Source organism: Eufriesea mexicana, unplaced genomic scaffold (assembly GCF_001483705.2).
Source record: "Eufriesea mexicana isolate 0111107269 unplaced genomic scaffold, ASM148370v2 scaffold6800, whole genome shotgun sequence".
NCBI classification, from domain to species: domain Eukaryota; kingdom Metazoa; phylum Arthropoda; class Insecta; order Hymenoptera; family Apidae; genus Eufriesea; species Eufriesea mexicana.
Window position 1 is genome coordinate 6,860 of NW_016914668.1, and position 70,153 is coordinate 77,012.

Below are 70,153 nucleotides of genomic sequence, written 5' to 3' on the forward strand. Positions count from 1 at the left end.
CGGTTGGCCACTGAATAGCCATTAATCTAGCCAACGATGATATACAATACAAATAAACCAACGACGAAGCATTCGAATATTATACGAAATACTCGAATGCTGAAACAAAGACACATAGAATGAAAAAAATAAAATCTGCAAGAAGAAATTGTTGTTAAATTATTTAAGAGAGTGGACATTGGCCACTGAATAGCCATTAATCTAGCCAACGATGATATACAATACAAATAAACCAACGACGAAGCATTCGAATATTGTACAAAATATTCGAATGCACAATCAATGAAATCTAGAATAAAAGAAATGGAATCTGAAAGAAGAAAAATAATTAATAGCTGAAACAAAAAATAATTAGTACCTGAAAGAAAAATATTAACGCGGACCCTCCGAAGTCGAAGCGATAACTGGCTCGAGCCTGCACGCGGGGCCCTTATATAGCAGCGGCCGACCGAAGATCGGCGAAAATTTCCGAACTTTACCGATTTCTTTAAAAGTTACTTTTCTGCTGTAATAACTAACAATTTATAAGCTTTCTTGACTTTTATCGTTAATATACGTTGCAAACTATTTGTTATCGACAATTTTAATTTGTTATTAATATTAAGTTTAATAATTTATTAACTTTTAGCAAATTATAGATACATTCTGTCACAAATACGTTCATGTACTAGTAACAGCCAACAATTTATTCATTTTCCTACTTGTATTATAAATTTACGTTGTGTACATTTTGTTATTAACCATAATTTTGACAATTTGTTAATTTTTTCTATATTATTATTCTTACGTATTTATAATTGTATTTTTCTACAATAAACCTATGTTAAAACATTCTCGTTACTTCTTAATGGCGGAAATACGTGCATGATAATACAAATATGGTTAATTAGTTGTCGTTAATCGACGTCGGCCATATTGTATATAAAAATGCCGTTTATTGCAATTAACAATACGACTGTAAAATTAATGTTGCAAAGTTACACTGGCTAGAAATTAAAAAATGTTATACAAAACACGATACATTATAATACCCCTTACTTTGTTGTAATTTGATTCTAATCCAATACTTTCTTTCATTAATTAATTCACAGTACTATTTAATTGTTAATTATTTAACAGTTTAATAGCGAAATTGAAAGTTCCACAGCTTAATGTACTAAAACTTAACCAAAATCCTTATCTTCGCGGAATAACCTTTCCTCGAAGCTATTTCGAGGATCCTAACAATTTCCAACTCCTCTAATAACAACATAAGAACTTAATATACAAAAATTTAACTTATAACCAATAAAATAGCTCCAACTAACTATATCCATTTGATCTACTTCATAAAATCCATCAAAAAAAGGTAACAAACAACGAGAAATCATGAAGCGTGAGGGAAACGAAGGAGTTTCCGGATAAAATTCTAGTTTATTCATATTTAAAAAAACGTCGTCGCAGCGGATACGTGTTTCAAAATGCTAGACAGAGTATTTTTCTTCGTACGCCGCCGTTTCCGGCGAGCACACCCCTTATCTTCGTTCCCTCTTTACGTTCATGGGCCACGTTTCCCGATCGTTTCCCCTTTCTTTCTTCCCTTCTCTCTCACCATCCCTCTCTCTTTCACACGATCCCCAAGAGCCGGAACTCGGTGAAATTAAAATAAAAGGCCGAGTAAAAGCGAAACTCGCGAACAGCGAGGGGCACACGAGCGTAAGGAGTCGTTTGAATGTTTTAAGAGCAAAGTTCCGGGCGGATCGTGCGAAGATAACTCGGCTGAACTCGCGGTTTTATCGCGGGAATCCTGACGTGGAACCGGTTTCTGGTGTAATCTAATAAGCCGAGTTCGTTGTCGGCGATAAAAACACGTCGTGAAGCGAGGGTGGAAAAAGAAGAAAGAAAATGAAAGAAGCTGCAACGTCGCTTATCTTGCGACGCACGTCCTTATTATGCGATCTACGTAGATTTAATGCGATGAAATTGTTATCGAAAATTTTGCCTCCGGACGTGACGGTGTTTCCGAATAGTGTGGGCCTCGAGCACAATGCTATAAACGAACCGTTTTCATCAAGCGATTTTTATCTTCCGTGGTAAAATAATCGAGACATCGTTCCGCGAGATTTTGCCTAACGATCCCGGTTAACTGAAGGAATTAATTTCTACGAGCCTCGGGGAACACTGGGACGATACCGGCAGAGATTTTCAGCTTTAATCGTACGTCCATAAGCGAGGAATTTATAATTTTTCAAGAGGAAGTATTATAGGTATATCGCAACTGTTACGATTATAGAGGAGATTGAGGATGGTAATGTTTATTGATGACTATTTATTAAGGATAATATAAAGATGTGCTAATGACAATAAAGGTACGAATTATTCGATGACACGAGTCTATAACAATTCTCGACTTACTTCAGTAGTTCTAAAGGGGTCCTCCCCACGATTGAAGTTGGTGGTTGGGCTACTGATGACTAGTGCTGAAAGAGACGAAGGGAAAAGGAAGGGATGCTTTTCGTTCCGGGCCTGCTAGTGGACTCATCGATAAAGCTTCCCCCTAGCAGGCCCTGCCTGAGACGGGGATATACTACTGGAATGTTTGGAAATTCTACAATATAGGACGCGGAGGGTTTAACACCGAGAACTTACGAGAAATCCTCGCAAGAGAAGCTCCTTAAACTTGGAAGTCCATCTAGTGGCGAAGGTGAGAATGATGCCGCCACAGTTCTATGGAGTCCTCCTCCTCCCCCAGGAATGAAACAGTTGTCTGAGAATTAACAAAGAGAGAGCACCGACATGTAATGAGTGAGAGAGAAGAAATTTCTGCAAAGAGTGAATCGATTTATCAGTTCAAACAGTTTATTATTTAAATATTTTTACTGAAATATATTCTGTGTGTTACTCGTAAAAAAAGGTATAAGGTATTGTTATCCAATTCTACCCACAATGTTAAGGGCCTGCCCCATAGTCCAGGGTTTTCCCCAGCGACCTTAAACTCTGCATCTTAGAGCCTTGCCATCTCTATAACCTAGAGACTTCATGTGTATCTACTGTGAGAAATCTGTAATATAGTTCTGGAAGCTTAAAGGCTTTGGACAATTCTTTAACACTTTATTAATTAACAAATAGTAACATCACTCGTCCGACCGTCATTGTATATATATTGGCGCTCATAGGCCGTTGCTATTTCGCCGGTATGGTGTTTTCCACGGCTACATTAACCCTCACCATAGTCGCGAACGACGAGTCACGACTCTTGTCGACGTTCGGCCTAACTTGTCTTACACTATATACTTACCATGTATCACGTTTTATTAAAAACTAAATCTCTGTCATCTACGTTTAGTCGCCATTTTATTTGATTAAAATCTTCGACTGCCTCCGTTCGATACAAACATTTCGCAGAAGCACGCGAAACGAGAGGTATCGAACGATGTCCTCATTCATTCTGACCAAACTCCATCGAGAAGCCACCGGAAAAGGACCACGGATTAGCTTTTCAACCGTGACCCGGAATGCGTGGAAAAAACCCGATCCTCGTCTTTATCGTCGCGTCGCAGCCAACCCGTAACCCGATCGTTTCTCCATTGTAAACGACGCTGCAAGAAAAGCCGAAAAACCGAGAGCTGGAACAATTTGTCCTCGTTTCCGGCGAAAGAGGATCGTTCCGGCTGTTCTGTCAGGAAATTCTCTGTGTGCACGCGAGGCAAATATGCGAAGAGTTTCGGTCTCGCGTGAATGTTGCCTGCTCGACAAAATGGCGGCCGTTATGTCGTCTCTGAGCCACTCTCGTATGAGCTGGACTAGGCAAGATAGCGGACTAGGTGTTATAAATCGCCGTGATTTCCTACGATCTGCGTCTTTCCAACCTCGAAGAGCAGCTACGCCGCGGAATAACGAGACTATGGGATGATGACACTGTACGTATTGCAAAGATAAAGGGAAACGTCGAGTCGAGGGAGAGACTTTAAACGTTAAAATCGACGATTGATCTCGGAGTGAAAGTAGAACTGTGTCGATGAGAAGAGCGTATATACATCTCTAACGATGTATTTATTATGAAGTGGAGCTTGAGGTTGAAAGAATGTCTAGGTACGATTGGGAAATTTTTAACGAAGGGTGGATGTTTGTAATTCGACGTTCGTGTGACACACAGGAATGTATTTGGATTTCTTTGAAATTCGACTTGGAGACGTTAAACGCCTCAAATCGTTGTTTTACTTTTTTAATTCGAGAAAGTAAGTAATTGTTAAGTTCGTCAATTTGAATTATTTAAAGTATAATTTAATAAATTAGATTTGGAGAGCTTCGATAGAATAAGCGATATACGGTGACCGAGTGTATTTAATATATTTTAAACTGTATTTAGATGATTCGATAGACCTTTTAAGTAATTTTATTTAAATATTTTAAATTAGGTTTTTCGAGACAACTGGGACCTGAAAACGAAATAGTAAGAGAGAAGCTTTGTATCTTCTAGCTGGTGCAAGATCAATCATGAAAAAGTCCGAAATTTTCATTACATTTACGTTCACCATCTCGCCACCAATTTCGAAATTAAACCAATCACTTATATCAACAGCTTTCCCACTGTCCCGTGAAAAAACTTGGCCATTCGACGCAATCACCACTTTTCTCTTCGATTTCCCTATGCTCCTCGCACACGATTTAGCGAACGAAATGAGACATTTGCATCGGTAAATCTTACTGTCATTCGTAGCACAGTGACACGCTTATAAAAAAGCTGCTGCTTAATTTGCAATTAAGTTTCAGAATTTGTCGTAACAGATTTAATCGTTCTATTTCCTCGGAAATAGATTTTGGAACTTGAAATTATGTCATTATAAATTTTAGCATAAGCAATTTATTTCTCTGCGAAGTAAGGTACCCAGCCTTCAAAACATTTCTTAAAATAATTATTACTAAACAGGTAAATATAAGAAATTTTGGAAACGCCACGTACCACGACTACAATTTTCTTTGTCTCCTGTGCTCTATGCGTCAGTACGACGCAAAAAAGGTAGATAATTAAATGCGGACGTAAAATGAAAAATTAAAATGCGAAGACGAAGTATAAAATTCGCGATGAATTAATACGATCTCGAATTTTAAATATAGATAAATTATTCTAATTAATGATAATCTATATTTCTTAGTACCAACGTAACGAACCTATGAATTTACTAAATTACGTTGAAGGATAGAAAAATGAGATATTAATATTCGAATAAACATTTTAACGGTTTCAAGTCCAGCTTGTTTTTCAGCAATGATGGCGATCGTTTTAGCCATTAATGCAAATTTGAACCGCTATAAGCCGCGAGTGACCGCGTCGCGATCTTAATCCCATAACTCCATGAGCGTATCCGCGATGCGATCGCGGCCGAATTTTCAACGTTTTCGCATTAGCCCGCGTTCGAGGGGCACGTGTGCACGATCGCGGAAAAGCCGGGGCTGAAACGTAGCGAGAGAACACAGAAGCTCGGTACGTGCGGTGCGTATGAAATATTGCGTTATTTCTAAGTTCCCTTAACTCGTGTTTCGCGAACCAGCCATCGTGATAGCGGATGCGTGTCACGTACGATGGAATAAGAAGAAATAGAGATCACATTCAGCCGGGGGACTCGGCGTCGTCCGACACGACGACGGCGCGACGCTTCTCTGAAATAAAGTTATCCAGCGAGAAAAGAAAGCGAAGCACGCGGGTGTCGCGTATCGATTTGAATGGAGAAACAAGTGGGTTGCTTGTTTAATCGACGCCGTGAGTACGAGTTGAATCTGTGATCGATTTCCAGTGATTCACGCTCATCGATCGATTTTCCGCTTTTCCCGCGCATCCACGACCGGTCTTCTATTTCCCGTCCGCATCAACGACCAATTTTTAATCTCTCGCGTATATCGACAATGATTTTCAAATGTTTCACGCTCGTCGACGTTCCATTTCGAACTTCTTACGCCCGTCGACGATCAATTTCGATCGCTCCACCTGCCCCGACGATCGATTTTCAGCGTTTAACGCGCACCGACCACCGATTTCCAACGTTTCACACGTGTCAGCGATCAATTTCCAACGTTTCACACGTGTCGACAATCGATTTCCAACGTTTCGCACGTGAAGACACGTTAAAAAGAATGTACAGGTAGCGAGTTGGTCGGCTAGTGATAAACGGCGACCTGATATTCGACGCAATATTTCGCGTTTGTTGGTGTCCATGGTTCAGATAAACGGTCGAACGATGACTCGATGCGGGATATAATATCGCGCAGGGAACGTGGAACGCCGAAAATGGAACTAGGACAAGGTGCAGAGGTGAAAGATGTTAGATAAAAAGGGTGAGAAGAGGTATAAGGTGAGATAAGGCGAAGGGGTAGTTTTAGGACGATGAGAGAGAAGCGTAAAATGGAGTGAATGTAGATAGGTAAAACAGATTTATAGTGTTATCTACCTATAATATATACGTAATTATGCTATACGCACATAGTAATAATCAAAGATAGAAAATAGATAGATACATACAGGGTGGAGCATTTTAACGGGAACACTTAAATGTCTGCCTTATTTACGTCGCTATGAAAAAACTTTTCGGAACAAAGTTACACTGTTTGAAGAGGGAAATATAGGGGTAGTATTGATATCTTTCCAGGATCATTTGTTTATAAGAATTTGAGATCATCGATGTTTTTTTAAATGACATCCTATAATTTTCTTTCGATATCGTTATAAAGTGTAAAAAAGGAAATCTGTAAAAGCAAACCTATAAATTATACTGTTCTAATCATCCAATATCAAGGAATTTAAAGTCACCGATGTTTTTTTAAACGACATCCTATAATTTGCTTTCAATATATTTATGTGGTACCAAAAGACAAATCCAACAGCGTATAAAACATACTGTTTCGCCCGAAAGGGATGTCACGCAATGCTTTCTCTAAATAGCGCAGTCTGGGGACGAAGAAAGACGTAACTACCCTGTCCCCGACCATAGAACCAGTACACTTAATCTCTCTTCTTTCCTCGTACAACGTGATTATTTGGTGCAGTAACACGCAATTCTCGTTACCCGAGCAAATAAGAGCCAGTGCATCTGTATTCCTACATCTACCCTCGGGGGTGCCTTTGATAGCCTTCCCTTACACCTCGTTTCACTCGAATGATAATTATCGCAAAACTTTTCCACGCAAACAACAATTGTACAATCTCGCCTACACACCACTTAGAATAGCTAAAATTATTAGAAAATTCGCGTTCTAATAGAGCATCTCGTCTTCCGAATCTTCAACGATTCTTCGGACTCGATTCCTCAACGGCACACAGCGTAACAAACGAGTACGCAACAGAGTAGCAAAGGAGAATTAACCAATAGGTAAAAGGGACATCGCAGAGACCATGGAAAAAGAATTTAAGAGCAGAACAAAAGAACCAGAAACGGATAACACGACAAATAACCATCAAAGGATCATCATCAAAGCTTCAGACTGGAGAAAAAAATAAGCGATGAAGAAAATAGGACAAAGAAAGAGCAGGTGGAGATAGATCGTTCTCGTTAAAAAGGAAGAAAAGGACGGGGGAAAAAAATAGATGGCAAGAAATAAAATGGCGAGGAAGAAATTAAGCGAACAGCTACTGACAGCCTCTCTGAGCGCAGCGGAACATCGGCAGCAGAGTGAAGGGTAGGGAGAGAGAAGACGGCTACTTTTCTATCGGGGGTGGCTATTGCGATTCGTTTATTGTCCGATTATTAATTACTCCCGATATATCTATTGGCCGCAGAGCCGTAAATAATAACCGGGAAGCCGAGCTGTCGTGTCGCGATCATTATTTACCGCGGCGTGTTACGTTGCACGCCGGGCTTCCTGAATCGCGACTGTTCCGAAAGCTGGAGGAGGGTGCACACGAGGCGTTGAATTACGACGAGGCTGTCGAGGAGAAAGGGTGGAAAAAAATAGAGCCAGACGAAAATTGGCTGGGAAAATTTGCCCGGGCCCGATCCAATCATTGCGTTCTCGATAAATCTGAATTTTCGAAACGTACGAGCTGCTTCTGTGTTCCCAATTTGAACGATCAAACTGCACGTATGTGGGACTATTTGTCAGCCAGAGCTGTATCCTCCGGCAGCGAATTTTTGCGGAGACGTAGGCGGTAATGGATGATATGAATCGTGCAAGTAAACACGGCGGGCTTCGTTTTGAGAACGGAATTCGCGTATGACAGGAATTTCTTTGGTTCGACAGATGCGTGAAACTGTATGATCTGATTATGAATAATGGCTTAAGCTATATACAGGGTTAGCCACGTAGTATGCACACTTCTGTAACTTCCAAATTATTCACGAAAAAGTTTCGTGTACGAAAGTTGCATACCGCAGGGGTACATTATATTATAGCGTATTTATTTTTCTTACAGGTTGAAGAGTATCGAAGGTTTGAGGTTTAACTTTGTCTTTGTAAATGGAATAATATATTTTTTATACCAAAATATGGAGGAATGTCGAATTCTGAGTAAAAAAGTATTGCCTTCATTAGCCCTAAATTTAATAAATAACGAGTAATTTCACTTTATTTCTTGAAAATTTCAAAATTCGACATTCTTCCATATTTTTATATAAAAAGTATAGTACATGTTGCGTAGACCACTCTACATATCTTGTATTGCAATAACAAAATTATGCATTTGGAAAAAATGAAAAGATTTCACTCAGGCACAAATTTAATCTAACGTTTTCATAGTAAAATAAGTGGAAAATTAGTTTCTTTTAAATTTTCAACTTAAAACCACTTTTATATTTAATTACCGGCACATATTTCGAATTTTTGATCATTATATTTAACGATATGGATATATAGACGATTGGAATTATTAAACGGTTATGATCTTATACTTTTACGAAGGAAGTTTAATATTTAATTATGGTTACTACAGATGACATTAAAAATTTTTAAACCCCGGTACATTTTACGAGTACTCGCGCATTTTATTGTACATTCTCGAATGGGTAGGAGACAAGCTGGTTATGAAGACTGATAGTTATCGGTAGGATACCGATAGAATGATCGAGTGATTAAAATGCCACGACTTTCGACATCGTTTCTGTGGGAATCGTAATGGTATCGATCACGAATAGCTCGTAAACTTTGATGGGAAGGAATAAAGATCTTCCACGTGGAAATCTGCAGAATCATCGTTTCGTAATTGCAAAGCTGAAACGGCGGAAGGAAGAGAATATTTCAGAGTCGATGTATTATTTAAGTATTTTTTTCAGGTGTCGTAATTTGCGTAACTCCTGTTCGTAAAAGACCTCGTTAAGATCCTGTAAAGTTTCACATCGCATTGATATACATAACGAGATATCAAACTTTTATTACATTTTTAGGTAATGCTTTTACATCTATCATGCTGTTTACACGTGTCACGCGCTACTCGCTGTCAAAGCTGCAGGAAACGATGAAACCTTGTCTTCAGATATATATACTTTAAATGTATATACTTCGAACGAATGCGTTAATTGTCATTTTCAAAATTACACGCGAATTTCCGCGTTGAAGCGTCGTGCAATTTGAACAAAAACTCGGCGAGAAATTCCGAGAGGTATAACTTCATGGAAATTAATTCATTACGAACTAGAAGTGACAAAAGTTGCGACGAGTTGGCACGAATTAGCGGGAATTGCGGAAGTTGGCGTGGATTCGAGTGTACTGGCAAATGTTGGCAATAACTTTTATTTTAAACCTTTTTGTCTCAATTCATCTAAATACTGTATACTGCCCTACATAAGCCATAAAAAGCACTCGTGTACGTCCAAAAGAATATAAATGACACTCTGCGAAACTACTAACGTAATTTTACTGCGTAAGATACCTGCGATGAGACGTAATCGGCAAAAATAGCTTTTGCAATTTCCATACGCGATGAATATGCAAAATTTTAGAAGCAGATTAGTAGCAAATTGGACACGCAGGAGAATAACTTTATTTCTCCTTTGGATTCGATATCGTCTTCTTTTATAGCCTCGTTCGGTATAATCCTATTCTAAACCTGTGCACCGAGTACAATAACCATAACACGTGTCACGCGTTGTATTGACTCGGATGTTTGCAATGAAATCAAAATGATACTTCTTCGCAGTCAAATTGAGCAATCCAAGCAAACCTCAAAATGAATTAACCAAGATTAACTATAATCCTTTGTAAGGGATTCCTGTTACAAAGATTCTTAAAATAATCATGTGGGAATCAGAATGCTAAGAGTGTTTGTAGCAACGAAAATGACCGTGTGCAGGAGGATCGATTGTAAGGGATATTTATGATAGTATATCGTATATATATACATATATATGCGAGAAACGAGCGAAAGTTTAGGAATGGTCTACTGAGTGTTTGAAGTACCTGACCCATCAAAGTTGCATAGGAAATGCGTAATGAAGGAAGAGAGAAGACGGAGTGTAAGGTTAAAATAAGGGAGCAAGGACGCGGACAAGACAGTCGTTAGGGAGTTAGTGCGAGATTGAGAGAGTAATGAAAGCTCAATAAGTTATCAGCATGACAATGCGTATTAAAGAGAGTGTTAACAAGTGGACTCAGTCTTAGCATATTTGTTATGCTTGAAATATAATATTAACTATCAGTGATGCTATGTGTATCGGAATATATATTTATTCTGCGATTCCCCCCTCGACCCTACAATTATATCGCAAGATGAAGTATCAATCTTAATTATCTCACCCAAATTAAATTAAAATACCTCGCTAATTAACTACGATAATAACCACATGATAGCATACACAAATACTACTGTCTGAAAAAATATCCTCAAACCTGAATTATGAGAAAAGAAGAATACTTGGTTTAACCAAGTAATTCAAAAAGTTCTTTAGAAATCTGAGTAAAATAAATGAAAAAGCTAAGCGAATAGGAGATGTACACTCGCTGATAACGTACCATGACATTTCAATTCCAAGACGTGCCACAGAGTATGACAAGCAAGTCAGCAACGAAACATAGTCTGCCAAGGCACAATAACCTCTCCGGTCCATTGTAATACGCCGGAGACATCGTAGTTCATCGAAGAAGATTTACGGGCCGGAACCGGTGGCGTTTATGGTCGAAACAAGACGCGGAGTTAGGGCATAGCCTGGAGAAACAGTCTAATTTCCGTGCTGCCGCGCGATGACCGACCAAACAACAAGATGCTCGATTCACCATCGGCGACTTGCCGATTGGAGGAAACAAACAGAACGTTCACCCGAAATGTTCAAACACGGGGACGAAGTTAAATTGGACGGAATCGTATCGAGACCAGGAGACATTTTGAGGGTATGACCAATGCTACCGAATCGCGAAACTTTCTTTGACCTGACGTCGTTGGACCCTCGTTCTCGATCGTATATGTGGTTCCCATCGACGTTCCTGAATCACGCCGTGAGGTTATCGATACCAGACGTTCACTTCTATTTGGTTAACACGTCGAATGCCACGCTATGCTTGCGTACTGCATAGATGTATTGCCGCAAGGCTATTTTCGTCATTTTAAAATCGAAGTCAAATTTTCTCGTTGGTTATCCTAGCAGATTAAAATACAATAGACAGAGTCGAATAAGTATTTTATTGCGTTCTTGGTTGGTAAGCAAATACCCAAAAATGCAACCTTCGTCAAGTGTAGGTAGCCCTCTCAGTCGAATTACTAGCCTGACGCCTGAGCCTGACATCTAAACATCCCCATCTGTCTACAGTCCTTGGATATCGACGATGTCTTTCTAGAAATCGACCGAAGAGCTTTCTCCAACTAGAAGACGAACGGCATCGATGAAAGTTGCCCACACTGTGACATTCTAAGTTAATTAGTCGACGATGTTCTTCGTATTGTAAGAAATATGTTTGCGAGGGTATGAATGTAAAGATCATCGACACGAGGAGAGTGTGAGGCGGAAGATAACACGCCTCGATGACACGGCGCCTAACATCATCTCTAAACTCAGACATAGGATAAGGTACCCATTATGACACACCAACTCTGTATAAATACCGCCCCGAAACGAAATAACGTCAGGCAATAGATAACACACCTCGATGACACAACGCATCACCCTTGAACTCAGACATAAGATAAGATACCCATTATGACACATCAACTCCGTATAAATACCGCCCCGAAACGAAATAAAGGCTAGTCTATTACCGAGCGTACTCCTTGGCTGTTTCTTTCGCGAAGGCTTATACCTACGGGATAACCCTTCAACCATCTCTCAAGAATGGCTCATCCTAAACCTTCTACGTCACCAGTCTCGTGACAAGAGAAACGTTCTCGCTGCTTATTAGGGTTTAGGGTAAGATACGTTCGAGAGGCAATTGTCAATGTATGTAGGAATGCTAGAATTTGAGAGTGAATGCAAAGGAACACTTTGGCCTACCTAGCTGATGATGAGCAATAAACAGCAGCTTAGGGTTCAGGCCGAATGTTTAGAATAACGTCTGGAGTGCACGTGGAAGGACGAGTGACCGCGTGCAAAGATCAGTTGAACAGGATATTTATGACTGTATGGAATGCAAATGAAGAGCGAAAGACGCCTGAATGTTTAGGGTACCTGACCCACCTCGAGAGGGAGGCTATAGGAAATGCGTGATCGAAGAAGAAAGCTTGAGTATGTAAGAAGACAAAGTGCAAGGTTTAAATGAGGGTGCAAGGGCTGTCCTAAGACAGTCCTTTATGAAGTTTGAAAAAGAGTCTATGTGAAAGTGTTAGTTGCGTGATCATAGTTCAGTTATTAGTCTAGTGTTTTAGTTTGTACTTTACTCCCAAGTCTCTTTAGCTCGTAATAAAAATATATTAGAATAAACCAACATCTCTTATTCCCTATATTTGCCAATCAAAAGTATCCTTACATGTATCGATGAGGGAATGCTCTTCAAAATGCTTGGGATCGATGACCTCTTATTTAAATGATAAACTCAGGTTAAGGAGGCGTTGGATCTCATTTACGAGGAGACTTCTGATTGAGCTCGTGTCGCGATTATAAAATATCGTTGTGCCGATGATTACGGGTTTTTATGTTCTTTATGTCCGTTTACGTGTTTATGTTTTACTAATATACGCATATATGTAGGATTGAAAATGACTATGGGGTGGAAACAATGTCGGGAATGTTTCAACTTAGAACAAAGGTAACCGCACGCGAGAAGGTCGAGTGGATGTTAGCCAAGTGTGATAAACGATTGGAAATTAGTTTACGAGTACGGCATGTGTTTGAAGTACCTGGTCCACCGATGTTGCGGTGAAAGAGGAAAACCTGAGTGTGAGAAAAGGACAGAATGAATGGTTTAAATAAGGGTCAGTGCGCCAGAGTCAGTCAGTGTGTCAGTCAGAGAGTATGTAAGAAGTCCAAGTCAGTCTAAGAAAGATCAGAAGAGCATGCCCATAGCGAATCTCTCCTGTTTCATAGTCGTCTTTCTATGTATTAGCTTATTTTATTCAATTAAGAAGTCAACGATATCTTTAGTCAACCCATCCAAATCCGATCCTACATATATATACACTTATTAAACGGGTCGAATATTTGTTGAGACTCACCTCACGCCAGCTCTCCATTCTTTGACAACACCACACCACCATCTCGACTGTCTCACAGTATACTGACGATTCTAAACATTTTTGGCACCTTGGGTCACTGATGACTACTATGAGCTCGTCGAAGAAACAATCTCCGATCACGGGTAACCGGCGTGGCAGACAACGTGTTTACAAAAGAGTCGTTCCATTAGTGTCATGAATACGTGCGAGTCTCTACCAGGTGGGATGGAAAAGAAAGACGACGAAATGCTGAGGACATTGCATACGATTCTTCGTATACACAAAAGTATTCGCTTAAGTAAAGAAAAATTAATTTTCAAAAAGGAAACAGGTGGACGATTGAAATAAATCGACCAAGATTAAAAATATTCTGGAATGTGAGAGGAATAACGAAAGAAGTTTTTAAGTTGTGAAAGAAAGCGAGGAAGACTTACCAATATCTCAGAGTTCTTAGTATTGCGCAATTTTATTTAACGTATTTGTGTTACTAAAAGTTTCTGTGATTTCTTTTTATAAGCTTAAAACGAAGGCTAGGCCAGTCAGTTTCTTAATAGCTACTTAAATTATTCCTCGAAACTTGACTCGTTTGAAAGGATTAAGATTATTTTCACTTCAACGAAGTAATTTAATAGCTCTAGAAACTTGAAGTCAGGCAAAATTTTCGAATTTAAATTGGAACTTAATTCGTCTGACAAATTTATCCAATTGTCTCTATCGTCCTCCATAAAGATAATGTTAATTTGTTATATTCGTAATAAAATATATTTTATAGCATAGTAAATGCTGTCCCTTAGATCCCCCTCCTAAATTTCTATATAGAATTCCATGTAGAAATATATTAATGTGTGATACAAAGTTACATTAATACAATTTCTTACGAAAATATTTTAACAGTTTATACACGGTGAAATGAAATTACGAAATTAAAAATGGCAATATCAAGAAGAATAAAGCAAATAGAAACAAAAGTGGAATAAAATTTTGTAATTCGCAGACATCATCGCTCAAAGTTTGAAATTTGGAATTACTTGGCTGTTTAGATTGTACATTGTATAAGCATCTCGAAATGATACGTAGTGGTACGTTGAATGAAGTTCACGTCAAGTGTTGTGAACGTTATTCCCTTACTGAGAAACTTCTCTCCACCCTTTCGATGTAGATCGTTGAAGTTCATCACAGTCGGTGCACGTGATATCTCCCTAACTTCGAAATTCAAATTTAATATCAGATCAAGGAAAATGGAAGTGTTTTTGTTGTGTTTGCGGCATCCCTTTCTCTCAGGATTGTTTGCACTATCAATTTTCGTAAATAAGCTTCCATTTGCTCGTCTGTTGCTTCTCGTTATTAAAAAATATAATTACGAAGCGAACGATAATAACAAGTAATGGAAAAACTTGATCGTTGAACCATAAAATCAAATAACACACGAAGTTAGATATCAATATTTTCAGAACCGAAAAGGAACTATTTTAATGGAAAAGTATTTTATGCGAATACAGAAAAATATAATAATAATAGAATTCATTATTTCTATTGTAACTAAATCTCTTTCTAAATTCAAACACATTCAGATTTTCAATATTCGAGTAAAAACATAGAAGAAATTTGAAATATCTAAAAGATAAATGTATTGAGGATATACTAACTTTTACAAATATTTATACAACCTGTTTCATCATACTTAACGTGATTTATAACGTAAGATTAGAATAAAAATAAAATATCCATAATGCAGACCAAGTTTATAGAATATAGAATATAGAAAAAGTTTATAAATTATTACAGTGATTAATAACAAATTAATATTGTTAATAACATGTTATTCGCAACGTACATTTGTAATAAAAGAAATTAATAAATTATTCAGTACTACTTGAACTTATAATACATTTGAGATAAAATGTAACTGTAACTTGGAAAAAGTTTATAAATTGTTACAAATCTTCTATTAATTTTATAATATAATTAATTGTACTACATATTATCTTTATATGTATATACCGTCGTTATATACAATCAGTGTCCTCCAATGAAACTGATTTTTTAACATATGAAGAATAATAAAGATAATTTAACACAATGATGGGTGTAAGAGAATTCTTCGATCTAGAAATCCTGTAATGGGTATTATTAATTTTTGCATAAATTATTGAATTTATTATGAAAAATTATTATATAATTTCGATTACGAATTCGTTTTCAGGGAAGTAAATTCTATAGGAGAGACCCAATGAGTATTACAGATTAAAATTCGTCTTAAACAGTGTTATCAAATTATAGAATTAGTACAAGGCATCTCGAAACTTTTCATTCCTCCACAACCACCCTTTCACTACCACTACGACAATCGATCATAAAAAGACTTCCATAGATTCCAGTCGCATCGAGACGAGGATAAATCGCGTTGAATTTCGAAATTTGCGGCAATTTCGGAGCCCGATAACAGGAAAGTCGACGGAACTACTTTTCGTGGTGAAATTAGGAAGAAAAACGGAACTGCCGCGAAACTTCCATGTCTGAGGAAACTTCTGTCTCCGTGGTGGCTGAGTTAGAGGGGAACGGAAGCGAACTGCTTGTATCGCGGACCGTCGTTGGGCTGTAATTGTTAATGAACTTTGAATCACGAAACACGGTCGCATTAGGGGAAGAACTTCACTAATGGGTAATTATTGATGCCGCGTTTGTAGCAAATATACACCAATTATGCTGGCTAATTCGTGAATCGTAACGTGTTACCAAAATCTTCGTGGGATTCACAATAGATGTGTAAATTGGAATTTCTTTATATTTCTTTGAAATATCTTCACGAATTTACCTAAAAAATCTTCACGTGCCAGTAATGTTAGTCAATCGATTTAAAACTGCAACTATCCTGTTAGACCTCTTTTTACACTGATCTTGTTCGAACAGTATAACAAGACTGTATTTCGAACGCGGTTCATGGATGATCTACCCAGCACTTGACACGTTGAAAAGAATCAATTCCTTCATCGAAGCTCGAAGCAAATTACATCGGTTCTCGAAAGTGAACGCTCATCAAATATCGATACTGAAATGGAATGAAAAACAAACGTGACTAACAGAAGCTTTTCCCGAGCGGAACGGATGTTGTAGGATATTTTTACGAGGGCGGATAACATTTTACGGGAGATCGAACGAGCAGAAATATTTTATCGGGAAGCCTGTTATCGATGAAGTAAAAGTCCCTTCAAGCTTTGCGACACCAAGCATGGTATACTCGAAGATTTAGCCGTGCAAGTCGCTGCGTCAACAAAAGAACACCTGGATTTAGATTACATTCCTGTCGGGTGATCCAACCTCCCTCGCGAATTCGTGCACGGGATTTTTCGCATGCGAAACGGGGATACGACTATACGTGACACGTTATTTTATTAAAGAAACAAGGGATTTCGGTATGTAGAGATGCTTATTTTGGTGGTACTCTGCTTAACGCTACGTGTCATAAAAGTGAGTTAGTGAAAAGATTGATAAAGGTAGTTGAATTATATAGCAAGATTATTAATATTATATAACGAGTAATCTATGAATATAATTACTGTTACTATTAATAAACGTCGTTTCAGACAATATAATCAAATTATAATTAAAAAATTGTAAAAAGAAACGAAAAAAATTGTTTTTCTTAATAAAGGTTCAATTATTATACTTGATATAGAGTTATAAATAGTATGTAACATATTTATCGAAATTTTAGTGACCTAATGATATAAATATCAATTAAGCTTAATACATAAAACGAACGATTAGATATAATAATCTGACGCGATTTATAGAAGAAATATTTTCTGTTACTTTCAAAATTAATTGTACTGGTCGGTTGAATGCATTAGGAAAATTTATCAGAAAGACATAAACGTAATGTAGATTCTAATTTAACTAAATGCTGAAATTAAAAAATGATCAGCTGATAAATTCGATACAAAATCACGAATTTAATAATTCGCTGAGTTAGGATTTCCTGCTTCTTTCCTTCGATTTTTATTTCTTTCATTTCCTCTACTCTTTTTCGGTTTTATACGAGCACGTACCTAAATAAAATTTAAGCAATGAACCCCAAGGAAGGGACTGTTCTCGTGCTGTTTTATTTGCTTCCATGTTATTCAGAGGAGATTCTCAGCCAAGGAGAAAGCAACCACAAGCGTTTAGTATATTGTGAGCTCTCGCAGACGACGCGATGAATAATGGAAGGAACAAAGTTAAGTGATCCATTCAGTTCAGTTTCTTATAGCATTTTCACTCCCGGCAAGAAAACTTCGTACAAATGTGCGTACAAAACACCTTCGGTTCGATAATAAAATCCTACGTTTCAAACTTCCATGCAATCACTATTGCTTCAGTGATAAGGGTAAAGAATCCGATAAAAAATGTAACTTGAGATAATTTTAGATTAGCGTTTAAACATGAACGTAGATACATGATTTTCATTTGAAACACACAACTATTATTATTATTTGGCGTTAATATTAATATAAATAAATAAAATATCATCAAAGAGTATACTAAATATATGTAGGATTGAGATGAGTATAGTCCTGAAAGAATGTCAAGAGTGTTTGGGCTTAGAACGAAAGTGATCGCGTTCAAGAGGATTGACTGCAAAGAATATTTATGGTAGAGTCGAGCGAAAGTTTAGGAATGCGTTCAGAGTGGTTGAAGAACCTGGCCCACCGAGGTTGCGTGGAAAAGGGGCATGATTGGGAAGGAAAGCCTAGGTATGAAAAAGGACAGAATGAATGGCTTAAATAAGGGCGCGGGCGAGTCAGTCTTTAAGGATTTTTTAAGCCAGTCTTTTTGCAGTCTTGAAGAGTGTACCAGTGTGTCAATCAGAGAGTATGTAAGAAGTCCAAGTCAGGCTAAGAAAGATCAGAAGGACGTGCCCACCTCTCTTGTTTCATAGCCGTCATTCTATTTATAAGCTTATTTTATTCTATTAAGAAGCCAACAATACTATCTTAAGTCAATCCACTCAAAATCCGATCCTACATATATCTATAGACATAAAAAGGGGATAATTGAACGTATTAAAAAAAATGATTAATCGCCCTATGACAATTTAACGATTAAATTGTTAAATAAAATGAAATAATTTAAAGCTTTACCATTTCCTAGTGAATATGTATGTAAACCAAAAGTATCCATCATACTCTATTTCAAGAAACCATTCTTAACGTAACACTGTTTTGGAATAATATCTTCGATATATATGTCATATATTTATCACCTAAAACAGATTCTAATGAAATAGGTACAGGTGATTAAATTACCAGAAATTTATAATATAAATTCATTTTCACACATTCATGTGTGACCGAGAGCATTCTGACATAACTTCCACAAATTATATAGAAACGAGCAACATAGGAAATTTACCTTCCACTTCACCAATGCCACCAACATTTGTTGAGAACTAAAATTCTCACCATGACTCGTATTAAATGTACAAAATGTATTTATCAATCTCCTAAAGTAGTAATGAAGGTAAAACAAAAATCTGGAAAAAAGTGTCCACGTATCACTTTAAGAAAACACCGTCCATTAATTTCTTAAATACCTCGTTTAATCACAGAATTTCTCAAAGAGAAAGATTGTAAGAAAAATTATAACCAATTCCTAAATACTTTCTCAAACATCAATAAATTTAGGAATATTCAAACACGAGTAACGGTAAAATAAGAAGAAATGAACTTTTGTAATTATACAATGAAAGTATAAATTATTCACTCTACTAAACATACGTATTGATCTTATCGATATACATCTATATATACGTACAGCCTCTCTGATTTTAAAATCACTCTGTCGCCTACTGCTGCCATCTTGCGGTTCGAATTGCAATTTCGACGGAAGCAAACAATCCCCTTGCATACTGCAAAGGTAATTAAAAACGATAAATCCGACCAGGCTGCTCGCAAAGCCGTCGAACACAACGCGTTTAACGTTTCGGTAGGTCCAAACAAATCGAACCTGATTTCTGTCTTCTGCGTGATTCAGCGCCGTCTTATCGACATCCAGTCCAATCAAGCGACTAGCTCATCAAGCAACAGCGAACTTCGCTTTCTTCCCTTTTTCCTCTTCTTTCGCCTAGCTCCTTTCTTGAAAGCAACTGCTGCCTCTTCTCGTTTCTCACTCCCCTCTTTCTCTCATTGCTCTTTCCTGGACCAAAAGTTCCTCTCCCGACCCACGTTTCCCGGGCAACAGCCTTTTATGCTGTCGTTCATATTAAGCTCCGACCAATGTTTAAACCATGAGACCCCTCCAACATCCCGTGGTTCCATCGACAACGCAACTAGATAGCACCACTGTGCATTTTGCCTCAACCTATTCACCTCTCTCTCGTTTCTCGTCTTTCTTCACAAGCCATAGCACACTGTGCACACAATGTACCGTACATACGTTTCCCATAGCGTCCATCTTCACTCCACCCAGCGTTCGTCTTATTATTTTTACGATTCTCATCCGTGAGACTGATTTTCGTTCTTTTCTCCTTCTTTAATTTTCGTTTTAGCTGGCACGTTTGTCCGTGGAAGGGAGCAAGTTGCGTAGAAGAGATAAAACAGCGATTCCCATGGCGATGTGGATAGAAGAACGTGGAAGGAGGGAAAAGTTGTGGCGAATTCGATTGATGGAGTCTGCTCGTACAAATTGATAAAGAAGGGACGGAGACACGGCCGGTGGTCGTTTTATTCTTTGGAACTTTCAGAACACTTGGGACAATGGGACTCGCTGGTACGTAGCTAGTTAACTCGGTAAAGTTTCTCAGCTTGTAGTTCGTAATCTCTAGTGGAGTCGGTATGGAGCTGGATTTTTTTCAGAGCCATTGATTCGAGCTGATGCGTAAATCGGATTCGTGACAGTGTTTATGAATCTGGTAATGAGTACTGAACGAAAGGAGATTGGAAATGCTGACCGAATAACGATGGTTATTGCGTACATTTGGAGAGAACATAGTTTCGTAAAAATGTAATGAATTCTTGGCAAAAAGTAGAACTGAATAATGTATTACTTACGTATTCATATTTAAATCATTTGCATCATACAGCGTAAAATGGATGGGGCACAAAGTGCAGAGAATGAAAGAAGTAAAAAGGAGACAGAAGATCTGGCTGACACTGACGCCATTATCTTTCATTGCTAGTCGATTTCCGCGTACCGAACGGGTTACTGTGCGAAAACAGGGAATCTTACATTTACTGCCCGATAATTCGCAAATTTCCAGTTATCCGATTTCGTAATAACATTATAATAATTATTTTACAACAACGAGCGTGAGAACGATTTTAAATACGAATGAACTTTGAAGCTACATGTGCTCGATTAATATTAACGACTCGATTTTAAAATAACATTACAGTTTTATAATAACGGTAATTTTATAGCAACAACGGTGTGAGAAATTTCGAGCACACCCGAATTTTAAAGTTGCGTCGAGCTATTTAACGCCGATTTCGTGATACAGATATTACAATAGTCATTTCGCGATATGATAACAATCGTGAAAACGATTTTAAAGTTACGCTGATGTGTTTAATGTTGATAACCCGGTTTCGCGATGACGATATTGTAGTAACAATTTTATGATAACCATCATGAGAACGATTTAAAACACGGTTGTATTTCAAAGTCTCATAGACAGTTTGGCATTCGTAAGAATGGAAAATTGGATTCAGACGTGTTTATAATACGGAATATGTAAAATGCAGATGAAATAATGATCGATGTGGGAAAATGAAGCACTCGTGAGAAATTCATCGACTCGTGATACTCGGTTCTGCTGTAATCGAACATTACCATTAGTTTTTGATGTCATTGTAATTATATCGTTACAAGCACGACACGATACTGTCACCACTTCTCTTCGTTTGCCGTCTGTCGTATTATGCGACCGAATGAAAAACCGCGATGCAAGGAATATAGAGATAAAGAACGAATCGGCCCTCGAACAAGAACAAGTATGCACCGTGAACGCGGTTGTTAAGTACAATTCTATCAATTTTAAGAGGAGCAACAAAGAAAGGAATTTTCTATGCAACACAGATTTACTTCATTGAATCGGGAATAAATTACGTCTGATAATCAATCGCACCAGCAATCCAAGTGTTCGTGTTTTTGTCTGTCGAAGATTCTGTGAAAAATTTTATTCGATACGAGAAGCGGAATTGTGAAGTTGTATCGCTGGAACAGACGTGTTTCCGATGAAATTGTACTCTCTAACAGATTGAGCATCGAATGTTATTACATTCGTTTTCAAATGACAAATTCGTGAACAATTTCGTGTAAACATTGCGTGCGATGTATTCGATAAATTGAAAGAAATTAAAAAAGAAAATAACAGAATAATGAGAGAAGCGATAAAATCACAGAATTATTACCGAACAAATAATATTTAAAACCGGAATTACCAAGGAGTATAAACACAAACTACAAAAACCGAAAACGAAGTGTAAACATAAAACTGAAACGCGTAGTTATAAATATAAATATTCTTGCACAAAAATATTTCACGTGTGACAATGGAAAATAATAATTAAATATACACTGTGAGAAAATAAAGGTGATAAAAATCAAATTTCTACGAGGAATTCGAAAGACGCGAAAATTGGTAAGTTCATAAATTAATCCGAATCACCATACGCGAGAAATCGATGTTAAAATTAGATTCACGATTGATCTAGGTTGCAAAAAGTGGCGTGTCACGTTTGTATCTAACGAATACAACAATTTTCAAACAATTTTCAATTTTAATTTTAATCTCTGCTAAATGCGGACCGAGAAATCGTGCGATCAAATTAACGCGATTGTCCGATCAATGTTTGATAATCCGTGTATCATGGAAAACTGACATTGACATATCGATGTTAACGAAGTGAACTAGTGAAATAAAAAAAAAACATTTCACTATCGTTCTTTTGCAGAGATTTTCTTGCAAAACAATGTCAAAGGATCTCGCAGGTGTGAATATTTATTGTTAGAAAACTTGTACAGCTCACGCGAGAGAAAAGAATAAGAAATTTACATGAAAAATAAAAAAATTTTATTAAAAACCCCTATTATCCTGACTCTTTATTAATTGCTGAATTACGTAAAATCATAAACGATCTAGTTTAATATTTCTGTCCTATTGAACTGCTACAGACAAATTACACGGAATTAATAACACGTAATAAATCAAGTAACACGACTCTTGTATAGAATTGATAAACACAGAAACGCTGGTAAATACACATATTACATGTACAAATGCTTGCAAAAACAGCAAGCCCGACAAGTGATGATAAACTGTTTTTTACCTAACTTGCTTTTTCTCATTCCGAGTACCTTATTTTCTCGTTTTCTTCACATTTCAATTGATAAGATTTCCCCTAGGCACGCTTATGTCACGCGAGCGCGATTCGATTGTCAAAAGGTATGGGAAAATTTTGCCAAAATTGCGTGCGATTGAACGATAGAGGTACCGGTGTGCAGGATTGATTAAAATAAAATTAATCTTCGACCTAAAAATTGAAATCGTTATATCGCGTTAATTATTAATTATTTTCTTGATCAATTTCTCGCCTGAGAAATTGCAGCGATACTGCTGTTCTTCAAAATCGCAACGTTCATTTTACCTTTATTTTTACTAAATGACAGCACGTTCGCTTTTAATTATTTCAACACGAAATACAAAAGAATACAGCTCGATAGCGAATTATTTTCCGATGGCGTTTATTTGAATTATAACGACATAAAAAATGATCGATCTCAATGATAAAAGTCCTTGGAAAATTTATCATGGCTGAAAGACTGAGCATACTCGCAGTTGCTCTCAGCGAAACTCTTCCAACGCATTTTTCCTTTTTAACATTTGATTCGTCCTCCTCGACTGGTGGAAACGATGCATTTAAAGGATACAAATGTATGCAAAGGAGACGACATAACTCGCTGCTCCATAGAAAAAGCTACGCGATGGGAACTGTCCTCGAGGTCAGTCTCCTTCTGCGGAACGACTCTGGAATGAGCGCAAAACTAGAACGAAGACCATATCGTTCATAATGAACGCGTCGCGTATATTTTACGGGAAAATGAATTTCTTTGTCACGACCTCTGACATAAGTGCTCGATGCATCGAACGAAGACGATCGACCTTGCAGAACGTCCTCGTGACTTTTCTTCGCGCGCATATTTACTTCCTCGCTTTTTATTTCCCCATCTTTCTTTCTTACTCTTTATTTTTCCTCCTCTCCTCAACATTTCAAGATGAAAGATATTACTTGGCGGAATTTTCTGGATACCTTCCCCGCCAGTCTTTGTCCTTTCTTTCGCGCTTCGGTGATATTTCGGAATAAAAATGCTGACATTCGTTTCGCGGAATATGAGACCAAATGAATGCATCGGTGAAAGAAACTAGGAGATTCCGAGACGAAATTGTGATTTTCAAAACGAACGATCTCCCCTTTGTGTAATTTTAACGCACTCTTGGATAGCCGATAATTATGTTATTAAATTAATTCTTTAATCGTATTTTCGTAGAATCGTTAGATAGCGAGGAGGAATTTAAAAAGTAAGTTTAGAAGTTTATACATGGCTTTTAGAAGCTTACATATGGCTGCTATCTATGAGACACTCCAGGGATGAAAGATCAGTACATTCACTTATTATCATTTATGATAGGTAGGAATTATAGTAGCATTTGAATCACAAATAGTAAACTGTTTATAGCCGATTCCATGCTGTGGAAAACAAAAGGAATTGCCAAGTGCCGGATTTGACCTAACTTCCGTTCGATGATTGTTCATTTAATAAAAACTGAATCGCCTCTGATAAAGGAAAAAAACACATGTGCATAAAATCAGTAGCCGGTGATTAAGATGCTCTATTACCGAAGTACATTGTCTCGATTCTGTCATTTTGTCATTACAAGAAATTCCATCGAAGATATATGTATCGTCGTGTAAACTATACCCGGCGATTTAAGAAGAAGAAAGGATATAAACTAATTAACTATTCATTCGACAACATCTTAGAATCTCGTCTTCGTGTCTTGAAAAGAATTAATTTAGTTTTATTTCGTTTACAATTTCAGCCAAGGAAGGTCCCTTTCGATCATTGCATCCTCTTCGAAACACGCGAAGAACAAATCGAAGGAACCCTAACCTCAATGTCAGTGGTAAATGCGGGATGCCGAAAATATGGATTATTTACAAATTTCAAACTGGAGCAATGCTTTGGATAAACGACACTGAAGACACGAACGAAACAAAGGCAGCCATTTGGCGAATAAAAGGACCCAGTGTTCAACAAATGTGAACAATCAACGAAATAACGGCGCCAACGAAGTCCTGCGACTTCTCTCAGCTGAATGTTGCCAACTTAGCGCGAACCCAGTGTCCACTCGTCATTTACGTGGAAGTTCTAAAAATCCGTCGCTCTTTTTGGAAACAGCGACTATCGGAGGTGAGTGTAAGTCCTTGGACAAACTTTTTATGGAAATGCTTTATTGCCAACTAAAAATGAAAGAACGAAATATTTATGAGTTCCATATACCGTGAAATAAAGTTTGGAATTATTTTTCGCGAATGTAAAGTTACAACTCGCGGTGTTTTCAGTTTTAAACTTCGCTATTTCGGGAGATGCACGTGGACATAGCTTGTGCTCTAGATCGCGATGTGTTTTGTTCTTCGTATAAACTCAGCGTGGGTAGATTCAGTAAAATTTGTGACATCGCGTTTTCTGTCCTCCGCTGTAATCTTGATACAAAGAAATTTTTATCGTCACGTTGACTTTTCGTAACATCGTATATCCTTCTATTTTCCTACATTTTGTGCTTTCCTATTTATATATCATATTTTATGAGCCTATGACAAGAGTAAGACCATGGTTAGGTAAAATATTTTTATAGCTAGTCCCTATAAAATTCGAAGATCATTCATCGAGTGTATATTTGTTACCCTATTAGTAATAGGCTGTTACAGTGAATGGACGATTATTGAATAGCGATTATCCGAATTTCCGATTCATCAGACTTTCAATTGCCTGGACATTAATTATCCATCATCTGATTATCCAGACACGTTTGTCGAAATTCTCGTTAAATGATACTCGCATTTCTGTATTATGTACTTGATTTACATTACTTTAGTACGCCATTAACTCACACATTCAAATAACATTTGTGCCTCGTTACTATGTGCCGACCAAAGTATGCAGACTAGAGTAGAATTATAAGCTACTATCATAATTGTATATCATGACTGTAGCATATTATACTTAATTCGAAGAGTACATTTGTTTAATCAGCTTTAACCGCACATGCTTACTAGTTACTAGTTAGCGCACGATATCCTATATACCGCAATATATGGAACGTAGTATTCTAGATAATATATTCACAGACCGTTATGCAAATCACCAATAAAATGTTACCATTCACAGATACGATGACCGGGGAAAGCAAAGCAGAAGAGCACCAAAGATGACTACGTATCCTAGACGGCCATCAGTCTACTATCTCCAGAACGTGTTACCACCCTGCGACAATTTGACCGACTTCTTCAGCCACTCTAGCGGTCTTGACCTAGCCCTTGACGCTCGATCATGGCGCAACATGAGCGAACTCGACCACCTGTTTCGTTCTGGTATTCTGAACAACGTAACATGTCTAGAACACGCGCCACAACTGACCAGCGCCACCTTTTTCAAAGTAATCTTCTTGGCCGTGATGACGGTGCTCAGTTTAGTCGGAAACGCGGCGACCATCTACTCCATCACGAGGAACCATCGAAGACAACACGCTTGGTCATCGATCTACACCTTGATCCTGCATCTGGCAGTGGCTGATCTGTTAGTCACGGTGTTTTGCATGGGCGGAGAGGCTATATGGAGCTATACGGTGGCGTGGATCTTCGGAAACGTCGTGTGCAAGTTATTCAAGTTCTTGCAACTGCTCAGCTTGTACCTTAGTACCTTCGTCCTGGTGTTGATAGGCGTGGACAGGTTCTTCGCGATACGATATCCGATGAAAGGACTGAGCACTGCTGACAGGTGTTTGAAACTGATCAGCGTGATATGGATACTGTCTATAGTGCTGGCAACACCTCAGGTAAGAATTGATATAAGGGTACTACGTAATTATACGTAATTATAATATGACGATAAAGCCAAATGGCTTGAAGTTAGACTAATTTCGAGAAGTAAATATCCTTAAATTAAATATCATCTTCGTACAATTGCTTATTCGTCACTTGTACGTTGTCACGATTATTATGAAACATTTTATTACGGAAAATAGAAATCACCGTTTAATAAGTATCTAAAGTTGTTTACGGAATAATCGTTTAAGGATAACTATTTCTCTTTCCATTTTTGGTTTCTTCGAATGTAGAAACCTGTAGATGAGCAAGCAATTAAAACCTCAAAATGAACAGCTCGTCTATTTTGATGGTTTGTAAATTTAATTGCGTTCGCTGCTCGTTATTATTCAAATTTGCTACATAATTTAATAAAGGATCGTGTTATATGATATCTAATTACTAGTAAGAGGATTAAATTCGATACGTAGATACGCAGTATCACAACTGATTCGAAGTTTACGTATTATTTCTCTAAAATCGAACAATACCTGTAGAAACGAATTTTAACGCACATTTAACGTGCATTTAATACGCTTTAAAAAATACGTGTATTTTAAATTAATTATAGAGGAGATTCAAATTCACGTTTCTTAACACGTAATCGAAGGATGATTTTTACACAACGCGAATTACAACTTACTTTCCCTGTAATTTCTTCGAAGCGAGAAATTTTCTTCGACTGAAGATAATAACAAATAATACAATAACTAAACAAATAATACAAATTATATCTATTTACTTCTTTTCTGCGCTATTTCAGTCTTCCGCCTGTATATTTCTAATGTTTTCGATATTTGATGAAGATAACGCGATGCCAAGATATATATCATACAGCAGATTAATTTCCATCGTATTATCTGAAAATAATACCAATACAAAACTCTAGGATATTTAATGTGTAATCAACAACCGATGAAACGATTTCCAGAATATTCTGTCTAAATTTTGTTTCTAAATTTCTAATTTGACGGTCTCTCTACGCCATACGGATTTCACACACGAGGTCGGGAAAACTTTCCGTTGCTTGTCCGAAATTTGTCTGCCTCGGACGAATTAAAAGTTCGATCGATGAGACCGATCCAGCGACTGATTCGCAATTAAAAAGTAATTTACAACAGCTGACATCCGGTTACCGCGTGCAACTTCCGCGAATCCTTGAAAGTAAGAATTAAAAGCACTGCTCGGTTTTTATATTCTAGCTTGTTCTTTTCCACCTTTTCCTTTTATCTTCGTCCTTCCTGCTGCTTAGTTTGAAACCAGAGCGAACCCGCGGGGAACACCGGCTAACCAAACGCTGTTGCATAAAATTAGGAATAATCTTCGTGTAATATGCTCGCAAATAGCGAGTGATTACATTACAACGATGACCATGAGAAACTGAGTAGACTTAGCAGTATAAAAAATGATACTACAAAGAGGGAAAAAAGTGGGTGAAATAATTGGAAAAACCAGTTCCTTCTGCTCGTTTTCTCGGAATCGAAATTAAAAATTAATCAACATGCTGGATAAATTTATACGAAATTGTATATAGAACTCTTACGAGGCATATTATATCGAATTTTAGAATTTAATATACAGAATGTCCTATGTATTGGAATGTTTCTATATATTAAAACGATAGCCGAGTTTTTACAAGTATTACTTGAATTTTGGATGAATATTCGCAATGTTGAATAATATTTCATTTCGTCGAACATAGTGATTTTGCTTTGAAAGCTCATTTTCTTTGAAGGCGAAGCGAAAATTAATTTTCTAAAATTGATTTACCCTATCGATTTCATGAAAGTAATTACAAATTATAAAATAACGATTATTTTCATGAATTAACCCTTTCCATATCGAAACTTCCAATTTATTTAAAAAGAAGAAGAAGATGCTAATAAAAGTTGCAATAAATCCTATTAAAAGTATCTCAAGTTTTATATAAGGAGGAAGAATGATTAAAAAATTTCAATATGCAATTCACATTTTAGGAACAACGATTAAAGTTAAATCGATGAAAGTTAAGCCCGTGTAAAAGTAATTGCCCGTTCGTGATGCAAATCACGGAGTAACGTGGCTCGAAGGAATCGGCCCGAGAATAAAAGATCCACTGCCCGATATGTCTCCCTTATCCAGCGAGATTCGTATCCGTTATCGTCACGATAGTTTTTAGTTAACGTAATTTATGCTCGTAATTAATACAATTACCCGCGATCCCCGGTTAATGTAAGAGGATTACAAACGAGACTTCGTCTAACTGCGTCGATTAAAACCCCTCTTTTCCCTGGCGTTAGTTCGCTGATAATTACTTTTTCTACAGTCCAATTTATCCTCACTGTCCTGCTTTTAATTTAGCTTAAAATGAGGAACTCGTCACGTCCAGTAACGGGGATGAATTCGTAAAACACGGTAGAGAACATCATATCGAAATTGGAAACTGAACCGACCGCAGAATGTCACGTGCGGTTTTTGTGATAAAACCGAAAACTCTGAAATGCAGGTGTGCAAAACAGTTCCGAATGTCTGGACAGGGAAAAATTCGAATTTATATGTAAATTCGGGCTAAAGTAAAACCGAGATGTAATGATGTTTATGTAGCAGAAAATGACAGTTTATACTAATTAAGAGGAAGGTTGCTTTGAACGTTGAAGAACGTCGATTTGCTAGCTGGAAGAAACGTTAATGGTAAATTAATTTCGAGTTTTGGAAATATGGAATTTATATTTAATGAGTTTCATAGAGTTGGTATATTGAAACTCTTTACTGGTTATGAATGTTGCTAGGTAGTATGGGAGTGGTATTAAAACTAGAATTAAATCAAGCCCGAATTAATTTTGATAAAGCGTTATTGTCGTTTTAGCTATTCCTCTGGGTAGGCAAACCAAAATGTCTCGATTTGCTTTTGAATTACTTTGAAATTGAAAAATAAATGTATGGAAACGTTATGCAAGATACAATCGCTGGATATAAATAGCAATATAAGCTATGTGAACAGAAAAATGTCCAGTTCCAGGATTAAATGTTCGTGGTCAATTTAAAAAATAGCTCGTGACTATAAATATTACATTGTTGAGAAAAATATTTCCAAGAAATTTAATAGTAACATTTGTATATTTTTACTCTCGATGGTACTCTTACAAAGCATCGTTGAATACGCAAATGGTACGCGACATATTAAAACCATGTCAAAAAATACTGTGACAATGTAACATGTACACAAGGAGGAATACTCAAAAAATAAAAATTGGAATAAAAATCTGAATTGACAGACGATGATATAAACATACAAGTATATAAATTTATAGAAAATTTAGCACTCTTGAAAAGATACGTTTTATGGCCAACATGGTAATCTTCTGAATTTTCTATGTTGACTTATACAACGCCAGTGTAGTAAGTTTCACTTTCAATTTTGTAATACCTTCTTACACTGCTGGAAAACATATTAATGCATTAGAAAGCAGAAAGCTATTTACCCTTTTTCTATTATCATAAAGTGGCAAGGAAGTGGTATAACTAAATGTTCATCAGAAATGAAATTAATTGAAATTGACATTTCCCTTATTCTTAAATTTATAAATATTTCATAAATATTCTTTCCACGTTCTACCAATTACTAATACGATTACAGTTATTTCAATTTTCCACTCATTAGACCTTTTCCTCTCGCAACCGTCTTCTATTTCATTATAGCTGATTACCATTATATAAATTTGTTATCCCAATGAAACATAGTAACACGCCTCTAAAGAAAAGCTCCTCGAATAAATTGCGGCTCCAAGCTTTGCTTTGTCACTGTACTAATTACCCGTTCACCCTCGTCTTATACTTAAAAGAAAAATAAATTTTAAATACGAATCTCAGACAAACACTCGCTGCAGTCTACGAATTGAGGTACATTATATTACTAAATATTTTCTCAAATTTTCAAAGACCATATGCAACTATAATATCTTCTAAACCCAATTCTATTTGCCTCTCAATGAATCATTGTATCTCTTTAGTATGCTAATAGATGGATATCAGCAATTTTATTTGATACAATGATTAGTTCCTAGATATTAAATTCAAGTCGAACACTATAGTTAATAATAATTATTATCTCCCCTCACAAGCATCCAAAGTTAGAAAATTTATAATTCATTAATAACTTCAAGCTAAACTGCTATGAATTAAAATATAAAATTATAAGAGAAATTGCAAAAACCCTAAAAATCTTATCCCACTTGCTGATGTAAATAAATATCATTTCTCACCTCCAAGATGACTTATATATAATCGATGTCCTAGACAAGTAGAAAGAATAATAAAAGCATTTAGTCTTATATGGTCTTCGTCATGAAGAGCATGATAAAATGGTCTATAATCTGACACAAGAATCATATAAAATAAACATGATCTATGAGTGTACACACCGACATGGATTCCTAATCTGTTGCCGAGGAGAAGCTGGACAAAGAGGTCTTTTCGCTTGCCCCAGAATCGTAAGCCTCTAAAGACGGTTCAAAAGTTCTCTCCTTCGAGAACTTCCCGTCTGCCTGCGGTGTCGGAGCCCTTTTCATACGATTTCGATCGCCTCTGCTTCCTAGACCGCCGCATCGACACTTCCTCCTCCTTCTTCTGCGCCTCCTTCCACAACCCATGCTACGCCTTCGTCTCCTCCTCATCGCTCTTCTTCTAGACTTGCACCTGCAGAACCTTCTCTTTCGCCTCCTTCGTCTGCGTCGTTTCCCCTTGCACTTGCAGCCCAGCTTCCGTTGCATCTTGTTCCTGCGACACACATCTAGCAGATTGACCTCCTGCTGGGCAATTTCTTGACATTTTATGTCTCCGTTCATCGGTAAAATGTAATGGCCCCCATTCTTCTTCAAGATACCGTACTCCACGCCTCGTTTCAAAGCTGTATGCATCTGTTCGCGTGGAGTAAACGTTAAAGAGTAAACGTGATGAGATAAGCTGAGTGACAACAAATGAAATACGTGAGAACAACCTGTAAAGTTTTATGAAATTAAAACCTCGAAGAAAAACGTGATATAGAACATAGTGAAAGGATAGCGGAAATGACTTGAAGGATATGAATGTACACAATGTAACTATAATGAAGAGTGGGCTTATTATTCAAATGTTATGAATAGATCTTAAACATAGAATTAGAATATATCAAATAACAAACCATAGTTATCGGAATACCTGAAGAGCAGATTTTCGAATAACGAAGGTTCTACTCTATTATACATAACAAAAAGTGACTAACCTGACGACGTGCTACATTTGGTGAAATATCATAAACAGATGAGAGATAATTAAAAATCTCCCGCGACGTCGATCCTTTCAATTCACGAAGATTTCTGATAGCCGTGATGATCAGCGCAAGAATTTTAGACGATTCGCTCACCATGGTGTTCTGTCCAAAAATCTGCAAATAAATACACAAAATGTTAATATCAAATTTCAAATCAAAAAATGAATCTTCAATTTCCCCTATTTTCCTCATTTCTTTTTTTCTTTCTTTGTAATTCGCGGAAAATCGATCAAAAAATTCCTGCAGTTATTCTAAATACCTTGTTCTCATTTTTTAGGACATTTGAAAAAAAAAAAAAAAAAAAAAAAAAAAAGAAAAGGAAAAGAATCAGTTTCACGCGTTAACATTAGTCATTAATATGACTGTTCGTTACTGGGCCATTAGTTACCGTCAATACGTCATGCATTTTTATACGTTGAGTATGTTCGTACCAGAAAAATTTATTCTATAGAAGAAAGCAACACACAGAATATACGATTGAACATTTCATTGAAACGCAGATAATTCTAAAATACGTTTCAAAATATCCAAAAATAGTTTTCTATTCTCGTGTATGTTTTCCTCCATCCTCCCGTATATCTTATATATTAATACCGTATATTAATACATTAATATACTATGTTAATATATACTATATTTTTTTTTAATATTATTATCCTTGTTTACATGTACTATCCTTGTGATTAACCAGAACCATTGAGATTGAGATGGTCAGAAGTATCCATGGCTGTTCCTAAATCATTTTCCCAAGCTGGGTCATAAAGAAAATAACGTGGCAGATAAAAAAGAGGAGAAAATGAGAAAGAAGGGAAAGATAATCGCAGGAAAGGTTTACCTTAACGACGATGATAATTAAATGCCGTCCAAACGGTCTGGGCGCCTATTCCTTTCGTAAACTTCGTTCTCCAAGGTGCAACCTTCAGTCCATGTTTCGTTGGTTCCAACTTTCTCCGGAAACCAATGTAAAAATACAAGAAATTTTATTATAAAATCACAAGCCGAAAAGTTTGTCCTGTGTCACATTGCTGTTGAATAATCGACGAACGAGCATCGACAATTACAAATGAACGATGCTCCGTGATTCCGAACTCGATCGTAACGGCCATGTTGATCGATGCGGAAATTTTTCCATCGTGGTCGTTCTAAACGCAGCTAAAAATAATTAAAATGGGCAGGTTTGAAAGTGTTCCAAGAGTATGCAAATGAAAATAGAAAAAAAAAGGTCGCGCACGAAGAACTTGTAATTGTAAATTATCATAATTACCAATAGCATCGATGATAAGTTTTCTTGCCGCTACTCGCGGAGTACATTCCGTGTAAAAGCGTCGATTTCACGTAAATTCGACCTCAAAAATCTATTTAATTTGTACGCTGATAAATTATACTCGCCGATGAATTTGTAGGGTTATAACGATAATCGAAGAGATTAATTATACTAACGATCGAAATCCGAGAAACTGATTATTTTACATTTTATTACGATCTTTAAGCGACTCGTTTACGAATGAACGAAATAAATCGAGGAATAATTTCTACGAGATTCGGGCGTTATTAATCAACGAATAGATTGGCATTACGAGCCTGCTGAAATGCACGATACAATCAATTTACCGATGAAGTTATTTCTAATTAATTCGTAGCAAAATAAATTATACCGGAGGACAAACATTTGTATTTCATAACGCTAATTAATTAATGTTTTATTATTCTTTATAGGCTATCATATTCCACGTAGCCGAAGGACCATTCGTCGAAGAGTTCACGCAATGCGTAACCCATGGATTTTATACAGAGCCATGGCAGGAACAGCTTTACGTATCTCTCAGCTTGTTCTTCATGTTCCTTCTTCCTCTGGCCATTCTTATCACCACATATGCTTCCACCGTGATTACAATCTCTCGTAAGTGCACCTGAAATATAAATTTCAATTTCAGAAAAGATGGAACACGATAGTTTTTCTTCTATAATTTCATTTAATTGACAAATCGATCGCTATTCTAATTATCTTCTATTTTATGAAATATGATTTATAAATTAACATAGAAGTTATTAATAGTGCAACTGAAACGTATCTCATTTTCGTCGTATTTCGTCGCTGATCATATATCAACGTTTAGACATAAAACACACACCTATCTGCATAATATACGAACGATTCTTTCGTTTCGAGATGCAAATGAAATGATTTTAGGCAACGAGAGAATGTTCAAATTGAAGCTGACCAATAATAATATGTGTCACGTGAACGGAGACATGAATCGGACGAAATTAATGCATCGAGCAAAAGCCAAGTCATTAAAGATCAGCATTGTTATAGTAGCTGCCTTTATCATTTGGTGGACACCATATTACACGATGATGATCATTTTTATGTTCCTTAATCCTGATAAGCGTGTAAGTATTTCTATTATTCGACAAGATTTTACAAAGTTCTTATGTTTTCTTTTTAACCCTTATTTAATTATAATTGAATCAATTGATTCATTATTAGTATAATTCTGCAGTGTTTATAATTTTTCGACATAACTTTCCTACCTTTTTCATACTTCTATAATTCTATAATTTTTTATAATTCGTACTGTTGTTTCTATAGCTTTATCATTTTCACGACTTTATCATCTTCATGATTTCGTAATTTTTTAGTAAATTTTGAGTAAAATTTGTAGCGATAACATTTTATTTTTCTAATCAATAATGAAATTAAGTTAGAAAATAAATGAATTGATACATTAATTCCTTAACCCTATTTCCTGTACTTGTAGGCAAATTCACGTGTAGAATTCCTTATTACTTAAAGCATTTATAAAATGAAGTATAATGAAAGTCGAGTAAGATAAAAATATTACTTTAGTAGAGAATGATCACGTCGTATAAAATACAAAATGGTGTCTAAAATAAATTCACCCTAAATTCGAGCGTTTATTCAATCGATATAATTCATTCAAAATTAATTTGACACAAATATTTTAATTGAAGGAAACTAACTTAGCTAATAAAATAAAATAAAATTTATTTAAAAAGGCTACAAATTTCTGTGATATTTTCAGCTTAGCGAGGAATTGCAAAGCGCAATCTTTTTCTTCGGTATGAGCAACAGTTTGGTAAATCCTATAATATATGGCGCATTTCACCTCTGGCCACGCAGAAAACGTCAAAATTTCACTCACAGGTATATTAATATAATAGAGAAAATAAAGCAATACCATAATATATATTAATAAAATTAAGTATAAAATCCACATGAAATATTCAATTTTAATTATTAACATATTATCTGCATAAGAAAAGAAACACGAAAATAGTTAATAAAATTTTGTTTTGAATTTAACATGTGTGGAAATATTTTGCAATTTTCAGAGACCTGTCTACGACACAACGTAGACTCACACAAACGAGCTATGGAAATAACTACAAACGAGATTCACGAGAAACGCGAACACTATTGATACCGAAAAATAATTCGAACACTAACATTTGAGCAAGATCGATAAAAAGATCGAGTACGAATCGAATCATATTTTGTTAATTGATAAACTTTTATCTTACCAAATAAACTTGTTAATTGAACTCCTACAAAGCTCTAATAACGAGATGAAACTATAGAAGAACCTATGTATATAGTTATTATAACATAAAAATCACAATGCCTGTTCGAAATTGGATATATTTACGTAATATTAAAATTTAATTTATAATATTTAGAATTTTGTTCGAAAATTCTTTAAAAATCTTTTGCCTTATTAAAAAAATATCGCCCTGTGAATAAGATTCATTCTTTTAAATAAATGTACATACATATAATATAAATAATTTATAATATAACATGTATAATGTAATATATAATACGTATATAAATAGTCTATAAATAATCTACCTTTATGTAATTAATCTAGTAATAATTATTTGTTATATACGTTCTTACAAAATTGTGACCATAAAATATATTATAAGTGTAAAGTATTCATTTATCTTATGTGTTATTGTGTACAACATACCTCACGTGTATTTATTGTTAGTTTAACAATAAACTGATTTATGTTAAAATTATCCATTGGTATCAAATAGTCTTGTTAGTGTCCTTTCCCTAAAATTTTCTAAGTATTAAATCTTCTAAACACTTTAATATGTAAACAAATGACGCACGAAATATGAGAGCATAATTCACTTAAATCTAATCCATTTCTAGAAATGGTTCTTTAAGTAACCGCTGTTTTTGTACAGAGGGCATTATAATCAGTCTCAAAAATTTAGGTCGGTAAGACGGTCAAGGTTGGCTACAAAAGTCCGTATAATGTTCGGTTTATCTTATACCTCGTCTGTAATTTAATAAAAGAATATATTTTATTATAAGTTAATTCTCTATCAAATATATACTATCATTATATTTAATTTCACTGACCAAAAATAAAATTCAATCAAATTTCATACAAAAATAGCGAGGTAGCTTGCAAATCATTCATATCGTAGAATAAAAAGATGCAATGAAAGTAAATCTATATTATACTCTATGGTTAAATTTGAATCAAGAGTTACATATACTATATAGAAGATAAAACCACTACATAAACGTACTTCTGTGTGCTTATATAGTACTGTACCTACTTGCATCTATAGATGCATAAAGAGGTTAGCCTGTTTAAAAATAGTAATTTTTATTATATTTGAGTAATAAAATGTTTAAATCATATTTACGAAACAATTTTAGAATTACGTTAATTATAAAATATAATTTAAATTATATATTTCCATAACAATCATTAAGAAACACTAGAAATAAAACTATCTGTATAAATAAATTTATGTCAAGAATATGAAACGATTTATTAAAAAGTGGAAAAAAATCTAAATGAAAGAAATGTACCACCATTAAAAAAGAGAAAAATAGATGTAAATGACAAATTAAATAATGAATTATTGAATGACAGTAAACCTTCTCAAATAGTACATAAAATTAAAAACAAAATGTAGCTGCCTATAAAAGGATTGATGCCAATAAAGAATCTTCAGCTATTATTAATAATTTAAATTCTAAAACTAACTATATAGGACCAAAGATGTTAAAAAATATTACAAATTGTAGTGACCCTGTTGAAGAAACAAATGAAAGTAAATATATTCAATAAACTTAGAAAACTCAATAGACAATAAAATTGGAAATATAAATAGACCACAAAATTTTAATCTTAGTGATTTGGAACTTATAAATTTAAATTTAATGGAACTTGCACAGGAAACACTGTGTAAAAAAGAAAATCTATATTCTTGCAACAAAGAAGATATGTTGCATGATCTAAATTCTCTGGTGGATTTTGAAGAAAGTAACATATCTACAAACATTTTTTCTTCAACAATGATTAATCCTACACAAGAAGAAAATATCACAGAATTATCAAAAAATGCAGAGATTGATCTCCTTTTTACTGATAACATTGATAACGCCAATGTTGAAAATACAGAAAATCAAGAAATAAAATATAAAGATACTATGCTTCAAGAAAAAAAATGTTTTAATAATAAAAAAAATATAGCAAATAATACTAAAAAAAACTGGAAACATAAGTCTAATAAGAAAGATACTGATGTAGATGATCATATAAAATATATCTTAGGAGAAGTAGATATTGAGTTAACATCAGGCGAAGAAGAAACATTAAATGAAGTATCTGAAGATACAATAAATGTAAATACTTGACTCAAAATATATTGTACTTCGTGTGTTAATTATTTTATTAACTTTTTCTTTCAGGCATTATATAATCTAAAGGTAAAATTAATGCATAAAGTACCAATGCAACATAGAATTGAACATACAGCAGGTTCAAGAACATTAACAAGAAAAGAAAACAAATTATTTTTAAATTATGGACCAATGAAAAGTGGTACATTTACACCTAATGAAGATAAAATTATCAGAAATAATTGGGAAGCATTTTGTGAAGTAAGTTTTATTAATTACATAACATATTCTTATTACTAATAATTTTTTAAATATAGGTTCATAACTGGAATCCAAAATGTGTAACACCATTCATTAATATGAAAAATGGTTACAAATTTTATATAAAGAGCTTAGAAGAGAGACAAAAATTTACTCAATTTTTAGCAAATGGATTACCATGGAGAACACTATACAGTGTTTACCATAGATTTAAATACTTGTATGGAAAGCATAAAAAACGTTTTCAGAGGTATATAAAAAATTAGAATGTTATTTGTATAACTATTTACTACACTTTAAATTTTAATTACACTTTTTTTGTATTTTTTTATTATTTTAAGTGATTTATATATTTTCAAGGTTCACATTAAATGAAGATATAAATATTTTATCTTATGTAAAGGATAAACAAAACATTGCAAAAAATAAAATATTTCTAGAATTAAGTAAAATATTAAGTCGTTCAAGGCAGTCAATTTGGAGACGTTATCAACTACTTCAAAAAATGCTTAAAAATAAAAAACGTGAGCGCTACAATACAATACAAAATTACAGTAGTTTCAGTAACTAAAGCAATTTAACCAAATTTTATTATAGCATCATCTGAAATTAAATGGACATTATCTTCAACTGGCAAGTTTATAAAAACCTTTATGAGTGTAGCATTGTGTAAAACAGTGGAAGATTTAAAAGATGCTATTATTCCAAAACCTGTTTGGCAAAAATTAGAAGAAAAGCTAGATATAGACTATAACATATTGAGAACATTCTGGATACATCAATTGCACATGCAATTATTTTGTACAGAACCTATTTATTTGAATGATATAAAAATAAAATTAATCGAGTAGTGAGTTAGTTTTTTATAGTATATATTCTAATATTAACCCTTTACCGTACCATTTCGTACGAACACGGCCAAGAATAACACGTAACTGAGGCAGAAAAATATCGGCGAAAATTAACCACGAATCTGACCTGTGATAAATACATTGGACCTTATCTACAGACCATGGCTCTCACCCATGATACTCGTGTTTGGCTTGATTTCCTTACCTCGAGTTTCACACGATATTGTAAGCGAAAGGGTTAATATTATTCATATTGTAATACAAAATATGACAAATCTATTATTCTAAAAATTATATTACAGTGTTTATGGAAAAGGAATTTCAAACATTCGAGAAATAGTTTGGTCAGATGTTGCAAAATATTTTGATGGAATTACTAGTATCTTTTTATGCAAAACATTTTTTTATCTTACAAAACAAGCTACTAAAAAGATAGGTACAAACCATTTTCCTGGTAAGATCTTGAATTAAACACATAGTAAGTATTGAATGGTTTTTGTTCTGTGACAACAATTTTCATTTTTTACTTTTTAGATATCGTGCAATATTTATATAATGAAAAAATACAAGATATAAAAGATGAATTATCTGATAAATTTCTTCCTAGGCTTTCTTATAATAACGGAAATATTAAAATTATAGACAAAGGTTTGGACGAAGATATTGATATATGATAGATGAATAATATTACAACATAATTAAAATAATTGGGAAATAAATTGAACACCTTGAATATTTTTTCGTACAATTAGAGAAGAAGATATTTCTAATATCATCAAAAGAATAATGCAATTTTTTAATTTTATAATTTTTAAAAAATGTGTAATATTTACATCTATTTTTAAAAAGACATTGTTATAATTTATTCAATAATGTTTATACATTTTACATATATTCCAGTACCTTTCTTGTACAGTTCAAAAAAATCCAAAATTAAACTTTATTCTTCTTTGACTCCTTTTCTAATGCCTTTTCCTTTGCCCTTTGATATAGAGGTACTAGCCTCCCTTCTTTAGCTAGCATCTTGAGCAGTTCCATTATTAATGGTAAATAGTTATGCTTCCTTCTAATATTTTCGATCTGATATCTTTTAAATTTCCGAATTTCTTTCTCTATCAATGTCTGTAAACGTTCTAACTCTTCTAGATCACAAGCATTTGCTATTTGACGTTCATAAACTATTCTCCTGTCAGTTACTATTGCCATTAAATTAAAATGTATTTCTCCTTCGTTATATCTACAAACATAAATTATACAGTTACTGCATGAAATATACAAAAATATTAATATATTTTTAAATAAATACTAAGCTTATGAAATATTTACTTATTTATCCTTTTCTGTATTATAGGCTTTGCTGCTTGAACCCATTGATCCCCAAGTGGACAAGGACCTAAATCCATTGGTCCATCTTTTAATCCATCTAACTCATATAATCGTCCGTCAATAGGGACATAACTCACAAAATGAAATACATCTTCATCTTTAGATGCTTGTTTTGAATCATATTCAAATATCGTTTGTCTATAATAAATAATGTTTATTTTATGTTATGGAAACAATTTATTCCTAATATAAATGAAACAAGCACAAGATAGCTACATGAAAAGTACCTCGAAAAAGAATTATGTACTTCTCTTATCACATCAGAATTACTAAGAGCAAGTCCCCTCATGTTAGCATCAAAACTTTGACAAAAATTTTTAAATTCTTCCAAATTTGGTCCCAATGATATATCAGAATGTTTACAATTCAATAATACGCTTAAAATTGCTTGTGTTGCACATGCATTGTTAATTACCTAAAAGTAATTTTTAATATTTTTACCATCTAATTTTTATTATTATAATATTTAATGAGAACTATAAAAAATACCTGTTTTGCAAAAAATATTTTGTCCAGTCTATTATCTAAAACAATGCTTCCTGAGGGTTCGTCATCTTGTACCCATTTGAATAAAAATATCAAGCCATGTATAGGTCTAATAAATAACAAAAATTATTATTAATACATCACAAAGTATGATTAAAAAGTGATCAATTAATTTAAATTTATTTATGTAATCTGTAAATTTACAAGATTACAAATTTATAATTCTGGGATTTAATTTTTATTATTTAATAAAAATTTAATTTAAAGTGTCGTTTTAAAAATGTATTAAATTACACTACAATTTAAATTACTTACTAGCAGTGTAGCGTATAAAATAAAAAAGAAGCTTTGATCAATAATTTAGAAACAATATTAGAAATAGGTTATGTTACATAAATAAAATACTCACTTCAAACTATCAAATTGTTCGTCATCCAAACTCCATAATTCTTCCACCTGGGTACCTTGAACACCTTTAATAAAACGAAATTATATTAAGTGTATAGTAAATACATAATCTTAAAAGAATAACATTCAAAAATTATAAGTGCTAAAACAACTGTCAATACATAACAATACTTTCTAATATAATTGTATATAAACTTTTTCAATGCAACTAAAATAATTAAAAACAAATCAGAATAAAAGCAAATAAAATTTACCAAATTCTTTTATTAATTCTGTAAAAACTCCAGGATCACTTTCGATAAGACACCAATTGCCCGCTGAGTCCGCCATGTTTCATTTATTTGCCGCACTCCAAAATATAATACTCATTCACCATTGTTTTCTTCTTCGATATCTAAATCAACGTTATAAAAATTAAAATCGATACATGAATTAATCAAAAAAAAAGAAATATTGAATAAAGACAAGTGCTACCATAATTTTACTTTACAAATTTTTATATCATCATTATTGTTTAAAAAAGAAAATTAAATATTTAAGAAATAATTTATAACAAAATTGCACAATTAAAAAATTTAATAAATTATTTAAAGTATTATCATTGATGTATCAAATAAAAATGTTCAAATTAGAATATTAAAATTATGCTTTCAATGTAATAACATGAAAAATATTTGATAGAAAAATATTTACATAAAAATAATTCCACATTTCCAATTTTTTTAAAGTCTTTTATTACTCTACAGATGATATCTTATAATTAAAATTGGCCGATTAAATAATCATAATTAGAGGTTGTATGTAGCATCTTAAGCATAAAAGTTTTACTCAAATTGCAAGCACAGCCTGATTTATTAAGTGGTTGGAATAATAAAACATGAAAAAGTGATATAATCCTTTCATAATCATGAATTAATATTATAACACTAAAATACAATTTACACTATGTACAAGCAATAAATTAATTAAAGTTTCAAAATATATTAACTAATTATCATTGACATTGCTCATCAGTTCACATTGTTAATAAATTGTTCAACAAATAGTATATATTCAATTTACAACAAATTTTAGAGTATAATTTACACGAGTAAAAGTTATAAAATTATAATATAAAGATAAATTGAAGTAATTTGAAATAAAATATTCTCGATAATGTAATAGGAAGAACTGATAAAAAAAATTATTAAAAAAAAGTATATAAACAAGCCACTCTTACTAAACCAAATGTACATACATTGGCAATACATTTGAACTATTTTTATTTTATACTCTATAGACAAATCTTGTATTAAACTGTTAAATCCAATTTATTTATAAGTGACCATAAGCAGTGATAGCATTTGGCTTAAAATTTTATTGAAATGCTCTTGCTGAAATATCGTGATGCGTATAATAAAGACCGCAAAATCTATGACGAGACACTATATGCTGGTTGTATATATTAACATTTTTCACTGAAGCACCTAACATTGCATTGTTTGATTTTGATATTAGTTATTATTTTCTGTTTGACATAATGACGACAGAATATCTTCATACCGTCGCATATTTGTTTCAAACGTTTCCAGCTGTTTAGTAAGATCTCCTACTTGTTCTACAAGTGTTCTTTCCTCCATGAAAGCTTGAAGTTGGGGTGCACTTTGACATTCACGATAAAATGCTCCTAAATCGCTATTGGTGTTTGTTACGGCAAAAGGAGTTTTCTATAATTACAATATTTGAAGAACTTAGATAAATCAAATGTTTCTAGTACAGTAAAAAGATAGGAACATTAATTACCAAATCTATCATAATAAAATCATCGTTGGCACTGGTTATTGAGCAACTACTTCTTCTCGATCCATTTTGAGAGTTGCATTTCGACGTTGTATTATCATTCACAAGTCTTTCATTGTTTCCATTGCTGCTATCTGTAGTGATAATAGTTGTTGCAGTCTTTGTATTTGTAGTCTCAGCTACTGAGACTGGAGGTGGTGATGTTTGTCTAGGAGTTAGTAAAGAACTAAAAGGTACATCTGGTATAACAAAATCCTCTTCATTAACCATAACAGGCTTATTGACTACAAATGCTCCAACTTTGATAGTATCACTAAGCGATTTTGACGTTTCTACGCTAAAATATAAATTAAAAATTAAAATTAATTTAATTTTAAAAAATAACAAATTATATTCAAGTAACTTACCTTTGTTGATATCTAGCATGACGAGGACTTAAATCAGAATGAAAATGATCGCTTTTTAACATTATTGAATCACGACCAGTATGAGTAGGAGATATAGTCATTTTTGTTCTATATGATACTGATAAATGAATTGTCCCCACTGGTGTACACAATTGACCCACCCTAACATGTTTATAATTATCACCTGTAAAAACTTGCAATATAATAAAACTATTTTTAATATTAAAAACAGATGTACAAATCTTAAGTTTAAAAAAGAAAAATAAAGATTTTAATGTAAGATCAAAACATTCCATACCTAATGTATGTAACTGAGGTTCTCCCATATAAATTCTATAACAAATAACATAGGAATCTGGACCTTGCCTCCTACTTAATTTGTAAGCTGGAGTAATTCTTGATACAGATAGTAATGATTTGAGTAAAATACCCATTCTGTTGTATACCGTATATGTTACTCTTACAGTAGGATCACTGTGCTCTGGCAAAACACCCAGACTCCATGTTTCTAAAACCATTGTATCACCTTCAACAGTTCGTAAAGAAATTTCAATGCAAAGAGGTATGGTTGAATTTACTATTTCTCCACATAATGATCTCTTAGCTTCAGCTAAAACTTCTGGTAGATCATGAATCGCTAAGTTGAACTATAGAATAAAAACAGACATATATAAAACATTACAAATATTAATTTGAGAATTACAAATATAAATCGTCTGTAATATATTTACATTTAAAGTCATAGAAAATATTAAAAACATATATAAATAGGCAAACTTACCCAATCTGTTCCAGATGAATTTGGCTTGCACTTTGTGCTGACCTTTTCACCTGACCTCGACTGCACAATAATTTGAGCAGCTTTCAATGCCAAAAATTTGGTGAACTTGTCTAAGTCTTTTTTATCTTGCATGCTCAGTTTTGATGTGGACATTTTACTGCTGTTATTTTTTATGAAATTCCTTTTAAAGAAACACAGATGTCCAATAAAAAACATCAGATTCCACTAAACTGAATAGAATTTTGAATATGCCAAAGCATCATCTCCTCTTGTCTGTAAAACTACATGGTGAGATTGTTTATGACACTCGTACGTGTAAATCATCGCACTTGAGTTAGAAAACTCAATTCTCTTCTTTCTATGATTTGCTAATGCAGGTACTCCAGACAAAAAATAGTAATTTGACAACAGCATGAACATCATATCGTTGCATTGTGTTGCGTACAGCTGCGTGGCAGGTAATACGTGTTAGGTTGATTCTGTTAAATAGAATCTAGTTTATTGTAGATCAATTACAGAAACAAATTCGAAAGTTTTATTCGAATCGACTAATCAATGTAAATATCGTTTTGCTCAAATAATACGTGCAACTATCGAATATAGTTTTTATTTCACTATTTTTATGACACAGTGTGGATCGATTGCGTTTCGTATCGCTATTACCTTAAGATAAGAAGCGTTCACATGAATAACATACATCTACTAATTCGCCGAGTCAGAGGTAACGTAAACTCTTTGAATATCATTTACATTTACAGTTGAAACAAAGTAGATCGGAAAGGCAATAAATCTTTCCCTTTTAAGAATTCAAAGTTTATAAATTTCGAACTGCAAAATCATGCCGCGTTCAGAAAACAACTGCCAGTACTGACATATTATATTGTATTTTACGTGTACTAAATGATATAAAGATATTATTAAAGTATATGATTTTACAAGCATAGTAGGATATGAGATTGTTACTTTTAGTTATTGTACGGGATCATAAATTAATTTCTTGTTACAATTTTCGATTAAATTATTGTACAATGCGAATGTCTTTCCAGTTGATTGGTTAGTCAGACAGTATATACTAGTTGATGAAACTGAAATATTATTTTCAAAGTATGGTATTCCTTATGTGCTATTTTATTGGATGAAATTTCAGCCGTTCTACTAGGGAAGTTTCTTTATTCCCCTATGTTTTTCGAAGATTTTGATTGCTCTAAAAAAATTTGGTCATAATTTATTTTGTTCATATTACTATATGTTATTTTATTTCATTTTTTAACAAATGATTCATAAATTATTACTGATCAGTTAAATGATGCTTTTATTATTATATTTACCAACATATAAATGTAAAGAGTTAAAGAATAATGAACATAAATTAATCATAAATTACGTTTTAATACCATATAATTATGTAAAATATTTTTTTATATAAATTTATAATTAATTTTCAATAACTTTGTAAGTAATATTTACCATTAAAATAATTATCAATGTAACATCATGTCGTTGTCATTTATACTTCTTCTTAAAGTATGAACAATAAAAACGAATTTGATAAATAAAATTGCCTTTAACATAAATTTACATTTATTACTAAAAACAAAGCTTATAGATAGTTCTTATTAAAAGATAATTATTAAAGCTATAAGACAATATGTAATGTTATGATATATGAAATTAAAATATGCTATAAATGGTATGAATATAAAAATATATATTTTACATTAATAGAAAGTACTAACAATTTTTTACTTTTATTAGAATATCTTAACAGTGGTATATCTTAAAATTAATTCAATGATATAAATTAAAAATAAAAATTAGAGTTATTACTGTATTTCTTCTAGTTTCTGCTCGTAAGATAAAAAAGAAATTACCACTGGATTCATGGTCGATTTTGAGGTATACTCTTCTATTGATATATGATTTGAGGTCTATTTTACAACCATAAAATTGACCTTCTATCTGAGATGTTCATATTTAGTGCTTATATTATAAACGTACGGTAGCTTTTGTAGGAACATTGTACGCGACAATTGCAGTGAAATTTCGTCAATGTATATGCTTAAAGTCTACATGTGGATAATTCTATGTATCAAGTTACTTTGTGTACAATTATAAGAAAATCTGAAGACATAAGGAAGAAGTGAAAAAAAAGAACGAAAGTATATACATACATTTAATGGTTGCGCACACAGATATGAAGAATGAAATAATCAAGACAGATATAGCAGTAAGAATAGTTTATTAAGCATTACGTATGTATTCTGAGTGATGCAATGATACCACGTGACTCGCCACGTGGAAATTGAACAGTAGCGTTTCACCTATTCTGCTTATAATAGAGTTAAAATAAATACTTAATATAATTATAATTTTAGGATTATACTTCTTAAAAAATAGTAATTTAACGTTACAAACTTTAAAATGTCATTAAGGCGCAACCTATAAGGTTGAATAATTTAAACGGAATAGTATAACCTTCTAGGTTACAATACTTCTGGCATATATTTACAATATTTAATGACTAATATATTTTATGTCTTTGTTTCTTTGTACCAAATATTTGTTTTATGTTATACACCAAAGTATGTTAAATTCATACTAAGAGATAAAGAATATCTTTTTGTTAGAAATGTAAAGAAAAGAAAAAAGCAGTACTTATATTCAAACTTCAATTTTAATTAAGAGTGTACTTTAAATATTATTGTAAATGAAACTATAATTAAGAATTTTATTTTTTGCATCATTATTACAGTAAAAATGTGTTATTTATATTAAAATAGTATTAGAATAATGTACATTTATTTTGTAACATCTGTAATGATTAACATAAGAACGTCGTTACTTTTATGGTGGACTGTACAGTCACACCACACAGCATGCCAACTGCAATGGAAATTTCCACTGAAGCAGTCGGTTGCCACCGTCTTGTAGACGCTTCGTAGCCGCGCCTAAAAACCAGATTGCGTCCGCCGGGAGACTAAACCGAAGGCCGTTCTTACCTTTTTAATCGATTAGTTTCGATTGGTTAGATTTGCGGTTTTCCGGGTCACCTAGTAATTTAAATACATCCCTTCAGGATAAGGTATAATTATGAATCTCATTATTTTTCTTTTATGCAATAAATTTTTACTTGCAATAATTTTTGCAAGTCAAATTATTTAGTTTATATTAACTACCTTATAATAGGAATATTACATCTTAGAATTATTAATTTTATATTTATTATATTTGATGTTTGAATAATAAACACATTGTTATCAATGTTTAATAGTATAAAAAGCCAAAACAGTTAATAGAATATAGTGGTTTATTAAAATAATATATGTATATTTATTTATTTATTGCAGTTAAAAAAATTTGATGAAATTGTTAAAATACACAATCTCTGGTCATTCGTATACGTTTCACAAAGCTTGGACTACAGTTAAAGGTTTCCTGCGCTGTGATTCAGGAGTACCATTATCGATGTGCAATGTTTCCATTTGTGGAATTTTTGGCGGCAATGTTTGAATGGATGAGTAAAAAGTAAATTTCGTTTTAGAATAATTCGACCGTAATAAATCAAATAAAATAATTTTATTAAGCTCATCTATAAATATGTATCAATTAATTTCATCATAAATTGGCTGTGATTGCAACCATAGAAACAAACACAGCTGTGATGATACATTGACATTATTCTTAGAACAAGACGTTCTAATTTCATTTTAATCGCAGATCCTCTCAAGATGAATATGCGAAAACTACTTTACACTTCATGGGAACATCAGTTTTATTTTTAACTTTAATATCTTTTATATATAATAAAAGTACATGAATAATAATAATGTACTATTTAATGTAAAATTATATTTCATCAAAATGTAAAATTTATGCGAAGGAAAATCGCGACATGAGACCATAAGATGGCCATGAGATGACGTAAAAGGAAAGAACATGCTTTCAACTTTTCTGTGACGTAGAATCGTTCATTTCGTTGAGAGGTACGCTAGGAATTTTAAACTCGAAACGTCGCGACGTTTCGAGAATAGAACTCTGTGTTCGATCCACGTTAGGGACATCACATACTTTTGACTAGAAATGTACCCGGGGGTCGAGAGGCCTCGCGTGGCCTGGTCCCCTCCCAAGATAAGAAGGCCTAAGGGGCCCGGTTGGACGTTTGCCATAGCGTTTGCAAGACTTCCACGCCTTTGTATTAGAAATGTACTCTGTTCGATCAACTCAAAGCACGCACTTATATTTGGTTCCATTAACTACGTGTAACGGATGTTTATTTCGCAGATGGGTCCATCCTTTATGATTTAAAGATGCATATACAGTTCGAAGACGCAATACGGCAACAGAATAGAGGTTATGTTTCAATTCGATAAATTTGCAAGGTACGAATAATTAGCAGTATTTACTTGTTATAACAAAGCATATCACGGAAGAATTTGAAATACTTTTATTGAAAGAAATTTAATGAAAAAGAAAAAAAATTAATGCCTTTTTTTCTTATCTTTTATGAACTAAATCTCGTTCATTTTTTCTACTATTAGGAAAGATATTAGTTATGTGACTGCTAGGTACAGCATAACGTGTTTCCGCATGATTAGGTAAAGAGTTATTACACAAATTATGTTAAGTGGTCGCAGTCGTTTCACCAAACATTGAAAAGTGTTACAAAGAAATATTAATGATCTGTAAATGTTGATTTGTGTATGAAATCGGACATGTTATATTTTTAATCAAATTATTATTTCATATGTTCATAAAGTATCTTTCTCTGAAACAAAGTGTTTCACAATATATAGATCATTGATATGAACATGTTTATAGATATTTTTTAACAAATTTTACTAACTAATACTATGACAATAAAATCGTGTGTATTATAAACTAGTCGTTATAGATGTTTTAATTGGTAATAATTTATACATAAATAGATTAGTGTGATATTCGTATAATTTTAAATAAAATAAATCTGTAGTGGGAAAATAAAGATATATTAGAAATAAAAATATGTAGGTGTTATATGAAGTAAACGTGTTAGAACAGAGATAGGAACAGAAAAAGTGTACTGACAGTGGAAATTCTTGATGCACGTGTTAAAGAATGTGTCGATACCAGTTCTTAACCGATAAAGTACCGGAAAGTGTAAACTTCACCTTTCTGAGAGTGTCTATTTACTTTTTGTGCAGTTTTATCACGTATAAACGCGAATGCCCCAGCCTTAGTAAGATTGCATTTGCTTTGTAATACAAAATATAGAAGATATTTTAAGTAAATCAGATTTATATTATAAAAATCACGAAATGAATAATTATATAAGAAAAATAAATGTAACGAAAATATTCATTGAATTTTACAAACTTGTATTAAACAAAGTAATTTATTTAATTTTTAAAGTACATAAAATTTATATACTATACCTAAAAGATAGGTAAAACCGTATTCATAAACATGGGCAGTTATATATTGCATTTAATAAAGAATATAGCGAATATAATTCACGACAAAGGAAAAACCATTTATTTCTTTAGTAAGCACGTAGGTATCTACAGTGAGTGATTTATGTTTGAAATGTAGCGCATAAAACGCGTTATTTATTGTACGTACAACGTGTATACTTTCAAAACGCGTATTTTAACCAGTGCATTTTTCCAATATAAAAACTGTACCAAGATAGCAAAACGATATTCAATAACAGAACTTTGCATATCTTTCAGATAAAAATTTTAAATATTATTATATGTGATTTACATCGGAAAATCACAAATTCTTATTTTCTTCATATTTATTATTCGTAAAATAGCATGGTTAGAAACGACAAATTATTAGATAACATCAATATTGTATAATTGTATAATGATTTGTACATATTGGCAAAGAGTTTGTGTTCACTTCAAAAATGATAACTCCAGGTTAATACAAATAGAATTTTTGTAATATGGAATGGTATAAGAAGAAAATCCTGTTAGTGTTTAACTGCAAAGAAAGATCGACACTGGTACGCAAAATAAAAGAAAAAAACCACGTAGCAGTAGAATACAAGGTCGAATTTCGTGCGGACGTATGTATCTATGGCGTGAAGTCACGTTTATGACTGCGATATAAGCACGTGCTGCTACGATATTTTACAAAGATAACGCCGACAAACGATACTTCAGCGATAGTTATAATTATGGATCGATCTTTTCGACGAAGTGGCATTCCATTATGCAAAATGGAATGAGATGAACGAATAACAAAAGTTGAATAATGATGTCTTTTAATATTTTTTACATTCTTCAATTATAAACTTTTGGTTATCAATTATCATTAAGATACGATATATACTATAAATCAATATCATTCTGTTATTATTAATACATATTATCGTATAATTTTGCATATAAAACTCTTTTATATTTTGATTTGTTACTCTTATAGCATGTGCATTACATGTTTTGTTTTATTCTTAGAGAAATAGAAAAGAATTCTTGCATACTTTTACTTGTGCAACAATAAAAATTGAGGTTCAGCTATTAGTTATTCATTAGAACGTTAGTATGTTTGGATCGTTAGTCTGCAAATATTAAGTAACTACCCGATACTTTCCATCGATAACACCAAAATGTTTTAACCGCGTGTTATGCAATTGCAGAATTATGTAACAGTTTCTCCAATATCTTTAGGCACATATACCTTAAGAATAAAAATTTCATGTATATAAGATGTATGTTTCAAGAACGTTGCTTATTCTGTACATTTTTTTTAGCTAATCTTTTAAAGTTATGAATTAAGCAGTTAGTATTTTATAGATCGTTCAGTCATGAATCGCTTAATCCTGTTAGTAGATGCTGTGCAGCAATTACTACTTTCTAGCCAGTGTCGAAGAAAACTGGTTTCATAAAGATCTAAACTTCCATTAAAACAATCGAAAAAGAAGAATTGATTGAATTTTATCACGCGGACAAAATAGACCAAGTGTAAAAGATTAATTGAAGCTCCTTATCGTAAGCTTCATTGATTCAAACGATGATGAAGCTGTATTTTTATCATAACTCCACAATATTAAGAGGAAATTTATTCAGTTCAATCCGTCTCTAGATATAGTTATCAATTTACGGTATCTTTGGTATAGTAATAAATCAATAAATCTTTGCACGATTGCCAATCAATCTCTGCTGTGCAATAACGAGTACAATAAATCAAGACAAAGAGACTAATTTGTTACGAATGATTTTCACGAACGACAATAACATAATTTGTCACACACTTGTAAGAAGTATGCAAAACAAATAGTAGCAATGCATTGAAAGAAAACAAGGTACAAACATTATAAGATATTTCACATAGGGTAAACGAAAATTTACCGATTGATTCCAAGGTTGATATAAAACACAAAATTTTGTTACTTTTGAAGTAGAGTGCAATGAGCTTTATAAAACTTTAAAAGGTTGAAAGATAAAAATTTAAATATTCTGGGGGATCAGATAAAAAATTATTTATAATAATTTAAAATAAAAAGAGCTGCTTTCGTAAAACTAATAATTCCAAAGTAATAACAAATTTATTTGATATAACAAATATTTATATTAATTTCTGTGAGAAATATTTTGTTAGCTATCTATCTAATCAGTAACTAAAATGGAGTAAATTATTGAAGAAGGCTGGAGGAAAGATGCACTTCTACTCCCCCTGAACAATTTAGTAACTTCTTACTAAGTTTTATGTGGACCTTGTGTAACGCTCTATACACAAATCACATAATACGGATATACGATGAATTATAAACTACACACAGATACAAAGTCATATAGTTTCGGTCACGGAAACAATTCAGACGATGTAACGCAAACAGCATCATCGAGGAACGACACGATGGCACACTTTCCTCCACTGAAAACAAGGTTCAAGGCTCAAGGACGAGCTATTTGCACAAGGGTAGTTTTCATCCTGGCGTGGCGATTTAACCAAATCTGGCCTGGATACACACGCGCGCCCGATTCAAGGGATTCACGTGGGCGAAGGACCAATATCGTCGTGATACTTTCGCGAACTTTTTGCATGTATCTGCGTCATCGTCGTCCATCTATCTTATTGCGACCTATATACGGGCCCAGCAAGCATCGATTGCGACAGTAAGGCGCCCTGAACATTCTCGCTTGAATCCTGCCCGATTTTCATACGTCTTTTCAATATCTTCAGTGTTGATTCATCAATGAACGGTAAACAAACCGTCATGTTCTTTACAGTAGCATCGATTGGTTGAGAGTCATCTGAAAAAATGTAAAAAATATTACTTTTGCGGAACATGTATGCGAGTGATATTTTGACAAATCGTATGTATTTGGGTGTATGCAAATATATTAATTATTGAAGTTGTGCTCGCGGTTTTGTTTGTGTAAAATGTTGGATAAGTTGTGAATTGTTTGCGTGTGGATATTCATAGTGTGATCGATTTGAAAAGTAGTCTCGTTCGACAGGTAAATGAAACAAATACGCAGGATTCGAAATTTGAGAATGTATAATAAGGCTTTTATTACGGAGAATAAAATCTATTATTTGTATTACCTCGTGTCCTTTCGATTAAAACCTATAAAAAATAAACAGGTTACATAAATTATGAAATAAAATTTAATTGGATTAAATTTAATTTAATAAAAATTTATATTTCAGTATTTATAATGAAATTTATCGAGATATATGTATAAAATTGAAAAATCGGACAGTACCTACCTTTGATTGGAATGTTGTATCAGAAGAGAAATCGAAACATTCTAGAAAAATGTTACAAAGCTGATAGCATTTCTTCGTTTCCTAGAAGAAATTATCATACCAAGTCAAATGTATGAAATCTCGTAATGCTTGATGATATTGATGATTAGAAATCACTGATGCGTTTACAGTTCGAAGTAAATCCGTATAATAAAATTCAATACCTGGAGAATAAGAGAGATACAAAACTTTTGCAAAAAGTAGAAATTAATCGCAATGTGGAAAGTTCCTCATCCTTTGTGATCATACATGTATGGTTTTTTCCTTTTCAAATCAATGTACTGAATATAATGGGAACTAGGATGCATACTTTCACCAGAAATCAATTTTCTCAACGGTACATAATTTTTCTGCAATTAATTTTTTGGAAATTAAAAAACAAATTTTCAATCATTGTAATAATATAAAGAAACAATAAATACGATAAATGGTGGAAATATAAAATTATAATGGATGCTGATTATTTACGGACCTGATTACAAGTAATTACAAATTTCCTAAATCTTAATTCTGATATGTAATCAGCAAAGGTTATTATAAATAAAAACATAGTGAGAATATCTTTAAAGTATTACGATATATCGAATAAGGATATTTAATTATTTTCAATAATATACCATGTATTTAGTTTTGAGGATTTATAAAATAATTAAATAAAAAATTTCTTTTATGAAAAATATCGTATAATAAATTATAATTTCTATATGTATTTCATTCCCGCGATTTTGTACGACTTTATACGGTTTTATACGAGGTTACAAGATGTTACATTAAAACAGTGTTCATAATGCATCACACAGAGGTCACTCATATTCTTATTCTAAGCCAAACCTAACCTTTTATTCAGAGACCAATGAAATAACAGTCTATTCTTCTGGATCCTAGGCATCGAATCTACAGGATGTTCGGCAGACCAACGAGCAGAGTGATGACGTACAACTAGAGAAAAAGTAAACAAGTCGATTGAAAACAATCAAATTCACCTCAGTTCTACGTCGCAATAAAGGAAACCAAGTAAGTATGAAGCTCTGCGAAATTCTGTCGGATGGCCTCACAGTGGAAAGTTTTCTTTCGCATGGACACGTTGCAAAATAGTTAAGCGCGTTTCACGTTACCTACGATATCAACGTCGCAGAGTTCAAATCTTGAGCGTAATATCGTATTGCCGTGGATAAAGCATCGCTGCGCCATCAGTCGACGATTTCGTATTTGATTGCCGCGCGATCTTTTACACGATGCTACACGAAAATATGAGTCGCCAGCAGTCCACGTGTTTCACAAGCATAACAGCGTACCTTGATTGAGTTTATAGTGATTACAACGTGTTCAGTTAATATGAGAACATCACTGCTTTGATTTAATCAGTGCTGCTGGACAATGAGAACAAGATATTCGTTGATTCTGATTGGCGTATTTATGTCCCTAATTTGACGTGAACTACGTATGATTCAAGAATGATGTATGTATGTATGTATATATATATATATATACATTTGATTATTTTAGAGTTGTTGGTTGCTTTATCATTTTTGTAATTATTAAATAGAGATTCATTTTCATGATTATCAAAACAGATACGTGTAGTGTAGAAAATTATAACACGAATACTGTCTAGTATACATAGTTCGTGTGTAAGATTAAATTTAAAAAAATAGGGAAAGGTTCAAATCTTGGTTTTCTCATTTAAAAGAAAGTAAATAGCAATAGTTTAAGCAAGCATAAAGTGCACATGGTTAAGATAGCAGATAGTATTATATATTTAAGTGGATAAAGATGTCATTAATGTAAGTGGTTCTCGCGTTTGACACTAGAGGCACTACGTCATAGCTCACAGATTTCGAATGCGACAGACATCATAAAGCGTGTTAATATTTCGTAATCTTGAAACGAAACATTCATAAATGGCGCGCAATTGTCATGCATAAAAGAACAGCAATGTCACGTCAACTGCTTTCAGTTTTTGCATATGAAGAGACGCGACGATACATGAAAGAGTCATATTTTTCGTTTTAATACGATAAGAATACATAACACGTGTGAATTTTTTATTCTGTTTCAAAGAAGAAATTTTACCTGTGAAAAATTTCATTGAAGTGTGACGAACGGCCATCCCCGAGGTATTTTTACTATATATAGCATAATCTTAATTCAAATTTAAATTTTTGTTGTTCTCCAACTTTCTAAAATATAATCACGTGACTCGAGATAAAGTGAAATTAGCATATCAAAGTAAGCGGATTGTAGAAATTTTTGTTCGATGAATTGTGACTAATCCTGAAGAATGGAAATAGTCTATCGTGTTGCAGATGGTAGTTACAGCTGTTACGAACTTTCGAACCCCTCTTTCTATCTTACCCTAACCTTTTTTCTCTATTATCTCTAGAAGGGGGCTATTTCTTCCTGTTCTTCGAAGTGTTTCGTTAGTTTTTATCTTGTTGCTTAAGTAGTATCAAATTTTTCTCAAGTGAACGGTTATATTAGTGTACATTTGGTGACTAATCGTTGAAGAATTAATGAAGAAACGAGTACGACAAGCAAGGAGGAAATATTATTTTTAATATTTTTTAAATTATTTTTCAGATATACTAGCTCGTGAACATTATACTATATATGCAGTAAATATACAGTTTAAAGTAAAACGTGGAATGATAAATAGGTTTGAAAATAATGAAATTATATCCAACCAAACAGTTAAATATGATACTGGAAAGCCAATAATTTCTAACATAAAAGAAGATGGCGGCTATAAAGAATAGTAAAAATTCACAAAGTGGTATCAAAGTTGCTGAACTGTTTTATAGTTTTAATATCGGTAACGTATTTATTTATGTATACAAAAGGTCGCGTAATAAATTTTTCGTTGTATGGGGTACCTTAAAGTTATATTACCTAATTATATTATATTACTCAACCAATATGCATTGTTCCTTTATCTGTTAATACAAATACGCAGAAATTTTTCTCGGTATTATAATTTACTATCGCGCATACATAAATCAAGTCGATGCGCCAATTTCAAACTTAGATATCAAATCGTACAGAAGCTATCACAACAATCCGACCAACAAATTCGATCCAAAAAATAATTTTTATTTACCTCGTTTACAGATTGAATTCAGAAAAATGAACGATGGAAGAGGAGAAGAAGATAAATGGAAAGAAATTAATTACTCCTATGATTTATGCGCGTCTCTTATCGCCGTTTGAAAACGCGACTCGATAATATTAATTCGCTGATTGATCTGAGATATGCCGACAGCTGTTCCTGTAATTGACAGAGGTGAAAGAGATGTCTGCGGCGATTCGTTCGAAACAAGGAGTCAACGATGCCGTTAACCCCGATCCCAAATCGGGAAATGGATCGGTATCGATTTACGACGATCGGATAAGTCGACGATAATAACGTCGACAATGGTTCCTTCATTTCTAATCACAGATTCGATCTGTGACCGCCATATTTATTATTAGGTTATAGAAGTATACATACGATTACGCGAACGTTAACTGAAGGCCTTGCTATGCGGCTCGAACTGAACAGGAGTAATTAAGGAGCGTGTCGACCGACTGGTTTCAATCTTAATTCTTTATTTGACGAACGCTAGTTAGGCGACGCCGTTTCTCTAGGATTCCATCGCGAGAAACGCAGTCGTCGCGCAAAGAAACGGAAATGCGATTGAGGTTATTATGCGAGAATATCCAACGTCAATGGGAGTCTATTTAATGAGGATCGTCCGATTTCTTGCACGACTCGTTATAGAGGATGAGACGTATAAAGAGGAAAAGTAGAAACGTTGTATGCGAGTATACTTTACAGGAAATGTATATGAAGATTTTATAAGGATTATGAAAATTATACAAGAATGGAGCACATAGTTAGAAAAGGTATATTTTGTTGATCCAAAAGGAAGGTAGAAAAAATGTGAAGAGGAGGAATTGTGAGATGTAATGTGCTTTATGTTTTTATGGATTTGTATATTTTTGTTTAACTTTTAATTAATGAATAATTTTATGTTTAATTTTGAGATAATTTTATTGAAATGTTTTGAAGTGTTTGATTTATTGATTCAGATATTAAAGATGCAAAAATAGCTGTTACACTAATCAATTTTTTCCTTTACATTCCAGATAATAAGTGCAATTTCCTGTTATCCTGTTTAAATATGTACTTTATTTCTTAAGTTATTCGAAAAGCTAGAGCGAGGTAGAGCATTTTCAATGAAAAAGTGGAAAAAATACAATTCAAATTACTTTGCTATTTTATATAATTCAAATATTGTTCCTTGATACAGAGTAAAAGTTTATTTTGACAAAAAGAAAATATATATAAATTATGTTTAAAATTGATGAGAATCTTTAATATTTTAACTAACAGTAGTTTACAATTAAAGTTAAAGATTTAAGTCTATAAAATAATTACTTTAATTACATAATATTTAAATATATTTTGTTATTTCACACCAGGGGCAGCTTGAAGTAGACACAACAACAATAAAGAAATTTATTCTTCATTATTAACATCTTTGACCTACAACACTTCCAGTCCTTCATAATTAATTTCAATTATAATGAATAAGATTTACTAATTAATCAGGTAATGAGAATAACACTTCCATATCGCATAATTACTTTCTTATCGAAATAAAAACTTAATTTCTTTTCACCAGTTGTAATTTTCATATCTCATTTTGAGCAATATTGTCATTCGTTCTGTCACGTTCATCGATGTTAACGAAAGCTGCTTATTAAGCGTAAAATAACACTGCCAGCATTTAAAGAAGAAACATACGGCGATGTTAAAGGGACGAACACAATGAAAGGAAACGTGGAATAAAAAAACAAGAGTATGAAAATAATTAAGACCTGTCACTTTAGTCTACGAACACTCCGATGGCAAGATGTCGATGATGTCATTAACCCTGATTCCGAAAGAATTCGAATGTACTTGAAATAAATAATGATGTCATAAAATCATCTGATCTGGTCTGCTGACACGTGTGGTACACAATTATCTCCGTGGTGTTAATGAAACGAGAAGTGGAAAATATGCGAAATTGCCTGAATCACCTATCACGATTAGAATATGTATTCGTTAAAAGATCTGTGCTTCAATTGGAGTAGAGAAATATTGATCGTCGACAATTTGTATGATTTGAAGAGCGAGCGATCAGTTTTAAATTAACTGAAGAACCAATTGTGGGCGAGATTCCAAATATACGACAAGATGTTCACTATGGATAGATTCGTCTTCTGTATAGTAAGATATGTTTCACACACATTTTTGTGTCGTTTCATATATTTTATAATTTGTTGATAGTTCAACTTCATATGTAAATATATTTTATAGTTAGTCAAAATGATCACATATGTGTAAGTACGAGATAACATTTGCGGTATAATTGTTGTCATAATACTATTCTTTTTGTTTATTCGAATTAATTAACTTAAAGTTTGATAAAAATAATGTAAACATATATAAAGAAGTATTTAAGATTTTATACATTATAAGATTTTATAATGCATAAAATTTTTATAAATATATAAAGGACAAAAAGAAATTTGCAAAAGGGCTAAAAAGAGTTGCAAATTTTATAAAGAAATTATCAAAGCTAAAAATATATTTTTAATCAGATTTTTATCGAACATTTAATCTTCATATTCGGTATTTTACTTCGATAATATACTGCTAATTTTATTTAATCTGCACTTCATATGAAATTGTTCATATATTTTATATGAGCCCACATACTTTGAAATCGATATTTAATCAAACGCATGAGATAACAATTTTCTCTTGATGATGAACATGTGTCATGATATTGTTTTTTCCCTAAGCTATTAAACTAAATATTTTGCATGACAGGAATTATCAGAAATTTCAAAGTACTTGCACATTACACTAAACTATACCTATTTATCGATCGTGAAGTCTCGAAACATCATTAATAGGTGATCGAATTTCTCGGTCGATTATTTACGTTGCAAGATTATTGTTAATATTGCTACCATTTCTCGTCCAAAAGTACTTACGTCTCCAAATATTATCTGTTTCAGGGCGTTGTATGGAAGAAGAAAACCATGAATGAACGCGTATACTTCGTAGTTCTTGATTCAGAGCGCAGCTAGCCAAGAAAACTGTTTTTCTCTCTTGTCGTTGAGAATAAAAGGAAAGTGACATAAATTACAGTAGAGAATTTCAGAATCAATAATTCTTGATTCTGCGCTCTTGTTATGTATTGTGTGATTTCGAAGCTATTTTCTTCCCTTTTGCCACGGATAATTTGTCATAATGAACGATCTGAACGATTCGAAGAGTACGAAAGGACAGTCGACATGACTATAGAATTGCAAAACGAGGTATAACTTATGTAGGTTTAATGTCAATATTATTTATAGTATTTCTTATTTCCAATTAATGTTGCGATAAAATTGTCATGTAATTATTTTTATTATCGATACTGTCGTTTATACGTACAGATATTAAAAGTACACCTTTTAACCTTTCTATAAATTTTTAATTCGTGTCTTTTTATTACAGGAAAACAACACAAAAAAGAATTACAATTAAACGTCTAATGGTTGCAAATTACATTTGCTGTATCATCTAGCTTCTACTTATCTTTCATTAAGAAATATAAAAGTAATGTTTACATTTGAATGTTACGCAAACAAAATTCAGTTGTCAAAGGAGAGCATTATCTATAACAAGAATATTAAAGTACGAAGTGTGATTGATTACTTTATTCTTAGAACTCCTATACTGTAAGATCGTGTTCCTTATGAGATAAAAAAGAATTAATTTTTTTTATTTCGTAGCGTAAACGAAGAAATAACGCGATCGAAGAAAAATAAGGATCCGAATGAAAAATGTATTTGCAACTAAATACTTTATTTCCAAGATTACACCTTTTCACGAAGGATCATAGACATTCTTTTCCCTACCATTAAATTTTCCATATCATTTAACGGAAAAAAAACTTGGGACATCCTCGAAACACTGGAGATAAGTATAGATATATATATATATATATATATATATATGCAAATATATACTTGGCAAAATTTCATTCTAAGTATTCCATCGATACTCCGAAACAATACTCCCACTCCTTCTCCAGGAGTTCAGGCAAACAGATCGATTGACGTTGACCGTGTCCTTTGGTTTGTTTCCAGATTCAGCAACCGCCGATTTTGCGTCGAGATTTATAGCTTAGAGACTTCCAACCTTTCCACTCGACAAAAGCCGATCTACTGGACGCTAATACGTAACGCTATGACGAATGATAGCAGAAAGGAAAAAACGTGGCGCGCGTCAGAGATTCCTAGGAAGCGTTACAGCGCCGATGCACGATCTGCCGGCATCGATATCGTTAACCTTGATCCTGTAACGGCCAAGCATCGGGCGATGCAAGACGATTATAAAGCCTGATAGGCGGATAATGATGCAGAAACGCGTTCGACGTAAATGGATTTGGCATGTGCGATGGGAGTGGCGAATGGTTTCGCAGGCGAAAAAGGAGACGGGTGAAAGAAAAAGAGGTAAAAACGAGCGTTACGCGTAGAAAGAGAGAGAGAGAGAGGAAGAGAGAGATAGCGTGGGTAGAGGGGTGAAACGGAGAGACGAGAGGGGAGAATCGTTTGGTTAGTTGATGTTGTGTGACGGAGAAGCGAGAAAGAGAAAGGTAGAGTGACGAAGATGAATAATAAGGTGAAGAGCAAAGCAAAGAAGATGAAGAAGAAGATGAAGAAGAAGACAAAGAAGAAGAAGTAGAAGACGACGACGACGATGACGACGATGACGACGATGACGACGATGACGACGATGACGACGATGACGACGATGACGACGATGACGACGATGACGACGATGACGACGATGACGACGATGACGACGACGACGACGACGACGACGACGACGGTGGAAGTGGTAGCAAAGACGCCGTCCCTGCCGATGGTGGTGGTGGTTGGTGTTGTCAGTGGAGGTGGCGAACATCGTCCAAGAACCCAGAGAAGTGAGCGTTGACCGTGATCAGGAGGGTGCAGTGGGGGTTCGAGGTTGTGGTGCACATTGGAGGGGGAAGCATAGTTACCGAGAGGAGCTTAGCCGTTAGGTCGTTCAGTGGTTCGTGGCTCTGCGTATGCCTGTATGCGTGAGCACGTATAAGCGCGTGTACGCGTGTATGGGTGACGAGGAAAGGGACGAAGGAGGTACTGTCGCGAAGAGGAGTGGGAGAAAGAGGCGACGGAACCGCGCGCTCCACGGCCTCCCACGTCGTGGATCGTCATTCCTAGCCGAGTCTTTTCGACGCTCGCGACGCTTCTCCAGCCCCAGAGACTTTACCGATCCTTTAACATTTCGTCTTCATGTACGCTTGTCCGGAAACGACACGGTCCTCCACGTCGTAACAGCGTGCCCTTGCTGGCTTCGAGTGGTGTAGCTATTCCAACGATTCAACAGTCGGCACCCGAATTTCGACACCCTACTACGTATTTCCTACCCGCTATTTACCCCCTCTCCCTGGTGGAAGCTTCGCCTATTAATTTCTCTGTCTCCCACCCTCGGAGATCCCTTTAGCCTAGTCACATCCCCCGAGAGCGACCGAGAGACACAGGCAAGGAGAAAGCGTAGTAGAAGAAAGTCAGTAAAGAAAGGAGGAGGATCAGTGCGAGCACGTCCGTTGACGGGTTCAATTCGCAATAGTTGAAAGTAACACGGTTCGTTGGTTCCCGCCGGACAAGGCTGTGTAGTACACGCGGTTCTCCTAGGATATATACCGACACGCCACCCACCATTTGTGTATGTGCCAGTCTGCCTGCACGCGTGTGGGTATCACGACGACGGTTCAGGCCACCGAAAAGTGAATTGGACGATTCGGAACAGACAGCCGGAGCAGCGACTTTGATTGTCGGTAGTTTGCGATCGACCGAGAAACTAGCTCGTTAGAGCGCGAGAATAAACGCAAACGCTTGCCAGAGGCTCTTTTTGATACACGGTCGATCGTGAGTTTTAACGAGGATGTCGCACAAGATGCAGAGCCAAGGAGGGCCGGTTCTCGGGGGCAAATTACAGGTGAGTTCCTCTACTTTCCTTCATCTTTACTTTCTCTTTCACTTTGATTTTCCCACTGTTTCCGTCTCGTCTGATCGCCGATCGATCGATCGGCTCCATAACCGCTCGCGAGTCTAACTGGAAGACAACGCGATTGTGTCCCCTGTGGGTACCCCGCGTTGCGTAACCACGTTCTATTAAAAATTCTCAGCGAAACACCGACGAACCTGGTTTATCCATGGATTAACGGTTACATCGTCGATAAGAGCGGTCATCTGATCGCGTGAGAATTAATTAAATCCCGGCGGAAGTGTGTTCAGCTGCGGCAGGCTTATAAATAGGCGTGAGACACCGCGGCAGGGGAATCGAAATTAGCATGACCGAAATCGAACTGGCGCCTCTTATTGATCTATAACGTACCAAACATCGTCGAAAATCTAATTCCCGAAAGGATCATTAGAATACTCGTCTAAATATGCTATATAGGAACAAGGAACGAAGTAGTGACAAATTCGGAATAAAGGTCTCAGTGTTTAAATTCTCTTTGAATCTAGTCTGAAGCGTCCAGTAGATAGCTCACGCGAGCAGGAAAGAACCAAGCAAGCCGACCAGGGCAGTGCGAGCAATTAAATAGCTGAATATTTGCGAAGCATCCGGCTCTAGATGCGCAAATTCGAAATCCAACAACCTAGTCTTAGACTCAGAGATATTAATCTGCCGTCGGAGTCACGGAATCGTGGGTGAGCTGCGAGATCAACAAACGTCCTGCAGATCTCACGCTATGTCCATACGTAATTGCACGCGTATGCTATTTCACAGGTCGAATTCTCTTGATCGGAAAAATAGATGAAGAAGTAAACTAGAAAACTGTGGATACGTAACGCGTTTTGCGATTCCATATTCGTCGAGGATCTCGCCTTATTGGCATGCATTCGGCTACGCAACAGCCACGTGGTCCTCTTTTTCCCTCCGCGACGTTGGTCCCGCGAATTCGAGCATCTGGCGTTACTATCGCACGAATGAAGCGTTGACTCAGCAACCAGTCATTCCAACCTGAATTAAGTGTCACGTGGAATTGATAAAAGGAGGTCGGGACGCGAAAGCAGCCGCGAAAAAGTGCGTTCCCGACGCACGTCGTCCACGCGATATCTGTCCACTGTTTTGCTAATTTCGTGACATTTTTCCCACCCCTCTCCGAGTTGTTTTCTGTTTCCGTTTCGTACGTGATTTATGCTTACTTTCCATTGTTACCCAATCGCGAGAACATCGCGGTCGCCGCGTATATCGGATGGAATTATCGAAACGCGAGAATGCTTCCGTTCCACGACGGAAATCGGATTTGTTTGTCCTCCTGGTCCTCCGTTCCATGCGCCATCGCGAATTTCCGCTGTTCTGACCGAGTTCTGACGTCGTTAAAATAGATCGAGTTCGTCATCGATAAAAATGGCGGCGGAATCGGTCGGAACGAAAATGGGGCTCGTTGCGATCCTTCGAGATCATATCGCGAGAATTAGCTGGTGCGATAGCGGTGACCTAAAAGAAATTCATTTGTAGTCGCCGGGCGTGAAGGAAACCGCGTAGGAGGGATGAGACTGTACATCAGTTTACAGTCTTTTTTTCTACATTCCTTTTAATCCGATGTAATTGAACGTCTGCATCTCTATCTTACGGTTTGCTTATTCATTTTCAGCTCTCGTGGGAAGATAAAGGTATCCTTGTATTTTTTCACGGCGATTAGACGTCGCGGTGATTTTCCATCGTATCTACTTTCGCAATCGGTCGTCGTAATCGAGTCACCTGAATCATCAAGTCCGGGAAGGGACGCGGGTTAGACTTCCAGGCTCGGGCGCCACTTTTCAATAACGCACAGGCGCGATAGGGAAGTCTGAATTTGCCGCGATAAAATAGTCGTTTATCACTTATACCTTTTTATCGCGGTATCGTATGCGTCAGTGTTTGGTCGTGTGATAGGCGACGAGTTCTTTACCAACAACTGCCATACTTTTAAAATCCCCAGATAGCCATTTTCTCCGGTGATATCAGCGTGACAGGGTTGGTTGTAAGAAAAAGTCAGTCGATCGACTGATTGATCGTAGTGAAAAAGGGAAAGGTAGAAATGTCGCGTAATGTTTGTCGATTGCTTTTGTTAGATACCTTTGATTTGGTACTCGAATCTCGATACGTCTCGAAAGATTCGTGATATCGTTGATATCGAGTTCTGTATCTAGAGTTATCGTTATTTCTCTCATTTTTCCAGCGGTTCAATGACAGTTACGTCGGTGGAACTTTCCTTTGTTTTCTTTGCTAAATCACGTTCGATAACGCGTAATTAAAAGCTCTTACGCGTAGTGAAAAAGGTATAAGATGGTTGATATAGTTAGAGATAGACGAAACGTCATGGGGGGGAACGTGTTATCATGGATCAAGCGATAAAAGGCCGCAACGAATCGGAGCGGATTTCCCGCCACTCTGTTTACTTTCTAATCTTGCGGATTCAGCGTGCTCTTGCTGCTTCGTTCTGCATTTTTACCTCGCAAGCGTGTCTGAATTCCGCCCCGAGATCTAATGTTTATCTTGATCTTGACGCGCCATGCTTCGAGCGCAATCGTGTGTGGTAATGCATCGTTCCTTTTTGGAGTGAACGACTTTTTTTTTTCACTTCGCGATAGCGAGAATTATCGTGTTCCACGATATTTGAAATTTTTCGATTCCTTTCCTTTTTCCTCCTTAGTTTGCTAAATCGGGAAATTTAGTCAAATTTTTCGTCGTGAATTTGTTAACGTTAGAAAATGAAATTTATTTACCTCGCGAATGTCTTTGGTTGCCTTGTAATGATATATTAATTCGGTATTAGAGTTATACAAGGATTTCATACGCCTCGAATTGACCGATATTTTTCTCGAAACGAACTGTTACTCTGAAATTCGTGGATTTTCGCCCAGACTTGTTTGCTCGGAGAGATTTTAAAAATAAAGAGTTTCTTTTCTCAGCGGCTTTTAAGAGAACGTGGCATTATTCTAAACACATAAATTTGCTATCCCCATGCTGTTCCTCGCGCAATTGTACATTCGTGATTTTAAACTCATCGCGTTTCTCTCCTTTCATAGACTCGACTACCAAATCGATAACCGTATTCGCTTCTTCGTATCATTACCTCAAAAATTAATCTGACCGCGAATATCAGATTTATAATTACTTCTCTGCTTGATCGACACTTGAATATTTATTTCCATGCAATATTATTTCTTCAAGGACAATGTTTACCCCAGGAGAGTAGCTATACCGATCATAAACGAACAAAACCAATTACCATTAACCAAAGAAGCGTCGTAAAAAGCAACTTAAACAAATTACAAGAACAGCAATTACAGACGACGTAGATTTCCAACAAATTTTCATATTCTGGGCTATATTTTCCTCCGTTCTCAAACCACATCGGCCATTCCACTGTAATACAGCTAAGACGTCATCAGAGCCAAAGCAGTGCGAGATAAAACGTTATCTGAGAATAAGTTGACAAACCCACGCAACCTCTTCCAAAATCTAATCTACTTTTTCGCAATATCGCTTCTTTCCGGCCCATCGACCATTCTTAGGTCCTAGAAAAAGTAGTTTCTGGAAGAAGAATAGCATCGGATGAAACTCGTCCGCGAATCCGCGACACCCTCTACCAGATTCACGCTGCAAACACGGACAAAGAGGATCTCGTTCAGCTTTTTCGTCGGACGAGTTTTTCGGAGGGTCATTTTACCCAGGCATAAGTCGAACCCGACAGATATTTCCGGCGAACGACCTTGCCCGACTATCGCCATCAACAGGCCAGAGCCCCGTTACGGAATCTCGGTTACTCGAATTACGCGTGTCAAACGAGACGTATTTTGGTAACAGCAGCCTCTGACACACGCGAGGATACGTGTTTCAGGAATTCCTGGCCTCCGTTGCTAGACCAGTTTCTGCCCAGCGAGTGCCGCGATGAAGGAACGAGACCTCACCTGCCATCGGTGACTTCTAGTTTCTACTCTGACCTCGATCGATTATCATCCAACAGTTTTCCTCGCCACTTGCCTACCGAACGTTGACTTCTGTCGACGTCGATGGGCTGGCTGATCGATGAATCGCATGGTCGTTCCATGGCTTTCCCTTGTTTGGGTTGTTCCACCGACACGCGAGGAAATCTCTGCGATCCTGCTCTATGCTCGAGTGCCTCTATCCGAGGATCACAAGCGTCTTGGAATGAGATGTAGAAGAAATCTTGCAGGGAAAATATCAAGGAATTCGAGGACGCAGTACTTTGTCATCCGTAAAAAGTATTGTACGTTACTGATGGTGCAAGTTTTCTTTTTTTGACTATATTTACATCGATTTGGAGATTTTCTTTTTTAATTTATTCAAAGTCATATCCTGTGAGTTACTAGCGACTGTATTTGATTTATATATTAACATAGTATGTGTGCGTTAATTGTTTAGATTGTCACTTGGGAATTTCATAAGGGGCTTTATCAGTGCATTTTTGGCGAGTGCTTCTTCGAGGGATTTTGGAGATTTTGTTTAGGTATTTTATGCTGTCGATTAGAATATGCTTGGCAATGATGTTCGTGTTGCAGATGTCGCACGAAGATTTTGTTTCATTTATGTTGTCGATTAGAATATGCTTGGCAATGATGTTCGTGTTGCAGATGTCGCACGAAGATTTTGTTTCGTTTTATTTTTTGATGACGAAGTTTGAAAAAATGCTAATAATAATTCAGACGTCTATTGTGGAGCAATCCTTCCTTTGGGTTTTCTGTTAAATTTTAAGCCAGATATTCTACATTGCTCGGCACAAAGACCGTATTGTCTTATTTTTAAATTTCAGTTAGATCAGTTTCTTCCTCGGAAAAGTTGCTTGGCAACAGCTTGTCCGAAACCTGTATTTTTAAGGACGTTGCATTATGAGATGTTCCTTTTATCCTTTTGTATCTCAATTTGCCTGGCTTTTAATGCCAAAACTCCTTTGTACGAACGCGAAATACGATTCATTTATATTATAGCAAATAGGTGAATGCAAACGATTGGAAATTAAATGCTTCATGGTGTTATTATCGATGGTTGGAAGACCTAAGGTGTGTAGGATGTTTTGGTAGGGTTTCGGTCTGATCATTGGGGCTGGTCAGTTGCTATCGAGTGACTTCGCGTTTGAATAAACCAGATGGTGTAGAATGTAGTTTGACTAGTAATTTTATCGGACTAATTAGCGTTTGTCAGTGTTATTTTATTAGTGTCTGATACACGGTTGTCTTTTTGTCTCCTTAATCCAGGTGATTTCGACATTTCTTTAAGCAGCTAAATAATAGGAGATAACTTCGGTAAGAATGGATTATGTAATTGATACAATGAGCTTTCATATATCTTGGTTATCATCTTTCGTCAACCATTTATCGTTCATTCGAAATAAAATAATTGAAAATTCAAAATAATATTAACAAATTCAACTGTATTAGCGAACAATCTGAGATTAGAAAGTAATGGCTAATAAATAACATGGCCAACGTGCTTGTGCCAAGTCGACATATTTTTACCAAATAGAAAGTTGTACGAATGCGAATATGCAAAAAAATTCCATTTCCTCCCAACGAGTATGAAATAGTCGACGTGATATCAAGAATTTGAATCGTGATTCACCTTTCGAGATTAGAATTGTGCTTCTTCATCAGCGTTAACGAAATTATTTGCATTTTTGCCAAATTACTCGTATTATCTTTGTCCAATCGAATTCTCGATTTTTATTTCGTACACTTTTGCGATGATAGTCATAAATAGAAACACCTTTCCTTCTTTCCAAATAGGAAATTTTTTCAGAAATTTAAATTCCTTAGAGTGCAAGGCGTTAGAATAAATCCTCCCAATTCTAAATAGGAAATAAGCAATTTTTTTCAAGGCCGTTCTACTTAGAGACTTCAAATCCTCACACCGAATAGCCTAAGAATAAATTCTCTCATTTCTAAATAGGAAATAAGCAATTTCGTTCGAGATCATTCTATTTAGAGATTTCAAATCCTTACACCGAATAGCCCGAGAATAAATTCTCTCGTTTTCAACTAGAAATTGTGAAATTTCTTTCAAGACTATTCCATTTAAAAACTTGGAATTCTCACATCGAATAGCTGAAGAATAAATCCTGCCAATTCCAAATAAGAAATAAGCAATTCTTTTTCAAGACTATCCCATTGAAAAGTTTCAAATTCTTACGCAGAATAGCTGAAGAATAAATTCTGCAGTTTCCAAACAGGAAACAAGGAATTTTTTTCGAGAGTATTCCAAGGAAAAATGTGAAATCCTTACGCGGCATATCCGAGGAATAAATTCCCCGGGGGCATAGAGAACATACAGAATGGCAGCACCTGAAGAAATTCGAGGTACACAAACAAGGGGAAAGAATCCGCTACTAGGCAGAAAAAGAGATCCGCCACTAGGTAGAGAAGAATCCGCTGCTTACATTTCCCATGTAACAGAGGATCGGCTAGCCCGTGGATGGAACAAAGGGGGCTGGGTGGGAAGACAGATTTCTCTGGCAACAGGATTTCGGAGAAACCGGCGCTCGTGCAAAAGAGCCTTTCAGCGGACCCACGGCTTCCTCCCTCCATCCTGAGTCCCCTCGTTATTCACGCGGACTCACCTCGTCCCTTTCGCCCCACTCTCGTGCCGTGCTATCTCCCGCAGAAACGTGTAAAAGGGAAAGAAGGAGGGAGAAAAAAGTGGATGGCACATAGAGGGGGAGGGGATGCATGAACGGTGGCGGTCGTCGGGCCTTCGACCCTTTTGTTTCGTAACCGAAACTAGTTTGCCGAGTGGCAGAACTCGATCCTCGAAACCGAACAAGTTTCGGTCAATTGCTGACCGACAATGACGCGTGCCTGGAAGTCATGGCGACCGGCCACAGTGCGGCGCACGCTACGTCATGGAAATTTCCTCGTCGTCGAACACCTTTTCTCCCCACCATGCTCGCTTTCGTGTTCTTTCTTGCCTTCTTCCCCTCTTTCCTTCCTGCCTCCCTCCCTCCATCATTCCCACTCTATTCCATGGTCCCCCTTCATCGCTATTCCGCCTTCCTAACCTATACGTCCTCCGTTGGTTCCCTCTTTTCCGTCGGCGCTCCTTTCGTCCCGTTTCGAAACCGCTCCATCGCTTTTTCTGCGCGTGTTTCGACCGCTAACGGATCGGTCGTCGCGTGTTTTCCGTCTTTCCCTTCCGTGAATTTAATTACCATGCGGATAGACGCACGCGCCGTCACCTTTACGTCCGCTAGGCTCGCGTCCAGTGGCCTGAAGCGGAACGTCCTTGTCTGGGAGACCTTCCTGCTGCTACAATTCGACGGCGATCGACCTGTACGTGCATGCATCGCACGTGCCGAGCAATATTCGCGGAATAACGCTAAAGAAAGTAACTGGTCGAATAGATTAACTAACGGAGCTATTCGTGGTAGCAGGTTCCTGCTACGAGGCATAATGGAGCCATTTGTTACGCTCCAGGATCACGGCCTTTTAACGTCTTCAGCTTTTAGGACAGTTCCTTTCTGTTCTTTCTTTTATATTTCTTTTTTCCCTCCATTTCGTCTATTTTTACGGCCACGTGTTTTGGATTCTTGCAAGGTTAGAGGGAAAAGAGCTTTTAGCTTCCTTTGTATGCTGGTATGGAAATGGCGACTGTTTTTTGTATGAATATCCCGAGGAGAAGATCCAGCAATTGACGAGGCGATTGTTTTGGCGAAATTGGAAGGTTTCGAATTGAGAAATTAGTAATAGTAATCCTAAATCATCAAAAAATAGAAGAAACTTACATACAGCACTGGACAAAAGTATTAGCTTAACATGGTTGTTGTGGTACAGATGCTTATAACTATTAAACAAATTGATTTAATGGTTATAAGCATTTGTACTACACAACCATGCTGTGCCAATACTTTTGTCCAGCACTGTATATATTGTCTGATTTCGTTGCTTATTTTTTAATTCGAATGTTTAATGTTAAACGCGAGATTTGTTATTCTTCGTTACAAAATTAACCCTCGTTGCGAGGATTTGAATGAATTTAAACGAAGAAACGATTATTTATAAATTGGGACGTTAAATTACTATATTAGGTTTCATAGAGAGTAATGATGGGGTACACTGTCATGTATGCTGACCTGAATTCTGGAAAGGGGTTCGTCTTTTATTCGCTATTACTTTGCTCGTCCCTAGAGACTTATCCTTGGGAGAATGTCCCAAGGTAATTTGAAATATATTTCAAGTTCTGAAACTCTCGTATGACGTTAAGTGCATTGTTTGTCATGCATCTGATGCTCGCGTACGTCTTCCATTTTCTCCTCGCAATGCTTCGGCATTCAATGTATTAGCTTC

At 35.0% G+C, this 70,153-nt stretch overlaps 5 protein-coding genes across 6 annotated transcripts in view; 3 read left to right on the forward strand and 2 right to left on the reverse strand.

Annotated features, from left to right (window-relative positions):
- The first annotated feature begins 20,704 nt into the window (after positions 1–20,704).
- Crzr (corazonin receptor) lies at positions 20,705–35,500 on the forward strand. Of its 2 annotated transcripts, XM_017906979.1 has the most exons (7): positions 20,705–22,160; positions 24,621–24,991; positions 25,970–26,636; positions 33,668–33,851; positions 34,143–34,345; positions 34,999–35,120; positions 35,309–35,491. In XM_017906979.1, exons 3-7 carry the CDS (start codon positions 26,010–26,012, stop codon positions 35,427–35,429), a joined length of 1,257 nt encoding a protein of 418 aa, XP_017762468.1. In that variant the 5' UTR covers positions 20,705–22,160; positions 24,621–24,991; positions 25,970–26,009; the 3' UTR covers positions 35,430–35,491. The 2 variants fall into 2 exon arrangements, with proteins under 2 accessions (XP_017762468.1, XP_017762469.1); XM_017906980.1 differs by lacking the exons at positions 20,705–22,160; positions 24,621–24,991 and having other exon boundaries at positions 26,050–26,172; positions 26,270–26,636; positions 35,309–35,500.
- A 1,505-nt stretch (positions 35,501–37,005) lies between these two features.
- LOC108552427 (transcription termination factor 1) lies at positions 37,006–39,414 on the forward strand. The gene is made up of 8 exons (XM_017906960.1): positions 37,006–37,057; positions 37,093–37,631; positions 37,698–37,889; positions 37,946–38,139; positions 38,250–38,413; positions 38,487–38,739; positions 39,043–39,194; positions 39,275–39,414. The coding sequence occupies exons 1-8, from the start codon at positions 37,006–37,008 to the stop codon at positions 39,412–39,414; spliced, it is 1,686 nt and encodes a 561-aa protein (XP_017762449.1).
- Positions 39,415–39,645: 231 nt separating this feature from the next.
- On the reverse strand, positions 39,646–42,593 carry Uch-L5 (ubiquitin carboxy-terminal hydrolase L5). Its single transcript, XM_017906962.1, has 7 exons — positions 42,563–42,593; positions 41,275–41,414; positions 41,022–41,085; positions 40,616–40,721; positions 40,354–40,541; positions 40,067–40,264; positions 39,646–39,977 (listed from the first exon to the last, which is right to left on the reverse strand). Exons 2-7 carry the CDS (start codon positions 41,348–41,350, stop codon positions 39,674–39,676), a joined length of 936 nt encoding a protein of 311 aa, XP_017762451.1. The 5' UTR covers positions 41,351–41,414; positions 42,563–42,593; the 3' UTR covers positions 39,646–39,673.
- Positions 42,414–44,200, reverse strand: Atg13 (Autophagy-related 13). Its single transcript, XM_017906961.1, has 5 exons — positions 43,988–44,200; positions 43,505–43,853; positions 43,207–43,390; positions 42,803–43,136; positions 42,414–42,726 (listed from the first exon to the last, which is right to left on the reverse strand). The coding sequence occupies exons 1-5, from the start codon at positions 44,138–44,140 to the stop codon at positions 42,514–42,516; spliced, it is 1,233 nt and encodes a 410-aa protein (XP_017762450.1). The 5' UTR covers positions 44,141–44,200; the 3' UTR covers positions 42,414–42,513.
- A 16,430-nt stretch (positions 44,201–60,630) lies between these two features.
- Positions 60,631–70,153, forward strand: part of LOC108552431 (proton-coupled amino acid transporter-like protein pathetic) — a 54,759-nt gene continuing 45,236 nt past the window's right edge. Inside the window, exon 1 of the mRNA XM_017906967.1 lies at positions 60,631–61,796. Within this exon, the coding sequence (XP_017762456.1) occupies positions 61,743–61,796 (54 nt within the window). The 5' untranslated portion in view covers positions 60,631–61,742. The remainder of the gene's footprint in view (positions 61,797–70,153) is intronic.

Bases quoted from the DNA above. Each gene is read 5' to 3' on its own strand.
- LOC108552427 (XM_017906960.1), top strand. From the start codon at position 37,006: ATGTTAAAAAATATTACAAATTGTAGTGACCCTGTTGAAGAAACAAAT. The intron at 37,058-37,092 runs GTAAATATATTC...AAAACTCAATAG, and splicing joins TGTTGAAGAAACAAATGAAA to ACAATAAAATTGGAAATATA. The intron at 37,890-37,945 runs GTAAGTTTTATT...TTTTAAATATAG, and splicing joins ATTGGGAAGCATTTTGTGAA to GTTCATAACTGGAATCCAAA.
- Uch-L5 (XM_017906962.1), bottom strand. From the start codon at position 41,350: ATGGCGGACTCAGCGGGCAATTGGTGTCTTATCGAAAGTGATCCTGGA. The intron at 40,542-40,615 runs GTATTTTTTATA...AATTACTTTTAG, and splicing joins AAATATTTTTTGCAAAACAG to GTAATTAACAATGCATGTGC. The intron at 40,265-40,353 runs GTACTTTTCATG...TATTTATTATAG, and splicing joins GTACATAATTCTTTTTCGAG to ACAAACGATATTTGAATATG.
- Crzr (XM_017906979.1), top strand. From the start codon at position 26,010: ATGACTACGTATCCTAGACGGCCATCAGTCTACTATCTCCAGAACGTG. The intron at 33,852-34,142 runs GTAAGTGCACCT...AAATGATTTTAG, and splicing joins CACCGTGATTACAATCTCTC to GCAACGAGAGAATGTTCAAA. The intron at 35,121-35,308 runs GTATATTAATAT...TGCAATTTTCAG, and splicing joins CGTCAAAATTTCACTCACAG to AGACCTGTCTACGACACAAC.
- Atg13 (XM_017906961.1), bottom strand. From the start codon at position 44,140: ATGTCCACATCAAAACTGAGCATGCAAGATAAAAAAGACTTAGACAAG. The intron at 43,391-43,504 runs GTATGGAATGTT...AAGTTTTTACAG, and splicing joins ACCTCAGTTACATACATTAG to GTGATAATTATAAACATGTT. The intron at 42,727-42,802 runs GTAATTAATGTT...TTGTAATTATAG, and splicing joins ATTTTATTATGATAGATTTG to AAAACTCCTTTTGCCGTAAC.